The following is a 72089-nucleotide window of genomic DNA, read 5'->3' as shown; positions in this document are numbered from 1 at the left end:
GCCGGGGATTAGCCCGCAATTTCGAACCGAGTATGCTAGCGCCTTAGATACTCGGCTACCCCGAAGGGTGTACCCCGAAGGGTGACAGAGTAAGGTTATACAGGCATATGAATGTGATGAGTCCAGGTAGGTGGGCAGCGTTTCTCCAGCACTGCGGGTTTAATGTGTTCTTGGCCCAGGTTGTAGAGCTATTAGCTGAATATCTGGGGGTCGTCACGAAAGCGACGGTTTGACATCATTATGGGCAGTTCGTGGATTTTCTCTGCTTTCTCGCCTACATGTACCATCGGGCCATCCACTATCCCCTCACTATATCAATAATGAGGGTCTGTTTTCATGGCGAAACGGCATTACTAGCCTATAGGCGGAACACGTTGTGTCCTAGGTATGTGACATGCATATGCGCCCCTCTTAGCTGACCCATTTGAGACGAACCTGCTTTATGGCTATATTTCGCTGATTACATGTAGATCTTTCATAAAGTCAATGTAACCTCATTTAAATGCGTTGCCGAGACGGTACGTGCCACAATTTAGTGAACGTATGTAACGGCAATCAGTGTAACTGAAATGGAGACAGTTTTCATGTGCTTTTCTTCAAAAGACGGGCTCCGCCAGACTAGCATCAGGGAATAGATGAAAGCAGGCTAGTTCCAGATTATTGTACGTCTTTGACGTAAACCTCGGTCACCGCATAGGTGTCACTGCCATGTGCTTCTCTTCAACCAAGCTCATTTCCACATGCATAACTAGGTATACAAAACTAGGCATGTGCGAAGCTGAAATGAACTTCCATGACGAGCATTTGCGTCACTGGAGATGGGCCACGAGGTATGTGCCCCTTTTCAATAAAGCTTGTGGACCCCAACATGTAGCGCTACGTATCAGCCGCACTTCAATGTAGTGAAATAGGCAGATCTGTCAAGTAGTCTATTATAGAAAAAGAAAGGTGTTCGTGCAACCTTGATTTGACCATTCCGTCTACTCTCACTGGTACGTAAGGTCATTGTTAGCCGCATGGGCCGATCGCTGTGGCAAAAAAATAGGCGTTTTTTTAACAAGCTCGAGAAAAGTATAGTTTCGGAAAAAACGGGGTAGAGTAACGATAGTTTTATCGCCAATAGGGGGGGGGGGGGGTTGGTTTTACGTCACAGGGACGCCGTAGTGGAGGTCTACGGAGAATTTTGCCCAACTGGGGATCTTTAACGTGCGCTACGATGCACACGGGCGTCTTCGCAGTGTGCCTCCATTCAAACTGCAATCTCCGGAGCCGGGGATTAGCCCGCAATTTCGAACCGAGTATGCTAGCGCCTTAGATACTCGGCTACCCCGAAGGGTGACAGAGTAAGGTTATACAGGCATATGAATGTGATGAGTCCAGGTAGGTGGGCAGCGTTTCTCCAGCACTGCGGGTTTAATGTGTGCTTGGCCCAGGTTGTAGAGCTATTAGCTGGATATCTGGGGGTCGTCACGAAAGCGACGGTTTGACATCATTATGGGCAGTTCGTGGATTTTCTCTGCTTTCTCGCCTACATGTACCATCGGGCCATCCACTATCTCCTCACTATATCAATAATGAGGGTCTGTTTTCATGGCGAAACGGCATTACTAGCCTATAGGCGGAACACGTTGTGTCCTAGGTATGTGACATGCATATGCGCCCCTCTTAGCTGACCCATTTGACACGAACCTGCTTTATGGCTATATTTCGCTGATTACATGTAGATCTTTCATAAAGTCAATGTAACCTCATTTAAATGCGTTGCCGAGACGGTACGTGCCACAATTTAGTGAACGTATGTAACGGCAATCAGTGTAACTGAAAAGGAGACAGTTTTCGTGTGCTTTTCTTCAAAAGACGGGCTCCGCCAGGCTTGCATCAGGGAATAGATGAAAGTAGGCTAGTTCCATATTATTGTACGTCTTTGACGTAAATCTCGGTCACCGCATAGGTGTCACTGCCATGTGCTTCTCTTCAACCAAGCTCATTTCCACATGCACAACTGGGTATACAAAACTAGGTGTGTGCGTAGCTGAAATGAGCTTCCGTGACGAGCATTTGTGTCACTGGAGATGGGCCACGAGGTATGTGCCCCTTTTCAATAAAGCTTGTGGACCCCAACATGTAGCGCTACGTATCAGCCGCACTTCAATGTAGTGAAATAGGAAGATCTGTCAAGTAGTCTATTATAGAAAAAGAAAGGTGTTCGTGCAACCTTGATTTGACCATTCCGTCTACTCTCACTGGTACGTAAGGTCATTGTTAGCCGCATGGGCCGATCGCTGTGGCAAAAAAATAGGCGTTTTTTTAACAAGCTCGAGAAAAGTATAGTTTCGGAAAAAACGGGGTAGAGTAACGATAGTTTTATCGCCAATAGGGGGGGGGGGGGTGGTTTTACGTCACAGGGACGCCGTAGTGGAGGTCTACGGAGAATTTTGCCCAACTGGGGATCTTTAACGTGCGCTACGATGCACACGGGCGTCTTCGCAGTGTGCCTCCATTCAAACTGCAATCTCCGGAGCCGGGGATTAGCCCGCAATTTCGAGCCGAGTATACTTGCGCCTTAGGTACTCGGCTACCCCGAAGGGTGACAGAGTAAGGTTATACAGGCATATGAATGTGATGAGTCCAGGTAGGTGGGCAGCGTTTCTCCAGTACTGCGGGTTTAATGTGTGCTTGGCCCAGGTTGTAGAGCTATTAGCTGAATATCTGGGGGTCGTCACGAAAGCGACGGTTTGACATCATTATGGGCAGTTCGTGGATTTTCTCTGCTTTCTCGCCTACATGAACCATCGGGCCATCCACTATCCCCTCACTATATCAGTAATGAGGGGCTGTTTTCGTGGTGAAACGGCATTACTAGCCTATAGGCGGAACAGGTTGTGTCCTAGGTATGTGACATGCATATGCGCCTCTCTTAGCTGACCCATTTGACACGAACCTGCTTTATGGCTATATTTCGCTGATTACATGTAGATCTTTCATAAAGTCAATGTAACCTCATTTAAATGCGTTGCCGAGACGGTACGTGCCACAATTTAGTGAACGTATGTAACGGCAATCAGTGTAACTGAAAAGGAGACAGTTTTCATTTGCTTTTCTTCAAAAGACGGGCTCCGCCAGACTAGCATCAGGGAATAGATGAAAGCAGGCTAGTTCCAGACGTCTTTGACGTAAATCTCGGTCACCGCATAGGTGTCACTACCATGTGCTTCTCTTCAACCAAGCTCATTTCCACATGCACAACTGGGTATACAAAACTAGGTGTGTGCGAAGCTGAAATGAGCTTCCGTGACGAGCATTTGTGTCACTGGAGATGGGCCACGAGGTATGTGCCCCTTTTCAATAAAGCTTGTGGACCCCAACATGTAGCGCTACGTATCAGCCGCACTTCAATGTAGTGAAATAGGAAGATCTGTCAAGTAGTCTATTATAGAAAAAGAAAGGTGTTCGTGCAACCTTGATTTGACCATTCCGTCTACTCTCACTGGTACGTAAGGTCATTGTTAGCCGCATGGGCCGATCGCTGTGGCAAAAAAATAGGCGTTTTTTTAACAAGCTCGAGAAAAGTATAGTTTCGGAAAAAACGGGGTAGAGTAACGATAGTTTTATCGCCAATAGGGGGGGGGGGTGGTTTTACGTCACAGGGACGCCGTAGTGGAGGTCTACGGAGAATTTTGCCCAACTGGGGATCTTTAACGTGCGCTACGATGCACACGGGCGTCTTCGCAGTGTGCCTCCATTCAAACTGCAATCTCCGGAGCCGGGGATTAGCCCGCAATTTCGAGCCGAGTATACTAGCGCCTTAGGTACTCGGCTACCCCGAAGGGTGACAGAGTAAGGTTATACAGGCATATGAATGTGATGAGTCCAGGTAGGTGGGCAGCGTTTGTCCAGCACTGCGGGTTTAATGTGTGCTTGGCCCAGGTTGTAGAGCTATTAGCTGAATATCTGGGGGTCGTCACGAAAGCGACGGTTTGACATCATTATGGCAGTTCGTGGATTTTCTCTGCTTTCTCGCCTACATGTACCATCGGGCCATCCACTATCCCCTCACTATATCAATAATGAGGGTCTGTTTTCATGGCGAAACGGCATTACTAGCCTATAGGCGGAACACGTTGTGTCCTAGGTATGTGACATGCATATGCGCCCCTCTTAGCTGACCCATTTGACACGAACCTGCTTTATGGCTATATTTCGCTGATTACATGTAGATCTTTCATAAAGTCAATGTAACCTCATTTAAATGCGTTGCCGAGACGGTACGTGCCACAATTTAGTGAACGTATGTAACGGCAATCAGTGTAACTGAAAAGGAGACAGTTTTCGTGTGCTTTTCTTCAAAAGACGGGCTCCGCCAGGCTTGCATCAGGGAATAGATGAAAGTAGGCTAGTTCCATATTATTGTACGTCTTTGACGTAAATCTCGGTCACCGCATAGGTGTCACTGCCATGTGCTTCTCTTCAACCAAGCTCATTTCCACATGCACAACTGGGTATACAAAACTAGGTGTGTGCGTAGCTGAAATGAGCTTCCGTGACGAGCATTTGTGTCACTGGAGATGGGCCACGAGGTATGTGCCCCTTTTCAATAAAGCTTGTGGACCCCAACATGTAGCGCTACGTATCAGCCGCACTTCAATGTAGTGAAATAGGAAGATCTGTCAAGTAGTCTATTATAGAAAAAGAAAGGTGTTCGTGCAACCTTGATTTGACCATTCCGTCTACTCTCACTGGTACGTAAGGTCATTGTTAGCCGCATGGGCCGATCGCTGTGGCAAAAAAATAGGCGTTTTTTTAACAAGCTCGAGAAAAGTATAGTTTCGGAAAAAACGGGGTAGAGTAACGATAGTTTTATCGCCAATAGGGGGGGGGGGGTGGTTTTACGTCACAGGGACGCCGTAGTGGAGGTCTACGGAGAATTTTGCCCAACTGGGGATCTTTAACGTGCGCTACGATGCACACGGGCGTCTTCGCAGTGTGCCTCCATTCAAACTGCAATCTCCGGAGCCGGGGATTAGCCCGCAATTTCGAACCGAGTATGCTAGCGCCTTAGATACTCGGCTACCCCGAAGGGTGACAGAGTAAGGTTATACAGGCATATGAATGTGATGAGTCCAGGTAGGTGGGCAGCGTTTCTCCAGCACTGCGGGTTTAATGTGTGCTTGGCCCAGGTTGTAGAGCTATTAGCTGAATATCTGGGGGTAGTCACGAAAGCGACGGTTTGACATCATTATGGGCAGTTCGTGGATTTTCTCTGCTTTCTCGCCTACATGTACCATCGGGCCATCCACTATCCCCTCACTATATCAATAATGAGGGTCTGTTTTCATGGCGAAACGGCATTACTAGCCTATAGGCGGAACACGTTGTGTCCTAGGTATGTGACATGCATATGCGCCCCTCTTAGCTGACCCATTTGACACGAACCTGCTTTATGGCTATATTTCGCTGATTACATGTAGATCTTTCATAAAGTCAATGTAACCTCATTTAAATGCGTTGCCGAGACGGTACGTGCCACAATTTAGTGAACGTATGTAACGGCAATCAGTGTAACTGAAAAGGAGACAGTTTTCGTGTGCTTTTCTTCAAAAGACTGGCTCCGCCAGGCTTGCATCAGGGAATAGATGAAAGTAGGCTAGTTCCATATTATTGTACGTCTTTGACGTAAATCTCGGTCACCGCATAGGTGTCACTGCCATGTGCTTCTCTTCAACCAAGCTCATTTCCACATGCACAACTGGGTATACAAAACTAGGTGTGTGCGTAGCTGAAATGAGCTTCCGTGACGAGCATTTGTGTCACTGGAGATGGGCCACGAGGTATGTGCCCCTTTTCAATAAAGCTTGTGGACCCCAACATGTAGCGCTACGTATCAGCCGCACTTCAATGTAGTGAAATAGGAAGATCTGTCAAGTAGTCTATTATAGAAAAAGAAAGGTGTTCGTGCAACCTTGATTTGACCATTCCGTCTACTCTCACTGGTACGTAAGGTCATTGTTAGCCGCATGGGCCGATCGCTGTGGCAAAAAAATAGGCGTTTTTTTAACAAGCTCGAGAAAAGTATAGTTTCGGAAAAAACGGGGTAGAGTAACGATAGTTTTATCGCCAATAGGGAGGGGGGTGGTTTTACGTCACAGGGACGCCGTAGTGGAGGTCTACGGAGAATTTTGCCCAACTGGGGATCTTTAACGTGCGCTACGATGCACAAGGGCGTCTTCGCAGTGTGCCTCCATTCAAACTGCAATCTCCGGAGCCGGGGATTAGCCCGCAATTTCGAGCCGAGTATACTAGCGCCTTAGGTTCTCGGCTACCCCGAAGGGTGACAGAGTAAGGTTATACAGGCATATGAATGTGATGAGTCCAGGTAGGTGGGCAGCGTTTCTCCAGCACTGCGGGTTTAATGTGTGCTTGGCCCAGGTTGTAGAGCTATTAGCTGAATATCTGGGGGTCGTCACGAAAGCGACGGTTTGACATCATTATGGGCAGTTCGTGGATTTTCTCTGCTTTCTCGCCTACATGTACCATCGGGCCATCCACTATCCCCTCACTATATCAATAATGAGGGGCTGTTTTCATGGCGAAACGGCATTACTAGCCTATAGGCGGAACAGGTTGTGTCCTAGGTATGTGACATGCATATGCGCCTCTCTTAGCTGACCCATTTGACACGAACCTGCTTTATGGCTATATTTCGCTGATTACATGTAGATCTTTCATAAAGTCAATGTAACCTCATTTAAATGCGTTGCCGAGACGGTACGTGCCACAATTTAGTGAACGTATGTAACGGCAATCAGTGTAACTGAAAAGGAGACAGTTTTCATGTGCTTTTCTTCAAAAGACGGGCTCCGCCAGACTAGCATCAGGGAATAGATGAAAGCAGGCTAGTTCCAGACGTCTTTGACGTAAATCTCGGTCACCGCATAGGTGTCACTACCATGTGCTTCTCTTCAACCAAGCTCATTTCCACATGCATAACTAGGTATACAAAACTAGGCGTGTGCGAAGCTGAAATGAACTTCCGTGACGAGCATTTGCGTCACTGGAGATGGGCCACGAGGTATGTGCCCCTTTTCAATAAAGCTTGTGGACCCCAACATGTAGTGCTACGTATCAGCCGCACTTCAATGTAGTGAAATAGGCAGATCTGTCAAGTAGTCTATTATAGAAAAAGAAAGGTGTTCGTGCAACCTTGATTTGACCATTCCGTCTACTCTCACTGGTACGTAAGGTCATTGTTAGCCGCATGGGCCGATCGCTGTGGCAAAAAAATAGGCGTTTTTTTAACAAGCTCGAGAAAAGTATAGTTTCGGAAAAAACGGGGTAGAGTAACGATAGTTTTATCGCCAATAGGGGGGGGGTTGGTTTTACGTCACAGGGACGCCGTAGTGGAGGTCTACGGAGAATTTTGCCCAACTGGGGATCTTTAACGTGCGCTACGATGCACACGGGCGTCTTCGCAGTGTGCCTCCATTCAAACTGCAATCTCCGGAGCCGGGGATTAGCCCGCAATTTCGAACCGAGTATGCTAGCGCCTTAGGTACTCGGCTACCCGAAGGGTGACAGAGTAAGGTTATACAGGCATATGAATGTGATGAGTGCAGGTAGGTGGGCAGCGTTTCTCCAGCACTGCGGGTTTAATGTGTGCTTGGCCCAGGTTGTAGAGCTATTAGCTGAATATCTGGGGGTCGTCACGAAAGCGACGGTTTGACATCATTATGGGAAGCTCGTGGATTTTCTCTGCTTTCTCGCCTACATGTACCATCGGGCCATCCACTATCCCCTCACTATATCAATAATGAGGGTCTGTTTTCATGGCGAAACGGCATTACTAGCCTATAGGCGGAACACGTTGTGTCCTAGGTATGTGACATGCATATGCGCCCCTCTTAGCTGACCCATTTGACACGAACCTGCTTTATGGCTATATTTCGCTGATTACATGTAGATCTTTCATAAAGTCAATGTAACCTCATTTAAATGCGTTGCCGAGACGGTACGTGCCACAATTTAGTGAACGTATGTAACGGCAATCAGTGTAACTGAAAAGGAGACAGTTTTCGTGTGCTTTTCTTCAAAAGACGGGCTCCGCCAGACTAGCATCAGGGAATAGATGAAAGCAGGCTAGTTCCAGACGTCTTTGACGTAAATCTCGGTCACCGCATAGGTGTCACTACCATGTGCTTCTCTTCAACCAAGCTCATTTCCAAATGCATAACTAGGTATACAAAACTAGGCGTGTGCGAAGCTGAAATGAACTTCCGTGACGAGCATTTGCGTCACTGGAGATGGGCCACGAGGTATGTGCCCCTTTTCAATAAAGCTTGTGGACCCCAACATGTAGTGCTACGTATCAGCCGCACTTCAATGTAGTGAAATAGGCAGATCTGTCAAGTAGTCTATTATAGAAAAAGAAAGGTGTTCGTGCAACCTTGATTTGACCATTCCGTCTACTCTCACTGGTACGTAAGGTCATTGTTAGCCGCATGGGCCAATCGCTGTGGCAAAAAATAGGCGTTTTTTTAACAAGCTCGAGAAAAGTATAGTTTCGGAAAAAACGGGGTAGAGTAACGATAGTTTTATCGCCAATAGGGGGGGGGGGTTGGTTTTACGTCACAGGGACGCCGTAGTGGAGGTCTACGGAGAATTTTGCCCAACTGGGGATCTTTAACGTGCGCTACGATGCACACGGGCGTCTTCGCAGTGTGCCTCCATTCAAACTGCAATCTCCGGAGCCGGGGATTAGCCCGCAATTTCGAACCGAGTATGCTAGCGCCTTAGGTACTCGGCTACCCGAAGGGTGACAGAGTAAGGTTATACAGGCATATGAATGTGATGAGTGCAGGTAGGTGGGCAGCGTTTCTCCAGCACTGCGGGTTTAATGTGTGCTTGGCCCAGGTTGTAGAGCTATTAGCTGAATATCTGGGGGTCGTCACGAAAGCGACGGTTTGACATCATTATGGGAAGCTCGTGGATTTTCTCTGCTTTCTCGCCTACATGTACCATCGGGCCATCCACTATCCCCTCACTATATCAATAATGAGGGTCTGTTTTCATGGCGAAACGGCATTACTAGCCTATAGGCGGAACACGTTGTGTCCTAGGTATGTGACATGCATATGCGCCCCTCTTAGCTGACCCATTTGACACGAACCTGCTTTATGGCTATATTTCGCTGATTACATGTAGATCTTTCATAAAGTCAATGTAACCTCATTTAAATGCGTTGCCGAGACGGTACGTGCCACAATTTAGTGAACGTATGTAACGGCAATCAGTGTAACTGAAAAGGAGATAGTTTTCGTGTGCTTTTCTTCAAAAGACGTGCTCCGCCAGGCTTGCATCAGGGAATAGAGGAAAGTAGGCTAGTTCCATATTATTGTACGTCTTTGACGTAAATCTCGGTCACCGCATAGGTGTCACTGCCATGTGCTTCTCTTCAACCAAGCTCATTTCCACATGCACAACTGGGTATACAAAACTAGGTGTGTGCGAAGCTGAAATGAGCTTCCGTGACGAGCATTTGTGTCACTGGAGATGGGCCACGAGGTATGTGCCCCTTTTCAATAAAGCTTGTGGACCCCAACATGTAGCGCTACGTATCAGCCGCACTTCAATGTAGTGAAATAGGAAGATCTGTCAAGTAGTCTATTATAGAAAAAGAAAGTTGTTCGTGCAACCTTGATTTGACCATTCCGTCTACTCTCACTGGTACGTAAGGTCATTGTTAGCCGCATGGGCCGATCGCCTGGCAAAAAAATAGGCGTTTTTTTAACAAGCTCGAGAAAAGTATAGTTTCGGAAAAAACGGGGTAGAGTAACGATAGTTTTATCGCCAATAGGGGGGGGGGGTGGTTTTACGTCACAGGGACGCCGTAGTGGAGGTCTACGGAGAATTTTGCCCAACTGGGGATCTTTAACGTGCGCTACGATGCACACGGGCGTCTTCGCAGTGTGCCTCCATTCAAACTGCAATCTCCGGAGCCGGGGATTAGCCCGCAATTTCGAGCCGAGTATACTAGCGCCTTAGGTACTCGGCTACCCCGAAGGGTGACAGAGTAAGGTTATACAGGCATATGAATGTGATGAGTCCAGGTAGGTGGGCAGCGTTTCTCCAGCACTGCTGGTTTAATGTGTGATTGGCCCAGGTTGTAGAGCTATTAGCTGAATATCTGGGGGTCGTCACGAAAGCGACGGTTTGACATCATTATGGGCAGTTCGTGGATTTTCTCTGCTTTCTCGCCTACATGTACCATCGGGCCATCCACTATCCCCTCACTATATCAATAAAGAGGGGCTGTTTTCATGGCGAAACGGCATTACTAGCCTATAGGCGGAACAGGTTGTGTCCTAGGTATGTGACATGCATATGCGCCTCTCTTAGCTGACCCATTTGACACGAACCTGCTTTATGGCTATATTTCGCTGATTACATGTAGATCTTTCATAAAGTCAATGTAACCTCATTTAAATGCGTTGCCGAGACGGTACGTGCCACAATTTAGTGAACGTATGTAACGGCAATCAGTGTAACTGAAAAGGAGACAGTTTTCATGTGCTTTTCTTCAAAAGACGGGCTCCGCCAGACTAGCATCAGGGAATAGATGAAAGCAGGCTAGTTCCAGACGTCTTTGACGTAAATCTCGGTCACCGCATAGGTGTCACTACCATGTGCTTCTCTTCAACCAAGCTCATTTCCACATGCATAACTAGGTATACAAAACTAGGCGTGTGCGAAGCTGAAATGAACTTCCGTGACGAGCATTTGCGTCACTGGAGATGGGCCACGAGGTATGTGCCCCTTTTCAATAAAGCTTGTGGACCCCAACATGTAGTGCTACGTATCAGCCGCACTTCAATGTAGTGAAATAGGCAGATCTGTCAAGTAGTCTATTATAGAAAAAGAAAGGTGTTCGTGCAACCTTGATTTGACCATTCCGTCTACTCTCACTGGTACGTAAGGTCATTGTTAGCCGCATGGGCCGATCGCTGTGGCAAAAAAATAGGCGTTTTTTTAACAAGCTCGAGAAAAGTATAGTTTCGGAAAAAACGGGGTAGAGTAACGATAGTTTTATCGCCAATAGGGGGGGGGGGTTGGTTTTACGTCACAGGGACGCCGTAGTGGAGGTCTACGGAGAATTTTGCCCAACTGGGGATCTTTAACGTGCGCTACGATGCACACGGGCGTCTTCGCAGTGTGCCTCCATTCAAACTGCAATCTCCGGAGCCGGGGATTAGCCCGCAATTTCGAACCGAGTATGCTAGCGCCTTAGGTACTCGGCTACCCGAAGGGTGACAGAGTAAGGTTATACAGGCATATGAATGTGATGAGTGCAGGTAGGTGGGCAGCGTTTCTCCAGCACTGCGGGTTTAATGTGTGCTTGGCCCAGGTTGTAGAGCTATTAGCTGAATATCTGGGGGTCGTCACGAAAGCGACGGTTTGACATCATTATGGGAAGCTCGTGGATTTTCTCTGCTTTCTCGCCTACATGTACCATCGGGCCATCCACTATCCCCTCACTATATCAATAATGAGGGTCTGTTTTCATGGCGAAACGGCATTACTAGCCTATAGGCGGAACACGTTGTGTCCTAGGTATGTGACATGCATATGCGCCCCTCTTAGCTGACCCATTTGACACGAACCTGCTTTATGGCTATATTTCGCTGATTACATGTAGATCTTTCATAAAGTCAATGTAACCTCATTTAAATGCGTTGCCGAGACGGTACGTGCCACAATTTAGTGAACGTATGTAACGGCAATCAGTGTAACTGAAATGGAGACAGTTTTCATGTGCTTTTCTTTAAAAGACGGGCTCCGCCAGACTAGCATCAGGGAATAGATGAAAGCAGGCTAGTTCCAGATTATTGTACGTCTTTCACGTAAATCTCGGTCACCGCATAGGTGTCACTGCCATGTGCTTCTCTTCAACCAAGCTCATTTCCACATGCATAACTAGGTATACAAAACTAGGCATGTGCGAAGCTGAAATGAACTTCCGTGACGAGCATTTGCGTCACTGGAGATGGGCCACGAGGTATGTGCCCCTTTTCAATAAAGCTTGTGGACCCCAACATGTAGCGCTACGTATCAGCCTCACTTCAATGTAGTGAAATAGGCAGATCTGTCAAGTAGTCTATTATAGAAAAAGAAAGGTGTTCGTGCAACCTTGATTTGACCATTCCGTCTACTCTCACTGGTACGTAAGGTCATTGTTAGCCGCATGGGCCGGTCGCTGTGGCAAAAAAATAGGCGTTTTTTTAACAAGCTCGAGAAAAGTATAGTTTCGGAAAAAACGGGGTAGAGTAACGATAGTTTTATCGCCAATAGGGGGGGGGTGGTTTTACGTCACAGGGACGCCGTAGTGGAGGTCTACGGAGAATTTTGCCCAACTGGGGATCTTTAACGTGCGCTACGATGCACACGGGCGTCTTCGCATTGTGCCTCCATTCAAACTGCAATCTCCGGAGCCGGGGATTAGCCCGCAATTTCGAGCCGAGTATACTAGCGCCTTAGGTACTCGGCTACCCCGAAGGGTGACAGAGTAAGGTTATACAGGCATATGAATGTGATGAGTCCAGGTAGGTGGGCAGCGTTTCTCCAGCACTGCGGGTTTAATGTGTGCTTGGCCCAGGTAGTAGAGCTATTAGCTGAATATCTGGGGGTCGTCACGAAAGCGACGGTTTGACATCATTATGGGCAGTTCGTGGATTTTCTCTGCTTTCTCGCCTACATGTACCATCGGGCCATCCACTATCCCCTCACTATATCAATAATGAGGGTCTGTTTTCATGGCGAAACGGCATTACTAGCCTATAGGCGGAACACGTTGTGTCCTAGGTATGTGACATGCATATGCGCCCCTCTTAGCTGACCCATTTGACACGAACCTGCTTTATGGCTATATTTCGCTGATTACATGTAGATCTTTCATAAAGTCAATGTAACCTCATTTAAATGCGTTGCCGAGACGGTACGTGCCACAATTTAGTGAACGTATGTAACGGCAATCAGTGTAACTGAAAAGGAGACAGTTTTCATGTGCTTTTCTTCAAAAGACGGGCTCCGCCAGACTAGCATCAGGGAATAGATGAAAGCAGGCTAGTTCCAGACGTCTTTGACGTAAATCTCGGTCACCGCATAGGTGTCAGTACCATGTGCTTCTCTTCAACCAAGCTCATTTCCACATGCATAACTAGGTATACAAAACTAGGCGTGTGCGAAGCTGAAATGAACTTCCGTGACGAGCATTTGCGTCACTGGAGATGGGCCACGAGGTATGTGCCCCTTTTCAATAAAGCTTGTGGACCCCAACATGTAGCGCTACGTATCAGCCGCACTTCAATGTAGTGAAATAGGCAGATCTGTCAAGTAGTCTATTATAGAAAAAGAAAGGTGTTCGTGCAACCTTGATTTGACCATTCCGTCTACTCTCACTGGTACGTAAGGTCATTGTTAGCCGCATGGGCCGATCGCTGTGGCAAAAAATAGGCGTTTTTTTAACAAGCTCGAGAAAAGTATAGTTTCGGAAAAAACGGGGTAGAGTAACGATAGTTTTATCGCCAATAGGGGGGGTTGGTTTTACGTCACAGGGATGCCGTAGTGGAGGTCTACGGAGAATTTTGCCCAACTGGGGATCTTTAACGTGCGCTACGATGCACACGGGCGTCTTCGCAGTGTGCCTCCATTCAAACTGCAATCTCCGGAGCCGGGGATTAGCCCGCAATTTCGAGCCGAGTATACTAGCGCCTTAGGTACTCGGCTACCCCGAAGGGTGACAGAGTAAGGTTATACAGGCATATGAATGTGATGAGTCCAGGTAGGTGGGCAGCGTTTCTCCAGCACTGCGGGTTTAATGTGTGCTTGGCCCAGGTTGTAGAGCTATTAGCTGAATATCTGGGGGTCGTCACGAAAGCGACGGTTTGACATCATTATGGGCAGTTCGTGGATTTTCTCTGCTTTCTCGCCTACATGTACCATCGGGCCATCCACTATCCCCTCACTATATCAATAATGAGGGGCTGTTTTCATGGCGAAACGGCATTACTAGCCTATAGGCGGAACAGGTTGTGTCCTAGGTATGTGACATGCATATGCGCCTCTCTTAGCTGACCCATTTGACACGAACCTGCTTTATGGCTATATTTCGCTGATTACATGTAGATCTTTCATAAAGTCAATGTAACCTCATTTAAATGCGTTGCCGAGACGGTACGTGCCACAATTTAGTGAACGTATGTAACGGCAATCAGTGTAACTGAAATGGAGACAGTTTTCATGTGCTTTTCTTTAAAAGACGGGCTCCGCCAGACTAGCATCAGGGAATAGATGAAAGCAGGCTAGTTCCAGATTATTGTACGTCTTTGACGTAAATCTCGGTCACCGCATAGGTGTCACTGCCATGTGCTTCTCTTCAACCAAGCTCATTTCCACATGCATAACTAGGTATACAAAACTAGGCATGTGCGAAGCTGAAATGAACTTCCGTGACGAGCATTTGCGTCACTGGAGATGGGCCACGAGGTATGTGCCCCTTTTCAATAAAGCTTGTGGACCCCAACATGTAGCGCTACGTATCAGCCGCACTTCAATGTAGTGAAATAGGCAGATCTGTCAAGTAGTCTATTATAGAAAAAGAAAGGTGTTCGTGCAACCTTGATTTGACCATTCCGTCTACTCTCACTGGTACGTAAGGTCATTGTTAGCCGCATGGGCCGATCGCTGTGGCAAAAAAATAGGCGTTTTTTTAACAAGCTCGAGAAAAGTATAGTTTCGGAAAAAACGGGGTAGAGTAACGATAGTTTTATCGCCAATAGGGGGGGGGTGGTTTTACGTCACAGGGACGCCGTAGTGGAGGTCTACGGAGAATTTTGCCCAACTGGGGATCTTTAACGTGCGCTACGGGCGTCTTCGCATTGTGCCTCCATTCAAACTGCAATCTCCGGAGCCGGGGATTAGCCCGCAATTTCGAGCCGAGTATACTAGCGCCTTAGGTACTCGGCTACCCCGAAGGGTGACAGAGTAAGGTTATACAGGCATATGAATGTGATGAGTCCAGGTAGGTGGGCAGCGTTTCTCCAGCACTGCGGGTTTAATGTGTGCTTGGCCCAGGTTGTAGAGCTATTAGCTGAATATCTGGGGGTCGTCACGAAACCGACGGTTTGACATCATTATGGGCAGTTCGTGGATTTTCTCTGCTTTCTCGCCTACATGTACCATCGGGCCATCCACTATCCCCTCACTATATCAATAATGAGGGTCTGTTTTCATGGCGAAACGGCATAACTAGCCTATAGGCGGAACACGTTGTGTCCTCGGTATGTGACATTCATATGCGCCCCTCTTAGCTGACCCATTTGACACGAACCTGCTTTATGGCTATATTTCGCTGATTACATGTAGATCTTTCATAAAGTCAATGTAACCTCATTTAAATGCGTTGCCGAGACGGTACGTGCCACAATTTAGTGAACGTATGTAACGGCAATCAGTGTAACTGAAAAGGAGACAGTTTTCGTGTGCTTTTCTTCAAAAGACGGGCTCCGCCAGACTAGCATCAGGGAATAGATGAAAGCAGGCTAGTTCCAGATTATTGTACGTCTTTCACGTAAATCTCGGTCACCGCATAGGTGTCACTGCCATGTGCTTCTCTTCAACCAAGCTCATTTCCACATGCATAACTAGGTATACAAAACTAGGCATGTGCGAAGCTGAAATGAACTTCCGTGACGAGCATTTGCGTCACTGGAGATGGGCCACGAGGTATGTGCCCCTTTTCAATAAAGCTTGTGGACCCCAACATGTAGCGCTACGTATCAGCCTCACTTCAATGTAGTGAAATAGGCAGATCTGTCAAGTAGTCTATTATAGAAAAAGAAAGGTGTTCGTGCAACCTTGATTTGACCATTCCGTCTACTCTCACTGGTACGTAAGGTCATTGTTAGCCGCATGGGCCGGTCGCTGTGGCAAAAAAATAGGCGTTTTTTTAACAAGCTCGAGAAAAGTATAGTTTCGGAAAAAACGGGGTAGAGTAACGATAGTTTTATCGCCAATAGGGGGGGGGTGGTTTTACGTCACAGGGACGCCGTAGTGGAGGTCTACGGAGAATTTTGCCCAACTGGGGATCTTTAACGTGCGCTACGATGCACACGGGCGTCTTCGCATTGTGCCTCCATTCAAACTGCAATCTCCGGAGCCGGGGATTAGCCCGCAATTTCGAGCCGAGTATACTAGCGCCTTAGGTACTCGGCTACCCCGAAGGGTGACAGAGTAAGGTTATACAGGCATATGAATGTGATGAGTCCAGGTAGGTGGGCAGCGTTTCTCCAGCACTGCGGGTTTAATGTGTGCTTGGCCCAGGTAGTAGAGCTATTAGCTGAATATCTGGGGGTCGTCACGAAAGCGACGGTTTGACATCATTATGGGCAGTTCGTGGATTTTCTCTGCTTTCTCGCCTACATGTACCATCGGGCCATCCACTATCCCCTCACTATATCAATAATGAGGGTCTGTTTTCATGGCGAAACGGCATTACTAGCCTATAGGCGGAACACGTTGTGTCCTAGGTATGTGACATGCATATGCGCCCCTCTTAGCTGACCCATTTGACACGAACCTGCTTTATGGCTATATTTCGCTGATTACATGTAGATCTTTCATAAAGTCAATGTAACCTCATTTAAATGCGTTGCCGAGACGGTACGTGCCACAATTTAGTGAACGTATGTAACGGCAATCAGTGTAACTGAAAAGGAGACAGTTTTCATGTGCTTTTCTTCAAAAGACGGGCTCCGCCAGACTAGCATCAGGGAATAGATGAAAGCAGGCTAGTTCCAGACGTCTTTGACGTAAATCTCGGTCACCGCATAGGTGTCAGTACCATGTGCTTCTCTTCAACCAAGCTCATTTCCACATGCATAACTAGGTATACAAAACTAGGCGTGTGCGAAGCTGAAATGAACTTCCGTGACGAGCATTTGCGTCACTGGAGATGGGCCACGAGGTATGTGCCCCTTTTCAATAAAGCTTGTGGACCCCAACATGTAGCGCTACGTATCAGCCGCACTTCAATGTAGTGAAATAGGCAGATCTGTCAAGTAGTCTATTATAGAAAAAGAAAGGTGTTCGTGCAACCTTGATTTGACCATTCCGTCTACTCTCACTGGTACGTAAGGTCATTGTTAGCCGCATGGGCCGATCGCTGTGGCAAAAAATAGGCGTTTTTTTAACAAGCTCGAGAAAAGTATAGTTTCGGAAAAAACGGGGTAGAGTAACGATAGTTTTATCGCCAATAGGGGGGGTTGGTTTTACGTCACAGGGATGCCGTAGTGGAGGTCTACGGAGAATTTTGCCCAACTGGGGATCTTTAACGTGCGCTACGATGCACACGGGCGTCTTCGCAGTGTGCCTCCATTCAAACTGCAATCTCCGGAGCCGGGGATTAGCCCGCAATTTCGAGCCGAGTATACTAGCGCCTTAGGTACTCGGCTACCCCGAAGGGTGACAGAGTAAGGTTATACAGGCATATGAATGTGATGAGTCCAGGTAGGTGGGCAGCGTTTCTCCAGCACTGCGGGTTTAATGTGTGCTTGGCCCAGGTTGTAGAGCTATTAGCTGAATATCTGGGGGTCGTCACGAAAGCGACGGTTTGACATCATTATGGGCAGTTCGTGGATTTTCTCTGCTTTCTCGCCTACATGTACCATCGGGCCATCCACTATCCCCTCACTATATCAATAATGAGGGGCTGTTTTCATGGCGAAACGGCATTACTAGCCTATAGGCGGAACAGGTTGTGTCCTAGGTATGTGACATGCATATGCGCCTCTCTTAGCTGACCCATTTGACACGAACCTGCTTTATGGCTATATTTCGCTGATTACATGTAGATCTTTCATAAAGTCAATGTAACCTCATTTAAATGCGTTGCCGAGACGGTACGTGCCACAATTTAGTGAACGTATGTAACGGCAATCAGTGTAACTGAAATGGAGACAGTTTTCATGTGCTTTTCTTTAAAAGACGGGCTCCGCCAGACTAGCATCAGGGAATAGATGAAAGCAGGCTAGTTCCAGATTATTGTACGTCTTTGACGTAAATCTCGGTCACCGCATAGGTGTCACTGCCATGTGCTTCTCTTCAACCAAGCTCATTTCCACATGCATAACTAGGTATACAAAACTAGGCATGTGCGAAGCTGAAATGAACTTCCGTGACGAGCATTTGCGTCACTGGAGATGGGCCACGAGGTATGTGCCCCTTTTCAATAAAGCTTGTGGACCCCAACATGTAGCGCTACGTATCAGCCGCACTTCAATGTAGTGAAATAGGCAGATCTGTCAAGTAGTCTATTATAGAAAAAGAAAGGTGTTCGTGCAACCTTGATTTGACCATTCCGTCTACTCTCACTGGTACGTAAGGTCATTGTTAGCCGCATGGGCCGATCGCTGTGGCAAAAAAATAGGCGTTTTTTTAACAAGCTCGAGAAAAGTATAGTTTCGGAAAAAACGGGGTAGAGTAACGATAGTTTTATCGCCAATAGGGGGGGGGTGGTTTTACGTCACAGGGACGCCGTAGTGGAGGTCTACGGAGAATTTTGCCCAACTGGGGATCTTTAACGTGCGCTACGGGCGTCTTCGCATTGTGCCTCCATTCAAACTGCAATCTCCGGAGCCGGGGATTAGCCCGCAATTTCGAGCCGAGTATACTAGCGCCTTAGGTACTCGGCTACCCCGAAGGGTGACAGAGTAAGGTTATACAGGCATATGAATGTGATGAGTCCAGGTAGGTGGGCAGCGTTTCTCCAGCACTGCGGGTTTAATGTGTGCTTGGCCCAGGTTGTAGAGCTATTAGCTGAATATCTGGGGGTCGTCACGAAACCGACGGTTTGACATCATTATGGGCAGTTCGTGGATTTTCTCTGCTTTCTCGCCTACATGTACCATCGGGCCATCCACTATCCCCTCACTATATCAATAATGAGGGTCTGTTTTCATGGCGAAACGGCATAACTAGCCTATAGGCGGAACACGTTGTGTCCTCGGTATGTGACATTCATATGCGCCCCTCTTAGCTGACCCATTTGACACGAACCTGCTTTATGGCTATATTTCGCTGATTACATGTAGATCTTTCATAAAGTCAATGTAACCTCATTTAAATGCGTTGCCGAGACGGTACGTGCCACAATTTAGTGAACGTATGTAACGGCAATCAGTGTAACTGAAAAGGAGACAGTTTTCGTGTGCTTTTCTTCAAAAGACGGGCTCCGCCAGGCTTGCATCAGGGAATAGATGAAAGTAGGCTAGTTCCATATTATTGTACGTCTTTGACGTAAATCTCGGTCACCGCATAGGTGTCACTGCCATGTGCTTCTCTTCAACCAAGGTCATTTCCACATGCACAACTGGGTATACAAAACTAGGTGTGTGCGAAGCTGAAATGAGCTTCCGTGACGAGCATTTGTGTCACTGGAGATGGGCCACGAGGTATGTGCCCCTTTTCAATAAAGCTTGTGGACCCCAACATGTAGCGCTACGTATCAGCCGCACTTCAATGTAGTGAAATAGGAAGATCTGTCAAGTAGTCTATTATAGAAAAAGAAAGGTGTTCGTGCAACCTTGATTTGACCATTCCGTCTACTCTCACTGGTACGTAAGGTCATTGTTAGCCGCATGGGCCGATCGCTGTGGCAAAAAAATAGGCGTTTTTTTAACAAGCTCGAGAAAAGTATAGTTTCGGAAAAAACGGGGTAGAGTAACGATAGTTTTATCGCCAATAGGGGGGGGCGGTGGTTTTACGTCACAGGGACGCCGTAGTGGAGGTCTACGGAGAATTTTGCCCAACTGGGGATCTTTAACGTGCGCTACGATGCACACGGGCGTCTTCGCAGTGTGCCTCCATTCCAACTGCAATCTCCGGAGCCGGGGATTAGCCCGCAATTTCGAGCCGAGTATACTAGCGCCTTAGGTACTCGGCTACCCCGAAGGGTGACAGAGTAAGGTTATACAGGCATATGAATGTGATGAGTCCAGGTAGGTGGGCAGCGTTTCTCCAGCACTGCGGGTTTAATGTGTGCTTGGCCCAGGTTGTAGAGCTATTAGCTGAATATCTGGGGGTCGTCACGAAAGCGACGGTTTGACATCATTATGGGCAGTTCGTGGATTTTCTCTGCTTTCTGGCCTACATGTACCATCGGGCCATCCACTATCCCCTCACTATATCAGTAATGAGGGTCTGTTTTCATGGCGAAACGGCATTACTAGCCTATAGGCGGAACACGTTGTGTCCTAGGTATGTGACATGCATATGCGCCCCTCTTAGCTGACCCATTTGACACGAACCTGCTTTATGGCTATATTTCGCTGATTACATGTAGATCTTTCATAAAGTCAATGTAACCTCATTTAAATGCGTTGCCGAGACGGTACGTGCCACAATTTAGTGAACGTATGTAACGGCAATCAGTGTAACTGAAATGGAGACAGTTTTCATGTGCTTTTCTTTAAAAGACGGGCTCCGCCAGACTAGCATCAGGGAATAGATGAAAGCAGGCTAGTTCCAGATTATTGTACGTCTTTGACGTAAATCTCGGTCACCGCATAGGTGTCACTGCCATGTGCTTCTCTTCAACCAAGCTCATTTCCACATGCATAACTAGGTATACAAAACTAGGCATGTGCGAAGCTGAAATGAACTTCCGTGACGAGCATTTGCGTCACTGGAGATGGGCCACGAGGTATGTGCCCCTTTTCAATAAAGCTTGTGGACCCCAACATGTAGCGCTACGTATCAGCCGCACTTCAATGTAGTGAAATAGGCAGATCTGTCAAGTAGTCTATTATAGAAAAAGAAAGGTGTTCGTGCAACCTTGATTTGACCATTCCGTCTACTCTCACTGGTACGTAAGGTCATTGTTAGCCGCATGGGCCGATCGCTGTGGCAAAAAAATAGGCGTTTTTTTAACAAGCTCGAGAAAAGTATAGTTTCGGAAAAAACGGGGTAGAGTAACGATAGTTTTATCGCCAATAGGGGGGGGGGGGTGGTTTTACGTCACAGGGACGCCGTAGTGGAGGTCTACGGAGAATTTTGCCCAACTGGGGATCTTTAACGTGCGCTACGGGCGTCTTCGCAGTGTGCCTCCATTCAAACTGCAATCTCCGGAGCCGGGGATTAGCCCGCAATTTCGAGCCGAGTATGCTAGCGCCTTAGGTACTCGGCTACCCCGAAGGGTGACAGAGTAAGGTTATACAGGCATATGAATGTGATGAGTCCAGGTAGGTGGGCAGCGTTTCTCCAGCACTGCGGGTTTAATGTGTGCTTGGCCCAGGTTGTAGAGCTATTAGCTGAATATCTGGGGGTCGTCACGAAACCGACGGTTTGACATCATTATGGGCAGTTCGTGGATTTTCTCTGCTTTCTCGCCTACATGTACCATCGGGCCATCCACTATCCCCTCACTATATCAATAATGAGGGTCTGTTTTCATGGCGAAACGGCATTACTAGCCTATAGGCGGAACACGTTGTGTCCTCGGTATGTGACATGCATATGCGCCCCTCTTAGCTGACCCATTTGACACGAACCTGCTTTATGGCTATATTTCGCTGATTACATGTAGATCTTTCATAAAGTCAATGTAACCTCATTTAAATGCGTTGCCGAGACGGTACGTGCCACAATTTAGTGAACGTATGTAACGGCAATCAGTGTAACTGAAAAGGAGACAGTTTTCGTGTGCTTTTCTTCAAAAGACGGGCTCCGCCAGGCTTGCATCAGGGAATAGATGAAAGTAGGCTAGTTCCATATTATTGTACGTCTTTGACGTAAATCTCGGTCACCGCATAGGTGTCACTGCCATGTGCTTCTCTTCAACCAAGGTCATTTCCACATGCACAACTGGGTATACAAAACTAGGTGTGTACGAAGCTGAAATGAGCTTCCGTGACGAGCATTTGTGTCACTGGAGATGGGCCACGAGGTATGTGCCCCTTTTCAATAAAGCTTGTGGACCCCAACATGTAGCGCTACGTATCAGCCGCACTTCAATGTAGTGAAATAGGAAGATCTGTCAAGTAGTCTAATATAGAAAAAGAAAGGTGTTCGTGCAACCTTGATTTGACCATTCCGTCTACTCTCACTGGTACGTAAGGTCATTGTTAGCCGCATGGGCCGATCGCTGTGGCAAAAAAAAAGGCGTTTTTTTAACAAGCTCGAGAAAAGTATAGTTTCGGAAAAAACGGGGTAGAGTAACGATAGTTTTATCGCCAATAGGGGGGGGCGGTGGTTTTACGTCACAGGGACGCCGTAGTGGAGGTCTACGGAGAATTTTGCCCAACTGGGGATCTTTAACGTGCGCTACGATGCACACGGGCGTCTTCGCAGTGTGCCTCCATTCCAACTGCAATCTCCGGAGCCGGGGATTAGCCCGCAATTTCGAGCCGAGTATACTAGCGCCTTAGGTACTCGGCTACCCCGAAGGGTGACAGAGTAAGGTTATACAGGCATATGAATGTGATGAGTCCAGGTAGGTGGGCAGCGTTTCTCCAGCACTGCGGGTTTAATGTGTGCTTGGCCCAGGTTGTAGAGCTATTAGCTGAATATCTGGGGGTCGTCACGAAAGCGACGGTTTGACATCATTATGGGCAGTTCGTGGATTTTCTCTGCTTTCTGGCCTACATGTACCATCGGGCCATCCACTATCCCCTCACTATATCAGTAATGAGGGTCTGTTTTCATGGCGAAACGGCATTACTAGCCTATAGGCGGAACACGTTGTGTCCTAGGTATGTGACATGCATATGCGCCCCTCTTAGCTGACCCATTTGACACGAACCTGCTTTATGGCTATATTTCGCTGATTACATGTAGATCTTTCATAAAGTCAATGTAACCTCATTTAAATGCGTTGCCGAGACGGTACGTGCCACAATTTAGTGAACGTATGTAACGGCAATCAGTGGAACTGAAAAAGAGACAGTTTTCATGTGCTTTTCTTCAAAAGACGGGCTCCGCCAGACTAGCATCAGGGAATAGATGAAAGCAGGCTAGTTCCATATTATTGTACGTCTTTGACGTAAATCTCGGTCACCGCATAGGTGTCACTGCCATGTGCTTCTCTTCAACCAAGCTCATTTCCACATGCACAACTGGGTATACAAAACTAGGTGTGTGCGAAGCTGAAATGAGCTTCCGTGACGAGCATTTGTGTCACTGGAGATGGGCCACGAGGTATGTGCCCCTTTTCAATAAAGCTTGTGGACCCCAACATGTAGCGCTACGTATCAGCCGCACTTCAATGTAGTGAAATAGGAAGATCTGTCAAGTAGTCTATTATAGAAAAAGAAAGGTGTTCGTGCAACCTTGATTTGACCATTCCGTCTACTCTCACTGGTACGTAAGTGCATTGTTAGCCACATGGGCTGATCGCTGTGGCAAAAAAATTGGCGTTTTTTTAACAAGCTCGAGAAAAGTATGGTTTCGGAAAAAACGGGGTAGAGTAACGATAGTTTTATCGCCAATAGGGGGGGGGGGGGGGGGGTTACGTCACAGGGACGCCGTAGTGGAGGTCTACGGAGAATTTTGCCCAACTGGGGATCTTTAACGTGCGCTACGATGCACACGGGCGTCTTCGCAGTGTGCCTCCATTCAAACTGCAATCTCCGGAGCCGGGGATTAGCCCGCAATTTCGAACCGAGTATACTAGCGCCTTAGGTACTCGGCTACCCCGAAGGGTGACAGAGTAAGGTTATACAGGCATATGAATGTGATGAGTCCAGGTAGGTGGGCAGCGTTTCTCCAGCACTGCGGGTTTAATGTGTGCTTGGCCCAGGTTGTAGAGCCATTAGCTGAATATCTGGGGGTCGTCACGAAAGCGACGGTTTGACATCATTATGGGCAGCTCGTGGATTTTCTCTGCTTTCTGGCCTACATGTACCATCGGGCCATCCACTATCCCCTCACTATATAAATAATGAGGGGCTGTTTTCATGGCGAAACGGCATTACTAGCCTATAGGCGGAACAGGTTGTGTCCTAGGTATGTGACATGCATATGCGCCTCTCTTAGCTGACCCATTTGACACGAACCTGCTTTATGGCTATATTTCGCTGATTACATGTAGATCTTTCATAAAGTCAATGTAACCTCATTTAAATGCGTTGCCGAGACGGTACGTGCCACAATTTAGTGAACGTATGTAACGGCAATCAGTGTAACTGAAAAGGAGACAGTTTTCATGTGCTTTTCTTCAAAAGACGGGCTCCGCCAGACTAGCATCAGGGAATAGATGAAAGCAGGCTAGTTCCAGACGTCTTTGACGTAAATCTCGGTCACCGCATAGGTGTCACTGCCATGTGCTTCTCTTCAACCAAGCTCATTTCCACATGCACAACTGGGTATACAAAACTAGGTGTGTGCGAAGCTGAAATGAGCTTCCGTGACGAGCATTTGTGTCACTGGAGATGGGCCACGAGGTATGTGCCCCTTTTCAATAAAGCTTGTGGACCCCAACATGTAGCGCTACGTATCAGCCGCACTTCAATGTAGTGAAATAGGAAGATCTGTCAAGTAGTCTATTATAGAAAAAGAAAGGTGTTCGTGCAACCTTGATTTGACCATTCCGTCTACTCTCACTGGTACGTAAGGTCATTGTTAGCCGCATGGGCCGATCGCTGTGGCAAAAAAATAGGCGTTTTTTTAACAAGCTCGAGAAAAGTATAGTTTCGGAAAAAACGGGGTAGAGTAACGATAGTTTTATCGCCAATAGGGGGGGGGGGGTGGTTTTACGTCACAGGGACGCCGTAGTGGAGGTCTACGGAGAATTTTGCCCAACTGGGGATCTTTGACGTGCGCTACGATGCACACGGGCGTCTTCGCAGTGTGCCTCCATTCAAACTGCAATCTCCGGAGCCGGGGATTAGCCCGCAATTTCGAGCCGAGTATACAAGCGCCTTAGGTACTCGGCTACCCCGAAGGGTGACAGAGTAAGGTTATACATGCATATGAATGTGATGAGTCCAGGTAGGTGGGCAGCGTTTCTCCAGCACTGCGGGTTTAATGTGTGCTTGGCCCAGGTTGTAGAGCTATTAGCTTAATATCTGGGGGTCGTCACGAAAGCGACGGTTTGACATCATTATGGGCAGTTCGTGGATTTTCTCTGCTTTCTCGCCTACATGTACCATCGGGCCATCCACTATCCCCTCACTATATCAATAATGAGGGTCTGTTTTCATGGCGAAACGGCATTACTAGCCTATAGGCGGAACACGTTGTGTCCTAGGTATGTGACATGCATATGCGCCCCTCTTAGCTGACCCATTTGACACGAACCTGCTTTATGGCTATATTTCGCTGATTACATGTAGATCTTTCATAAAGTCAATGTAACCTCATTTAAATGCGTTGCCGAGACGGTACGTGCCACAATTTAGTGAACGTATGTAACGGCAATCAGTGGAACTGAAAAAGAGACAGTTTTCATGTGCTTTTCTTCAAAAGACGGGCTCCGCCAGACTAGCATCAGGGAATAGATGAAAGCAGGCTAGTTCCATATTATTGTACGTCTTTGACGTAAATCTCGGTCACCGCATAGGTGTCACTGCCATGTGCTTCTCTTCAACCAAGCTCATTTCCACATGCACAACTGGGTATACAAAACTAGGTGTGTGCGAAGCTGAAATGAGCTTCCGTGACGAGCATTTGTGTCACTGGAGATGGGCCACGAGGTATGTGCCCCTTTTCAATAAAGCTTGTGGACCCCAACATGTAGCGCTACGTATCAGCCGCACTTCAATGTAGTGAAATAGGAAGATCTGTCAAGTAGTCTATTATAGAAAAAGAAAGGTGTTCGTGCAACCTTGATTTGACCATTCCGTCTACTCTCACTGGTACGTAAGTGCATTGTTAGCCACATGGGCTGATCGCTGTGGCAAAAAAATTGGCGTTTTTTTAACAAGCTCGAGAAAAGTATGGTTTCGGAAAAAACGGGGTAGAGTAACGATAGTTTTATCGCCAATAGGGGGGGGGGGGGGGTTACGTCACAGGGACGCCGTAGTGGAGGTCTACGGAGAATTTTGCCCAACTGGGGATCTTTAACGTGCGCTACGATGCACACGGGCGTCTTCGCAGTGTGCCTCCATTCAAACTGCAATCTCCGGAGCCGGGGATTAGCCCGCAATTTCGAACCGAGTATACTAGCGCCTTAGGTACTCGGCTACCCCGAAGGGTGACAGAGTAAGGTTATACAGGCATATGAATGTGATGAGTCCAGGTAGGTGGGCAGCGTTTCTCCAGCACTGCGGGTTTAATGTGTGCTTGGCCCAGGTTGTAGAGCTATTAGCTGAATATCTGGGGGTCGTCACGAAAGCGACGGTTTGACATCATTATGGGCAGCTCGTGGATTTTCTCTGCTTTCTCGCCTACATGTACCATCGGGCCATCCACTATCCCCTCACTATATCAATAATGAGGGGCTGTTTTCATGGCGAAACGGCATTACTAGCCTATAGGCGGAACAGGTTGTGTCCTAGGTATGTGACATGCATATGCGCCTCTCTTAGCTGACCCATTTGACACGAACCTGCTTTATGGCTATATTTCGCTGATTACATGTAGATCTTTCATAAAGTCAATGTAACCTCATTTAAATGCGTTGCCGAGACGGTACGTGCCACAATTTAGTGAACGTATGTAACGGCAATCAGTGTAACTGAAAAGGAGACAGTTTTCATGTGCTTTTCTTCAAAAGACGGGCTCCGCCAGACTAGCATCAGGGAATAGATGAAAGCAGGCTAGTTCCAGACGTCTTTGACGTAAATCTCGGTCACCGCATAGGTGTCACTACCATGTGCTTCTCTTCAACCAAGCTCATTTCCACATGCATAACTAGGTATACAAAACTAGGCGTGTGCGAAGCTCAAATGAACTTCCGTGACGAGCATTTGCGTCACTGGAGATGGGCCACGAGGTATGTGCCCCTTTTCAATAAAGCTTGTGGACCCCAACATGTAGTGCTACGTATCAGCCGCACTTCAATGTAGTGAAATAGGCAGATCTGTCAAGTAGTCTATTATAGAAAAAGAAAGGTGTTCGTGCAACCTTGATTTGACCATTCCGTCTACTCTCACTGGTACGTAAGGTCATTGTTAGCCGCATGGGCCGATCGCTGTGGCAAAAAAATAGGCGTTTTTTTAACAAGCTCGAGAAAAGTATAGTTTCGGAAAAAACGGGGTAGAGTAACGATAGTTTTATCGCCAATAGGGGGGGGGTTGGTTTTACGTCACAGGGACGCCGTAGTGGAGGTCTACGGAGAATTTTGCCCAACTGGGGATCTTTAACGTGCGCTACGATGCACACGGGCGTCTTCGCAGTGTGCCTCCATTCAAACTGCAATCTCCGGAGCCGGGGATTAGCCCGCAATTTCGAACCGAGTATGCTAGCGCCTTAGGTACTCGGCTACCCGAAGGGTGACAGAGTAAGGTTATACAGGCATATGAATGTGATGAGTGCAGGTAGGTGGGCAGCGTTTCTCCAGCACTGCGGGTTTAATGTATGCTTGGCCCAGGTTGTAGAGCTATTAGCTGAATATCTGGGGGTCGTCACGAAAGCGACGGTTTGACATCATTATGGGAAGCTCGTGGATTTTCTCTGCTTTCTCGCCTACATGTACCATCGGGCCATCCACTATCCCCTCACTATATCAATAATGAGGGTCTGTTTTCATGGCGAAACGGCATTACTAGCCTATAGGCGGAACACGTTGTGTCCTAGGTATGTGACATGCATATGCGCCCCTCTTAGCTGACCCATTTGACACGAACCTGCTTTATGGCTATATTTCGCTGATTACATGTAGATCTTTCATAAAGTCAATGTAACCTCATTTAAATGCGTTGCCGAGACGGTACGTGCCACAATTTAGTGAACGTATGTAACGGCAATCAGTGTAACTGAAAAGGAGACAGTTTTCGTGTGCTTTTCTTCAAAAGACGTGCTCCGCCAGGCTTGCATCAGGGAATAGAGGAAAGTAGGCTAGTTCCATATTATTGTACGTCTTTGACGTAAATCTCGGTCACCGCATAGGTGTCACTGCCATGTGCTTCTCTTCAACCAAGCTCATTTCCACATGCACAACTGGGTATACAAAACTAGGTGTGTGCGAAGCTGAAATGAGCTTCCGTGACGAGCATTTGTGTCACTGGAGATGGGCCATGAGGTATGTGCCCCTTTTCAATAAAGCTTGTGGACCCCAACATGTAGCGCTACGTATCAGCCGCACTTCAATGTAGTGAAATAGGAAGATCTGTCAAGTAGTCTATTATAGAAAAAGAAAGGTGTTCGTGCAACCTTGATTTGACCATTCCGTCTACTCTCACTGGTACGTAAGGTCATTGTTAGCCGCATGGGCCGATCGCTGTGGCAAAAAAATAGGCGTTTTTTTAACAAGCTCGAGAAAAGTATAGTTTCGGAAAAAACGGGGTAGAGTAACGATAGTTTTATCGCCAATAGGGGGGGGGGGGGGTGGTTTTACGTCACAGGGACGCCGTAGTGGAGGTCTACGGAGAATTTTGCCCAACTGGGGATCTTTAACGTGCGCTACGATGCACACGGGCGTCTTCGCAGTGTGCCTCCATTCAAACTGCAATCTCCGGAGCCGGGGATTAGCCCGCAATTTCGAGCCGAGTATACTAGCGCCTTAGGTACTCGGCTACCCCGAAGGGTTACAGAGTAAGGTTATACAGGCATATGAATGTGATGAGTCCAGGTAGGTGGGCAGCGTTTCTCCAGCACTGCGGGTTTAATGTGTGATTGGCCCAGGTTGTAGAGCTATTAGCTGAATATCTGGGGGTCGTCACGAAAGCGACGGTTTGACATCATTATGGGCAGTTCGTGGATTTTCTCTGCTTTCTCGCCTACATGTACCATCGGACCATCCACTATCCCCTCACTATATCAATAATGAGGGGCTGTTTTCATGGCGAAACGGCATTACTAGCCTATAGGCGGAACAGGTTGTGTCCTAGGTATGTGACATGCATATGCGCCTCTCTTAGCTGACCCATTTGACACGAACCTGCTTTATGGCTATATTTCGCTGATTACATGTAGATCTTTCATAAAGTCAATGTAACCTCATTTAAATGCGTTGCCGAGACGGTACGTGCCACAATTTAGTGAACGTATGTAACGGCAATCAGTGTAACTGAAATGGAGACAGTTTTCATGTGCTTTTCTTTAAAAGACGGGCTCCGCCAGACTAGCATCAGGGAATAGATGAAAGCAGGCTAGTTCCAGATTATTGTACGTCTTTGACGTAAATCTCGGTCACCGCATAGGTGTCACTGCCATGTGCTTCTCTTCAACCAAGCTCATTTCCACATGCATAACTAGGTATACAAAACTAGGCATGTGCGAAGCTGAAATGAACTTCCGTGACGAGCATTTGCGTCACTGGAGATGGGCCACGAGGTATGTGCCCCTTTTCAATAAAGCTTGTGGACCCCAACATGTAGCGCTACGTATCAGCCGCACTTCAATGTAGTGAAATAGGCAGATCTGTCAAGTAGTCTATTATAGAAAAAGAAAGGTGTTCGTGCAACCTTGATTTGACCATTCCGTCTACTCTCACTGGTACGTAAGGTCATTGTTAGCCGCATGGGCCGATCGCTGTGGCAAAAAAATAGGCGTTTTTTTAACAAGCTCGAGAAAAGTATAGTTTCGGAAAAAACGGGGTAGAGTAACGATAGTTTTATCGCCAATAGGGGGGGGGTGGTTTTACGTCACAGGGACGCCGTAGTGGAGGTCTACGGAGAATTTTGCCCAACTGGGGATCTTTAACGTGCGCTACGGGCGTCTTCGCATTGTGCCTCCATTCAAACTGCAATCTCCGGAGCCGGGGATTAGCCCGCAATTTCGAGCCGAGTATACTAGCGCCTTAGGTACTCGGCTACCCCGAAGGGTGACAGAGTAAGGTTATACAGGCATATGAATGTGATGAGTCCAGGTAGGTGGGCAGCGTTTCTCCAGCACTGCGGGTTTAATGTGTGATTGGCCCAGGTTGTAGAGCTATTAGCTGAATATCTGGGGGTCGTCACGAAAGCGACGGTTTGACATCATTATGGGCAGTTCGTGGATTTTCTCTGCTTTCTCGCCTACATGTACCATCGGACCATCCACTATCCCCTCACTATATCAATAATGAGGGGCTGTTTTCATGGCGAAACGGCATTACTAGCCTATAGGCGGAACAGGTTGTGTCCTAGGTATGTGACATGCATATGCGCCTCTCTTAGCTGACCCATTTGACACGAACCTGCTTTATGGCTATATTTCGCTGATTACATGTAGATCTTTCATAAAGTCAATGTAACCTTATTTAAATGCGTTGCCGAGACGGTACGTGCCACAATTTAGTGAACGTATGTAACGGCAATCAGTGTAACTGAAATGGAGACAGTTTTCATGTGCTTTTCTTTAAAAGACGGGCTCCGCCAGACTAGCATCAGGGAATAGATGAAAGCAGGCTAGTTCCAGATTATTGTACGTCTTTGACGTAAATCTCGGTCACCGCATAGGTGTCACTGCCATGTGCTTCTCTTCAACCAAGCTCATTTCCACATGCATAACTAGGTATACAAAACTAGGCATGTGCGAAGCTGAAATGAACTTCCGTGACGAGCATTTGCGTCACTGGAGATGGGCCACGAGGTATGTGCCCCTTTTCAATAAAGCTTGTGGACCCCAACATGTAGCGCTACGTATCAGCCGCACTTCAATGTAGTGAAATAGGCAGATCTGTCAAGTAGTCTATTATAGAAAAAGAAAGGTGTTCGTGCAACCTTGATTTGACCATTCCGTCTACTCTCACTGGTACGTAAGGTCATTGTTAGCCGCATGGGCCGATCGCTGTGGCAAAAAAATAGGCGTTTTTTTAACAAGCTCGAGAAAAGTATAGTTTCGGAAAAAACGGGGTAGAGTAACGATAGTTTTATCGCCAATAGGGGGGGGGGTGGTTTTACGTCACAGGGACGCCGTAGTGGAGGTCTACGGAGAATTTTGCCCAACTGGGGATCTTTAACGTGCGCTACGGGCGTCTTCGCATTGTGCCTCCATTCAAACTGCAATCTCCGGAGCCGGGGATTAGCCCGCAATTTCGAGCCGAGTATACTAGCGCCTTAGGTACTCGGCTACCCCGAAGGGTGACAGAGTAAGGTTATACAGGCATATGAATGTGATGAGTCCAGGTAGGTGGGCAGCGTTTCTCCAGCACTGCGGGTTTAATGTGTGCTTGGCCCAGGTTGTAGAGCTATTAGCTGAATATCTGGGGGTCGTCACGAAAGCGACGGTTTGACATCATTATGGGCAGTTCGTGGATTTTCTCTGCTTTCTCGCCTACATGTACCATCGGGCCATCCACTATCCCCTCACTATATCAATAATGAGGGTCTGTTTTCATGGCGAAACGGCATTACTAGCCTATAGGCGGAACACGTTGTGTCCTAGGTATGTGACATGCATATGCGCCCCTCTTAGCTGACCCATTTGACACGAACCTGCTTTAAGGCTATATTTCGCTGATTACATGTAGATCTTTCATAAAGTCAATGTAACCTCATTTAAATGCGTTGCCGAGACGGTACGTGCCACAATTTAGTGAACGTATGTAACGGCAATCAGTGTAACTGAAAAGGAGACAGTTTTCGTGTGCTTTTCTTCAAAAGACGGGCTCCGCCAGGCTTGCATCAGGGAATAGATGAAAGTAGGCTAGTTCCATATTATTGTACGTCTTTGACGTAAATCTCGGTCACCGCATAGGTGTCACTGCCATGTGCTTCTCTTCAACCAAGCTCCCCGCAGGGGCGTCTGCGCAAGCAGGCGTTTGGTGCGTTGCGACACCACGTACCCGAGCACACGAGGGTTGGACCCTCCCGCGTGTAGCCGTGCGCGGCTTAGCCGTGTCTGGGGAAAGGGGGATCCTGGGGGTTGAGCTGATGCTGGGTGTTTGGACCTTTAAGGCCCCCCGGCGGAGGCAACACACCCCTTTGGCCTCTGCTTCACAAAGACGGCACCCCCGGACTGACCCACCCGGGGGAAATCGGTAGTTGCCTTTTCCTGTCTCTCTCTCCCTCCAGCCTTCGTCTTTCTCTTACTTTTTCATCTTTCCTGTCTTCTTCTAGCTTCCGTTTATTCCAAATTTTCCAGGCAGCAAGGGTTAACCTTGTGTGAATAGCCAACCTTGGTTATTTCATATTTGGTTATAGTGGTAACGTACAGCTGGCGTTTGCAGGCTGTTTCACAGGTCCTGCAGCGTCCCCTTGTAGGACTCCACGGTGGGTGGCTGGCGTTACTGCCGAAATATCACGTCTATTTATGGATAGCTCCTTTCCTCGACTCCCTGATCGCCCTCCGAAAAGAGGGCGCACCGAAGATGTATTCAAGTTCTTTGGCCGTGAAAGACCCAACTTCCCACGATTTCATGTGATTCACTCGGAAAAGTCAGACACCCAAGTACGCACAATCTCCCCATTTCTAGTTTCAAAGTCTTTAACTGAGGCTCTTGGTCAAGGTTACAAGGCAACAAGGATGGCAAGTGGAGATCTCCTCTTGGAGCTCCAGAATCTGAAACAATTTGAAAAGTTACCGAGTCTCGTGTCATTTGGGGACGTTCAAGTGACAGTGACTCCCCACCGAACTATGAACACTACCCGCGGCGTTGTCTCAGACGATGATTTGCTTAACCTGACAGATGCAGAACTCCTGGAGGGCTTTAGTGAACAGAATGTTGTCAATGTGAGAAGAATAAAGATGAGGCGGGATGGTAAAGAGATTGCAACCAAACACCTAATACTCACCTTTAACTCAAGTGTCCTACCCGAGTCAATAGAGGCCGGGTATATAAAGCTCCGTGTCAGGCCGTACGTGCCAAATCCACTGCGATGTTTCAAATGTCAGCGCTTCGGCCACAGTTCGCAGAGCTGCCGCGGCCGCCAAACATGTGCGAAATGTAGTGCCCACGAACACACCACTGAAGCTTGTGCGAACACACTCCACTGTGTAAACTGTGATGGGCAGCACGCCGCGTACTCGCGGTCGTGCCCATCCTGGAAGAAAGAAAAAGAAATCGTAACGATCAAAGTGAAAGAAAATATCTCATTTAAGGAGGCACGCAGGCGGGTTGCATACCTGCCAAAGAAAAGCTTTGCCGAAGTGGCGCGTCAGGGGGCAGCGTCACAACGGCCTCCGGCGGCTGTCCGACCCACAAGCAGTGAGTCGGCAGTCACGCCATCTGCCCCCGCGACGGTTGCAGCTAGCGCTGCTCCGTCAACCGAGGAGAAGGAACCATCGACCCCGAAGGAGGGCGCAGCCGAGGCTGCCTTAACTTCCGAGGTTCCTTCCTGCGCTGGCAACGGCCGGCGTAGCCAAATCCCTCTGGGAGCCCCATCGACCTCCGGGCTGGTGGGCGCAGGGGTCTTGCCCTCCAAGGCGGGACTCCCTCTGAAATCTTCCCGCTCGCAAGAGCACGTGTCCGGCGCCTCACAAGAGGCAATGGACACTACACCCATCCTCAAGGCGCACCAAGCGCCTAAGGAGCGGCGAGGCTCCCTCGAACGCTCCAGAAAGAATAAAACCCCTATTACAGGGCCTCGAAAGGGTTCTGTAATCTAAGGCATCCCGTCCGTTTCCGTAAACACAGCACCAATTTATTTTAAATATGGATACACAAATCATTCAATGGAACATTAGAGGTCTCCTTACAAACCTTGATGATTTGCAAGAACACATCCACAAACATAATCCAAAAGTGCTGTGTTTACAGGAAACACATTTAAAATCCAGACACGCAAACTTTCTCCGTACGTATGTTACGTTTCGTAAAGATCGCGATGATGCCATCGCATCATCGGGTGGTGTTGCGATTCTCACACATAAAAGTATAGCATGTCAACCTTTACAGCTTCGAACGCCCCTTGAAGCAGTGGCGGTGCGAGTTGTTTTGCTAAACAAACTTATCACTATTTGTTCGATTTATATACCCCCACAGTACAAACTAAGCAAACATGAATTTCAGTCCTTCATAGATGAATTGCCAGAACCTTACGTTGTACTTGGAGATTTCAATGCGCACAACAGCCTGTGGGGCGACTCTCGTATAGATGCGCGAGGTCGTCTTGTTGAACAGTTCCTCTTCTCTTCTGGTGCGTGCCTGCTGAATAAGAAGGCACCCACATATTATTCTCTCGCCAACAGAACATTTTCATCAATTGACCTCAGCCTAGTTTCCCCGTGTATACTGCCTGAACTCCAATGGGAAGTTATGAACAATCCTTACGGAAGCGACCACTTCCCCATACTGATAAGAACATCCAAAGAAAACGAATATCCTCCACAAGCTCCTAGGTGGAAGATAGACACAGCCGACTGGCAGAAATTTCGATCTCTCTCTGGCATCTCATGGGCTGACCTGTCTTCTTTAGAAATTGATGCTGCTGTGGATTATCTTACAGCATTCATAATAGATACCGCGTCAAAATGCATATCCGAAGTAAGTGGTTTGGCATGCAAACCACGTGTACCATGGTGGAACAGCGAATGTCGGACCGCCCGTAAGAATCAGAACAAGGCGTGGGGGTTGCTGCGAGCTTCTCCCACCGCTGAGAATCTTGTCAACTTTAAAAAAATAAAATCCCAAGGTAGGAGAACCCGCCGACAGGCCAGAAGAGAAAGCTGGCACAAGTTTTTATCGAGTATTAACTCGTTTAGGGATGAGGCCAAAGCCTGGGACAGAGTAAATAGGATTAGAGGGCGGCAAACACATTCACTCCCCCTGGTAAACACACAAGGTGAAACACTGAAAGATCAGGCAGACTCACTTGGGGAATATTTTGAGAGCGTGTCAAGTCCAACAAATTATACACAGTCCTTTCTCAAATACAAAGAAACAGAAGAACGTAAGCCATTAAGAAGAAAAGGTCGAGAGAATGAGCCTTACAACCGTCCTTTTTGTATTGCTGAATTGAGGGCTGCCTTGAGCGTATGCAACAGCTCCGCACCAGGATCTGATAGAATCATGTATGAAATGCTCAAAAACTTACATAATGACACGCAGGTTACACTACTCACACTTTTCAACACCATTTGGGATGCAGGGTACCTTCCAACCGCATGGAAGGAAGCCATTGTGGTCCCTGTCTTGAAACAAGGCAAGGACCCTTCCTCAGTGGCAAGTTACCGCCCGATAGCCCTCACAAGTTGCATCTGTAAGGTGTTTGAAAAAATGATTAATCGGCGACTTATCCAATTCCTTGAACTGAGCAAAATCCTTGATCCCTATCAGTGCGGCTTCCGAGAAGGGCGTTCCACAACTGACCATCTTGTACGTGTAGAAGCAAATATCCGGGACGCATTTGTACACAAACAATTCTTCTTATCCATATTCCTCGATATGGAGAAGGCGTACGATACGACGTGGCGTTACGGAATCCTAAGAGACTTGTTAGAAATGGGTATCCATGGAAATATGCTTAACCTAATAGAAAGCTATCTGTCCAGTCGTACCTTCCGGGTAAAAGTAGGAAATGTACTTTCGCGTCCTTTTACGCAAGAAACTGGTGTACCGCAAGGAGGCGTGCTCAGCTGCACACTCTTCATCGTGAAGATGAACACGCTTCGCGCTTCACTACCACCGGCAATCTTTTATTCTGTCTACGTGGACGACATACAAATAGCTTTCAAATCCTGTAACCTCGCAGTGTGCGAGAGACAGGTACAGCACGGCCTGAACAAAGTCTCAATGTGGGCAGACAAAAATGGATTTAAGATCAATCCTAACAAAAGCTCTTGTGTTCTCTTTACAAGAAAGAGAGGCCTGGTTCCGGATCCTTCCTTAGAACTGTGTGGACAACGAATACCTATCAGCAAACAGCACAAATTCTTAGGTATCATACTTGACTACAGACTCACTTTCATTCCACACATTAAATATCTGAAAGAAAAATGTCTAAAAACAATGAACTTAATGAAACTCCTATCCCAGACTACATGGGGTAGTGATAGGAAGTGCTTAATGAACCTATACAAGAGCCTAATTCGGTCTCGATTGGATTATGGTGCTGTAGTATATAACTCTGCCGCCCCGAGCGCACTAAAGATCCTAGATCCTGTCCACCATCTAGGAATCCGATTGGCCACTGGCGCTTTCAGAACGAGTCCCATACAAAGTCTATATGTAGAATCAAATGAATGGTCTCTCCACCTACAGAGATCATACATTAGCTATACATATTTCCTTAAAGTACGCTCTAATCCTGAACATCCATGTTTTGATACCGTTACTGATATGACGTGCGCTACACTTTTCAGCAATCGTCCCTCCATAAGACAGCCTTTCTCGCTGCGTGTGAAGGAGCTTAGCGATGAAATGCATGTCCCACTCCTCGAGCATCGCTTAATGCACCTAACCAAGCTCTTACCTCCTTGGGAGTGGCAGGTGATACAATGTGACATATCCTTTATAAAATTTACAAAGCACGCTCCTGAGGCCGAAATCCGAATGCATTTCCTAGAACTCCAGCACAAGCACTCCTGCGCAGAGTTCTACACAGACGCTTCGAAGTCAAATGCCGGGGTATCCTATGCAGCCGTCGGCCCATCGTTTTCGGAATGCGATGTACTGCATCCGGAAACAAGTATTTTTACGGCCGAGGCCTACGCATTACTCTCTGCTGTAAAGCACATAAGAAAATCGAAACTTCCAAAAGCGGCGATATATACAGACTCTCTCAGCGTCGTGAAGGCCTTAATGTCACTCAGCAAACATAAAAATCCCGTATTTAATGAATTATATTCGGTCTTGTGCAAAGCGTACTCATCTAACCAGAATATCATAATATGCTGGGTCCCTGGCCATAGGGGAATCGAAGGTAACGTTCTGGCGGACGAGATGGCCACGTCAATCACATTGCAAGCGGTTAACCCTACCGCTGCGGTGCCTGTCACAGATCTGAGGCCTTTCTTGCGAAGGAGGCTGCGAGATCACTGGCAACACATGTGGGATGCGGAAACGGATAATAAGCTCCACCTGATAAAACCACAGTTAGGATTCTGGCCCTCTACTACAAAATCGCGCCGAACAGATGTCCTATTCTGTCGTCTCAGAATAGGACACACATACGGCACCCATAACTTTCTACTGACGGGAAGTGAGCCTCCAACCTGTGGTAGATGCGGGGAGAGGCTGACCGTACTCCACGTCCTCCTGGAGTGTCGGGACGCCGAATCTGAGAGAAAGAAACATTTTTCATTAGCATACCGACAGCACATTCCTCTTCATCCTCTAATGTTTCTCGGTCCAGAACCGCTTTTTAATACAGACTCAGTGCTTGGTTTCCTCAGAGATGTCGTCTTACATGTTATTAGTCCCATGAATTCGTAGCGCCTCCTCTCTCGAGAGGATGCCACTGCGATAATTGTTTTTGCGTAGCACATGCCTCCAGGCCCTTGTGCTTCAAGGGCTCTAAGGAGGCAGTAGTGCTCTGGCATTTCTTATAATCGTGATATATTTTACCTATCGTATCATTCTTTTTATATGCATCTAAATTTTCATAGTACAAGTCATACGTCATCGCCATAATTTTATCATACAGATTTTACGCACTTTAGAGCGTATATTTTAAGGCCTCTTTACAGCCACCTCACACCAACTTCATAGCAATCATAATTACACCGCAAACTCATTACCACAGACATGGCGCTCTTTGGCCACACCTGGCCCTTGCGCCATAAAACTCCACACATCATCATCTTCAACCAAGCTCATTTCCACATGCACAACTGGGTATACAAAACTAGGTGTGTGCGAAGCTGAAATGAGCTTCCGTGACGAGCATTTGTGTCACTGGAGATGGGCCACGAGGTTTGTGCCCCTTTTCAATAAAGCTTGTGGACCCCAACATGTAGCGCTACGTATCAGCCGCACTTCAATGTAGTGAAATAGGCAGATCTGTCAAGTAGTCTATTATAGAAAAAGAAAGGTGTTCGTGCAACCTTGATTTGACCATTCCGTCTACTCTCACTGGTACGTAAGGTCATTGTTAGCCGCATGGGCCGATCGCTGTGGCAAAAAAATAGGCGTTTTTTTAACAAGCTCGAGAAAAGTATAGTTTCGGAAAAAACGGGGTAGAGTAACGATAGTTTTATCGCCAATAGGGGGGGGGGTGGTTTTACGTCACAGGGACGCCGTAGTGGAGGTCTACGGAGAATTTTGCCCAACTGGGGATCTTTAACGTGCGCTACGATGCACACGGGCGTCTTCGCATTGTGCCTCCATTCAAACTGCAATCTCCGGAGCCGGGGATTAGCCCGCAATTTCGAACCGAGTATGCTAGCGCCTTAGGTACTCGGCTACCCCGAAGGGTGACAGAGTAAGGTTATACAGGCATATGAATGTGATGAGTCCAGGTAGGTGGGCAGCGTTTCTGCAGCACTGCGGGTTTAATGTGTGCTTGGCCCAGGTTGTAGAGCTATTAGCTGAATATCTGGGGGTCGTCACGAAACCGACGGTTTGACATCATTATGGGCAGTTCGTGGATTTTCTCTGCTTTCTCGCCTACATGTACCATCGGGCCATCCACTATCCCCTCACTATATCAATAATGAGGGTCTGTTTTCATGGCGAAACGGCATTACTAGCCTATAGGCGGAACACGTTGTGTCCTCGGTATGTGACATGCATATGCGCCCCTCTTAGCTGACCCATTTGACACGAACCTGCTTTATGGCTATATTTCGCTGATTACATGTAGATCTTTCATAAAGTCAATGTAACCTCATTTAAATGCGTTGCCGAGACGGTACGTGCCACAATTTAGTGAACGTATGTAACGGCAATCAGTGTAACTGAAAAGGAGACAGTTTTCATGTGCTTTTCTTCAAAAGACGGGCTCCGCCAGACTAGCATCAGGGAATAGATGAAAGCAGGCTAGTTCCAGACGTCTTTGACGTAAATCTCGGTCACCGCATAGGTGTCACTACCATGTGCTTCTCTTCAACCAAGCTCATTTCCACATGCATAACTAGGTATTCAAAACTAGGCGTGTGCGAAGCTGAAATGAACTTCCGTGACGAGCATTTGCGTCACTGGAGATGGGCCACGAGGTATGTGCCCCTTTTCAATAAAGCTTGTGGACCCCAACATGTAGTGCTACGTATCAGCCGCACTTCAATGTAGTGAAATAGGCAGATCTGTCAAGTAGTCTATTATAGAAAAAGAAAGGTGTTCGTGCAACCTTGATTTGACCATTCCGTCTACTCTCACTGGTACGTAAGGTCATTGTTAGCCGCATGGGCCAATCGCTGTGGCAAAAAAATAGGCGTTTTTTTAACAAGCTCGAGAAAAGTATAGTTTCGGAAAAAACGGGGTAGAGTAACGATAGTTTTATCGCCAATAGGGGGGGGGGGTTGGTTTTACGTCACAGGGACGCCGTAGTGGAGGTCTACGGAGAATTTTGCCCAACTGGGGATCTTTAACGTGCGCTACGATGCACACGGGCGTCTTCGCAGTGTGCCTCCATTCAAACTGCAATCTCCGGAGCCGGGGATTAGCCCGCAATTTCGAACCGAGTATGCTAGCGCCTTAGGTACTCGGCTACCCGAAGGGTGACAGAGTAAGGTTATACAGGCATATGAATGTGATGAGTGCAGGTAGGTGGGCAGCGTTTCTCCAGCACTGCGGGTTTAATGTGTGCTTGGCCCAGGTTGTAGAGCTATTAGCTGAATATCTGGGGGTCGTCACGAAAGCGACGGTTTGACATCATTATGGGAAGCTCGTGGATTTTCTCTGCTTTCTCGCCTACATGTACCATCGGGCCATCCACTATCCCCTCACTATATCAATAATGAGGGTCTGTTTTCATGGCGAAACGGCATTACTAGCCTATAGGCGGAACACGTTGTGTCCTAGGTATGTGACATGCATATGCGCCCCTCTTAGCTGACCCATTTGACACGAACCTGCTTTATGGCTATATTTCGCTGATTACATGTAGATCTTTCATAAAGTCAATGTAACCTCATTTAAATGCGTTGCCGAGACGGTACGTGCCACAATTTAGTGAACGTATGTAACGGCAATCAGTGTAACTGAAATGGAGACAGTTTTCATGTGCTTTTCTTTAAAAGACGGGCTCCGCCAGACTAGCATCAGGGAATAGATGAAAGCAGGCTAGTTCCAGATTATTGTACGTCTTTGACGTAAATCTCGGTCACCGCATAGGTGTCACTGCCATGTGCTTCTCTTCAACCAAGCTCATTTCCACATGCATAACTAGGTATACAAAACTAGGCATGTGCGAAGCTGAAATGAACTTCCGTGACGAGCATTTGCGTCACTGGAGATAGGCCACGAGGTATGTGCCCCTTTTCAATAAAGCTTGTGGACCCCAACATGTAGCGCTACGTATCAGCCTCACTTCAATGTAGTGAAATAGGCAGATCTGTCAAGTAGTCTATTATAGAAAAAGAAAGGTGTTCGTGCAACCTTGATTTGACCATTCCGTCTACTCTCACTGGTACGTAAGGTCATTGTTAGCCGCATGGGCCGATCGCTGTGGCAAAAAAATAGGCGTTTTTTTAACAAGCTCGAGAAAAGTATAGTTTCGGAAAAAACGGGGTAGAGTAACGATAGTTTTATCGCCAATAGGGGGGGGGTGGTTTTACGTCACAGGGACGCCGTAGTGGAGGTCTACGGAGAATTTTGCCCAACTGGGGATCTTTAACGTGCGCTACGATGCACACGGGCGTCTTCGCATTGTGCCTCCATTCAAACTGCAATCTCCGGAGCCGGGGATTAGCCCGCAATTTCGAGCCGAGTATACTAGCGCCTTAGGTACTCGGCTACCCCGAAGGGTGACAGAGTAAGGTTATACAGGCATATGAATGTGATGAGTCCAGGTAGGTGGGCAGCGTTTCTCCAGCACTGCGGGTTTAATGTGTGCTTGGCCCAGGTTGTAGAGCTATTAGCTGAATATCTGGGGGTCGTCACGAAAGCGACGGTTTGACATCATTATGGGCAGTTCGTGGATTTTCTCTGCTTTCTCGCCTACATGTACCATCGGGCCATCCACTATCCCCTCACTATATCAATAATGAGGGTCTGTTTTCATGGCGAAACGGCATTACTAGCCTATAGGCGGAACACGTTGTGTCCTAGGTATGTGACATGCATATGCGCCCCTCTTAGCTGACCCATTTGACACGAACCTGCTTTAAGGCTATATTTCGCTGATTACATGTAGATCTTTCATAAAGTCAATGTAACCTCATTTAAATGCGTTGCCGAGACGGTACGTGCCACAATTTAGTGAACGTATGTAACGGCAATCAGTGTAACTGAAAAGGAGACAGTTTTCGTGTGCTTTTCTTCAAAAGACGGGCTCCGCCAGGCTTGCATCAGGGAATAGATGAAAGTAGGCTAGTTCCATATTATTGTACGTCTTTGACGTAAATCTCGGTCACCGCATAGGTGTCACTGCCATGTGCTTCTCTTCAACCAAGCTCATTTCCACATGCACAACTGGGTATACAAAACTAGGTGTGTGCGAAGCTGAAATGAGCTTCCGTGACGAGCATTTGTGTCACTGGAGATGGGCCACGAGGTATGTGCCCCTTTTCAATAAAGCTTGTGGACCCCAACATGTAGCGCTACGTATCAGCCGCACTTCAATGTAGTGAAATAGGCAGATCTGTCAAGTAGTCTATTATAGAAAAAGAAAGGTGTTCGTGCAACCTTGATTTGACCATTCCGTCTACTCTCACTGGTACGTAAGGTCATTGTTAGCCGCATGGGCCGATCGCTGTGGCAAAAAAATAGGCGTTTTTTTAACAAGCTCGAGAAAAGTATAGTTTCGGAAAAAAACGGGGTAGAGTAACGATAGTTTTATCGCCAATAGGGGGGGGGGGTGGTTTTACGTCACAGGGACGCCGTAGTGGAGGTCTACGGAGAATTTTGCCCAACTGGGGATCTTTAACGTGCGCTACGATGCACACGGGCGTCTTCGCATTGTGCCTCCATTCAAACTGCAATCTCCGGAGCCGGGGATTAGCCCGCAATTTCGAGCCGAGTATACTAGCGCCTTAGGTACTCGGCTACCCCGAAGGGTGACAGAGTAAGGTTATACAGGCATATGAATGTGATGAGTCCAGGTAGGTGGGCAGCGTTTCTCCAGCACTGCGGGTTTAATGTGTGCTTGGCCCAGGTTGTAGAGCTATTAGCTGAATATCTGGGGGTCGTCACGAAAGCGACGGTTTGACATCATTATGGGCAGTTCGTGGATTTTCTCTGCTTTCTCGCCTACATGTACCATCGGGCCATCCACTATCCCCTCACTATATCAGTAATGAGGGGCTGTTTTCGTGGCGAAACGGCATTACTAGCCTATAGGCGGAATAGGTTGTGTCCTAGGTATGTGACATGCATATGCGCCTCTCTTAGTTGACCCATTTGACACGAACCTGCTTTATGGCTATATTTCGCTGATTACATGTAGATCTTTCATAAAGTCAATGTAACCTCATTTAAATGCGTTGCCGAGACGGTACGTGCCACAATTTAGTGAACGTATGTAACGGCAATCAGTGTAACTGAAAAGGAGACAGTTTTCATGTGCTTTTCTTCAAAAGACGGGCTCCGCCAGACTAGCATCAGGGAATAGATGAAAGCAGGCTAGTTCCAGACGTCTTTGACGTAAATCTCGGTCACCGCATAGGTGTCACTACCATGTGCTTCTCTTCAACCAAGCTCATTTCCACATGCATAACTAGGTATACAAAACTAGGCGTGTGCAAAGCTGAAATGAACTTCCGTGACGAGCATTTGCGTCACTGGAGATGGGCCACGAGGTATGTGCCCCTTTTCAATAAAGCTTGTGGACCCCAACATGTAGCGCTACGTATCAGCCGCACTTCAATGTAGTGAAATAGGAAGATCTGTCAAGTAGTCTATTATAGAAAAAGAAAGGTGTTCGTGCAACCTTGATTTGACCATTCCGTCTACTCTCACTGGTACGTAAGTGCATTGTTAGCCACATGGGCTGATCGCTGTGGCAAAAAAATTGGCGTTTTTTTAACAAGCTCGAGAAAAGTATGGTTTCGGAAAAAACGGGGTAGAGTAACGATAGTTTTATCGCCAATAGGGGGGGGGGGGGGGGTTACGTCACAGGGACGCCGTAGTGGAGGTCTACGGAGAATTTTGCCCAACTGGGGATCTTTAACGTGCGCTACGATGCACACGGGCGTCTTCGCAGTGTGCCTCCATTCAAACTGCAATCTCCGGAGCCGGGGATTAGCCCGCAATTTCGAACCGAGTATACTAGCGCCTTAGGTACTCGGCTACCCCGAAGGGTGACAGAGTAAGGTTATACAGGCATATGAATGTGATGAGTCCAGGTAGGTGGGCAGCGTTTCTCCAGCACTGCGGGTTTAATGTGTGCTTGGCCCAGGTTGTAGAGCTATTAGCTGAATATCTGGGGGTCGTCACGAAAGCGACGGTTTGACATCATTATGGGCAGCTCGTGGATTTTCTCTGCTTTCTCGCCTACATGTACCATCGGGCCATCCACTATCCCCTCACTATATCAATAATGAGGGGCTGTTTTCATAGCGAAACGGCATTACTAGCCTATAGGCGGAACAGGTTGTGTCCTAGGTATGTGACATGCATATGCGCCTCTCTTAGCTGACCCATTTGACACGAACCTGCTTTATGGCTATATTTCGCTGATTACATGTAGATCTTTCATAAAGTCAATGTAACCTCATTTAAATGCGTTGCCGAGACGGTACGTGCCACAATTTAGTGAACGTATGTAACGGCAATCAGTGTAACTGAAAAGGAGACAGTTTTCATGTGCTTTTCTTCAAAAGACGGGCTCCGCCAGACTAGCATCAGGGAATAGATGAAAGCAGGCTAGTTCCAGACGTCTTTGACGTAAATCTCGGTCACCGCATAGGTGTCACTACCATGTGCTTCTCTTCAACCAAGCTCATTTCCACATGCATAACTAGGTATACAAAACTAGGCGTGTGCGAAGCTGAAATGAACTTCCGTGACGAGCATTTGCGTCACTGGAGATGGGCCACGAGGTATGTGCCCCTTTTCAATAAAGCTTGTGGACCCCAACACGTAGTGCTACGTATCAGCCGCACTTCAATGTAGTGAAATAGGCAGATCTGTCAAGTAGTCTATTATAGAAAAAGAAAGGTGTTCGTGCAACCTTGATTTGACCATTCCGTCTACTCTCACTGGTACGTAAGGTCATTGTTAGCCGCATGGGCCAATCGCTGTGGCAAAAAAATAGGCGTTTTTTTAACAAGCTCGAGAAAAGTATAGTTTCGGAAAAAACGGGGTAGAGTAACGATTGTTTTATCGCCAATAGGGGGGGGGTTGGTTTTACGTCACAGGGACGCCGTAGTGGAGGTCTACGGAGAATTTTGCCCAACTGGGGATCCTTAACGTGCGCTACGATGCACACGGGCGTCTTCGCAGTGTGCCTCCATTCAAACTGCAATCTCCGGAGCCGGGGATTAGCCCGCAATTTCGAACCGAGTATGCTAGCGCCTTAGGTACTCGGCTACCCGAAGGGTGACAGAGTAAGGTTATACAGGCATATGAATGTGATGAGTGCAGGTAGGTGGGCAGCGTTTCTCCAGCACTGCGGGTTTAATGTGTGCTTGGCCCAGGTTGTAGAGCTATTAGCTGAATATCTGGGGGTCGTCACGAAAGCGACGGTTTGACATCATTATGGGAAGCTCGTGGATTTTCTCTGCTTTCTCGCCTACATGTACCATCGGGCCATCCACTATCCCCTCACTATATCAATAATGAGGGTCTGTTTTCATGGCGAAACGGCATTACTAGCCTATAGGCGGAACACGTTGTGTCCTAGGTATGTGACATGCATATGCGCCCCTCTTAACTGACCCATTTGACACGAACCTGCTTTATGGCTATATTTCGCTGATTACATGTAGATCTTTCATAAAGTCAATGTAACCTCATTTAAATGCGTTGCCGAGACGGTACGTGCCACAATTTAGTGAACGTATGTAACGGCAATCAGTGTAACTGAAAAGGAGACAGTTTTCGTGTGCTTTTCTTCAAAAGACGTGCTCCGCCAGGCTTGCATCAGGGAATAGAGGAAAGTAGGCTAGTTCCATATTATTGTACGTCTTTGACGTAAATCTCGGTCACCGCATAGGTGTCACTGCCATGTGCTTCTCTTCAACCAAGCTCATTTCCACATGCACAACTGGGTATACAAAACTAGGTGTGTGCGAAGCTGAAATGAGCTTCCGTGACGAGCATTTGTGTCACTGGAGATGGGCCACGAGGTATGTGCCCCTTTTGAATAAAGCTTGTGGACCCCAACATGTAGCGCTACGTATCAGCCGCACTTCAATGTAGTGAAATAGGAAGATCTGTCAAGTAGTCTATTATAGAAAAAGAAAGGTGTTCGTGCAACCTTGATTTGACCATTCCGTCTACTCTCACTGGTACGTAAGGTCATTGTTAGCCGCATGGGCCGATCGCTGTGGCAAAAAAATAGGCGTTTTTTTAACAAGCTCGAGAAAAGTATAGTTTCGGAAAAAACGGGGTAGAGTAACGATAGTTTTATCGCCAATAGGGGGGGGGTGGTTTTACGTCACAGGGACGCCGTAGTGGAGGTCTACGGAGAATTTTGCCCAACTGGGGATCTTTAACGTGCGCTACGATGCACACGGGCGTCTTCGCAGTGTGCCTCCATTCCAACTGCAATCTCCGGAGCCGGGGATTAGCCCGCAATTTCGAGCCGAGTATACTAGCGCCTTAGGTACTCGGCTACCCCGAAGGGTGACAGAGTAAGGTTATACAGGCATATGAATGTGATGAGTCCAGGTAGGTGGGCAGCGTTTCTCCAGCACTGCGGGTTTAATGTGTGCTTGGCCCAGGTTGTAGAGCTATTAGCTGAATATCTGGGGGTCGTCACGAAAGCGACGGTTTGACATCATTATGGGCAGTTCGTGGATTTTCTCTGCTTTCTGGCCTACATGTACCATCGGGCCATCCACTATCCCCTCACTATATCAGTAATGAGGGTCTGTTTTCATGGCGAAACGGCATTACTAGCCTATAGGCGGAACACGTTGTGTCCTAGGTATGTGACATGCATATGCGCCCCTCTTAGCTGACCCATTTGACACGAACCTGCTTTATGGCTATATTTCGCTGATTACATGTAGATCTTTCATAAAGTCAATGTAACCTCTTTAAATGCGTTGCCGAGACGGTACGTGCCACAATTTAGTGAACGTATGTAACGGCAATCAGTGGAACTGAAAAAGAGACAGTTTTCATGTGCTTTTCTTCAAAAGACGGGCTCCGCCAGACTAGCATCAGGGAATAGATGAAAGCAGGCTAGTTCCATATTATTGTACGTCTTTGACGTAAATCTCGGTCACCGCATAGGTGTCACTGCCATGTGCTTCTCTTCAACCAAGCTCATTTCCACATGCACAACTGGGTATACAAAACTAGGTGTGTGCGAAGCTGAAATGAGCTTCCGTGACGAGCATTTGTGTCACTGGAGATGGGCCACGAGGTATGTGCCCCTTTTCAATAAAGCTTGTGGACCCCAACATGTAGCGCTACGTATCAGCCGCACTTCAATGTAGTGAAATAGGAAGATCTGTCAAGTAGTCTATTATAGAAAAAGAAAGGTGTTCGTGCAACCTTGATTTGACCATTCCGTCTACTCTCACTGGTACGTAAGTGCATTGTTAGCCACATGGGTTGATCGCTGTGGCAAAAAAATTGGCGTTTTTTTAACAAGCTCGAGAAAAGTATGGTTTCGGAAAAAACGGGGTAGAGTAACGATAGTTTTATCGCCAATAGGGGGGGGGGGTTACGTCACAGGGACGCCGTAGTGGAGGTCTACGGAGAATTTTGCCCAACTGGGGATCTTTAACGTGCGCTACGATGCACACGGGCGTCTTCGCAGTGTGCCTCCATTCAAACTGCAATCTCCGGAGCCGGGGATTAGCCCGCAATTTCGAACCGAGTATACTAGCGCCTTACGTACTCGGCTACCCCGAAGGGTGACAGAGTAAGGTTATACAGGCATATGAATGTGATGAGTCCAGGTAGGTGGGCAGCGTTTCTCCAGCACTGCGGGTTTAATGTGTGCTTGGCCCAGGTTGTAGAGCTATTAGCTGAATATCTGGGGGTCGTCACGAAAGCGACGGTTTGACATCATTATGGGCAGCTCGTGTATTTTCTCTGCTTTCTCGCCTACATGTACCATCGGGCCATCCACTATCCCCTCACTATATCAATAATGAGGGGCTGTTTTCATGGCGAAACGGCATTACTAGCCTATAGGCGGAACAGGTTGTGTCCTAGGTATGTGACATGCATATGCGCCTCTCTTAGCTGACCCATTTGACACGAACCTGCTTTATGGCTATATTTCGCTGATTACATGTAGATCTTTCATAAAGTCAATGTAACCTCATTTAAATGCGTTGCCGAGACGGTACGTGCCACAATTTAGTGAACGTATGTAACGGCAATCAGTGTAACTGAAAAGGAGACAGTTTTCATGTGCTTTTCTTCAAAAGACGGGCTCCGCCAGACTAGCATCAGGGAATAGATGAAAGCAGGCTAGTTCCAGACGTCTTTGACGTAAATCTCGGTCACCGCATAGGTGTCACTACCATGTGCTTCTCTTCAACCAAGCTCATTTCCACATGCATAACTAGGTATACAAAACTAGGCGTGTGCGAAGCTGAAATGAACTTCCGTGACGAGCATTTGCGTCACTGGAGATGGGCCACGAGGTATGTGCCCCTTTTCAATAAAGCTTGTGGACCCCAACATGTAGTGCTACGTATCAGCCGCACTTCAATGTAGTGAAATAGGCAGATCTGTCAAGTAGTCTATTATAGAAAAAGAAAGGTGTTCGTGCAACCTTGATTTGACCATTCCGTCTACTCTCACTGGTACGTAAGGTCATTGTTAGCCGCATGGGCCAATCGCTGTGGCAAAAAAATAGGCGTTTTTTTAACAAGCTCGAGAAAAGTATAGTTTCGGAAAAAACGGGGTAGAGTAACGATAGTTTTATCGCCAATAGGGGGGGGGGGGTTGGTTTTACGTCACAGGGACGCCGTAGTGGAGGTCTACGGAGAATTTTGCCCAACTGGGGATCTTTAACGTGCGCTACGATGCACACGGGCGTCTTCGCAGTGTGCCTCCATTCAAACTGCAATCTCCGGAGCCGGGGATTAGCCCGCAATTTCGAACCGAGTATGCTAGCGCCTTAGGTACTCGGCTACCCGAAGGGTGACAGAGTAAGGTTATACAGGCATATGAATGTGATGAGTGCAGGTAGGTGGGCAGCGTTTCTCCAGCACTGCGGGTTTAATGTGTGCTTGGCCCAGGTAGTAGAGCTATTAGCTGAATATCTGGGGGTCGTCACGAAAGCGACGGTTTGACATCATTATGGGAAGCTCGTGGATTTTCTCTGCTTTCTCGCCTACATGTACCATCGGGCCATCCACTATCCCCTCACTATATCAATAATGAGGGTCTGTTTTCATGGCGAAACGGCATTACTAGCCTATAGGCGGAACACGTTGTGTCCTAGGTATGTGACATGCATATGCGCCCCTCTTAGCTGACCCATTTGACACGAACCTGCTTTATGGCTATATTTCGCTGATTACATGTAGATCTTTCATAAAGTCAATGTAACCTCATTTAAATGCGTTGCCGAGACGGTACGTGCCACAATTTAGTGAACGTATGTAACGGCAATCAGTGTAACTGAAATGGAGACAGTTTTCATGTGCTTTTCTTTAAAAGACGGGCTCCGCCAGACTAGCATCAGGGAATAGATGAAAGCAGGCTAGTTCCAGATTATTGTACGTCTTTGACGTAAATCTCGGTCACCGCATAGGTGTCACTGCCATGTGCTTCTCTTCAACCAAGCTCATTTCCACATGCATAACTAGGTATACAAAACTAGGCATGTGCGAAGCTGAAATGAACTTCCGTGACGAGCATTTGCGTCACTGGAGATGGGCCACGAGGTATGTGCCCCTTTTCAATAAAGCTTGTGGACCCCAACATGTAGCGCTACGTATCAGCCTCACTTCAATGTAGTGAAATAGGCAGATCTGTCAAGTAGTCTATTATAGAAAAAGAAAGGTGTTCGTGCAACCTTGATTTGACCATTCCGTCTACTCTCAGTGGTACGTAAGGTCATTGTTAGCCGCATGGGCCGATCGATGTGGCAAAAAAATAGGCGTTTTTTTAACAAGCTCGAGAAAAGTATAGTTTCGGAAAAAACGGGGTAGAGTAACGATAGTTTTATCGCCAATAGGGGGGGGGTGGTTTTACGTCACAGGGACGCCGTAGTGGAGGTCTACGGAGAATTTTGCCCAACTGGGGATCTTTAACGTGCGCTACGATGCACACGGGCGTCTTCGCATTGTGCCTCCATTCAAACTGCAATCTCCGGAGCCGGGGATTAGCCCGCAATTTCGAGCCGAGTATACTAGCGCCTTAGGTACTCGGCTACCCCGAAGGGTGACAGAGTAAGGTTATACAGGCATATGAATGTGATGAGTCCAGGTAGGTGGGCAGCGTTTCTCCAGCACTGCGGGTTTAATGTGTGCTTGGCCCAGGTTGTAGAGCTATTAGCTGAATATCTGGGGGTCGTCACGAAAGCGACGGTTTGACATCATTATGGGCAGTTCGTGGATTTTCTCTGCTTTCTCGCCTACATGTACCATCGGGCCATCCACTATCCCCTCACTATATCAATAATGAGGGTCTGTTTTCATGGCGAAACGGCATTACTAGCCTATAGGCGGAACACGTTGTGTCCTAGGTATGTGACATGCATATGCGCCGCTCTTAGCTGACCCATTTGACACGAACCTGCTTTAAGGCTATATTTCGCTGATTACATGTAGATCTTTCATAAAGTCAATGTAACCTCATTTAAATGCGTTGCCGAGACGGTACGTGCCACAATTTAGTGAACGTATGTAACGGCAATCAGTGTAACTGAAAAGGAGACAGTTTTCGTGTGCTTTTCTTCAAAAGACGGGCTCCGCCAGGCTTGCATCAGGGAATAGATGAAACTAGGCTAGTTCCATATTATTGTACGTCTTTGACGTAAATCTCGGTCACCGCATAGGTGTCACTGCCATGTGCTTCTCTTCAACCAAGCTCATTTCCACATGCACAACTGGGTATACAAAACTAGGTGTGTGCGAAGCTGAAATGAGCTTCCGTGACGAGCATTTGTGTCACTGGAGATGGGCCACGAGGTATGTGCCCCTTTTCAATAAAGCTTGTGGACCCCAACATGTAGCGCTACGTATCAGCCGCACTTCAATGTAGTGAAATAGGCAGATCTGCCAAGTAGTCTATTATAGAAAAAGAAAGGTGTTCGTGCAACCTTGATTTGACCATTCCGTCTACTCTCACTGGTACGTAAGGTCATTGTTAGCCGCATGGGCCGATCGCTGTGGCAAAAAAATAGGCGTTTTTTTAACAAGCTCGAGAAAAGTATAGTTTCGGAAAAAAACGGGGTAGAGTAACGATAGTTTTATCGCCAATAGGGGGGGGGGTGGTTTTACGTCACAGGGACGCCGTAGTGGAGGTCTACGGAGAATTTTGCCCAACTGGGGATCTTTAACGTGCGCTACGATGCACACGGGCGTCTTCGCATTGTGCCTCCATTCAAACTGCAATCTCCGGAGCCGGGGATTAGCCCGCAATTTCGAGCCGAGTATACTAGCGCCTTAGGTACTCGGCTACCCCGAAGGGTGACAGAGTAAGGTTATACAGGCATATGAATGTGATGAGTCCAGGTAGGTGGGCAGCGTTTCTCCAGCACTGCGGGTTTAATGTGTGCTTGGCCCAGGTTGTAGAGCTATTAGCTGAATATCTGGGGGTCGTCACGAAAGCGACGGTTTGACATCATTATGGGCAGTTCGTGGATTTTCTCTGCTTTCTCGCCTACATGTACCATCGGGCCATCCACTATCCCCTCACTATATCAGTAATGAGGGGCTGTTTTCGTGGCGAAACGGCATTACTAGCCTATAGGCGGAATAGGTTGTGTCCTAGGTATGTGACATGCATATGCGCCTCTCTTAGTTGACCCATTTGACACGAACCTGCTTTATGGCTATATTTCGCTGATTACATGTAGATCTTTCATAAAGTCAATGTAACCTCATTTAAATGCGTTGCCGAGACGGTACGTGCCACAATTTAGTGAACGTATGTAACGGCAATCAGTGTAACTGAAAAGGAGACAGTTTTCATGTGCTTTTCTTCAAAAGACGGGCTCCGCCAGACTAGCATCAGGGAATAGATGAAAGCAGGCTAGTTCCAGACGTCTTTGACGTAAATCTCGGTCACCGCATAGGTGTCACTACCATGTGCTTCTCTTCAACCAAGCTCATTTCCACATGCATAACTAGGTATACAAAACTAGGCGTGTGCAAAGCTGAAATGAACTTCCGTGACGAGCATTTGCGTCACTGGAGATGGGCCACGAGGTATGTGCCCCTTTTCAATAAAGCTTGTGGACCCCAACATGTAGCGCTACGTATCAGCCGCACTTCAATGTAGTGAAATAGGCAGATCTGTCAAGTAGTCTATTATAGAAAAAGAAAGGTGTTCGTGCAACCTTGATTTGACCATTCCGTCTACTCTCACTGGTACGTAAGGTCATTGTTAGTCGCATGGGCCGATCGCTGTGGCAAAAAAATAGGCGTTTTTTTAACAAGCTCGAGAAAAGTATAGTTTCGGAAAAAACGGGGTAGAGTAACGATAGTTTTATCGCCAATAGGGGGGGGGCGGTGGTTTTACGTCACAGGGACGCCGTAGTGGAGGTCTACGGAGAATTTTGCCCAACTGAGATCTTTAACGTGCGCTACGATGCACACGGGCGTCTTCGCAGTGTGCCTCCATTCAAACTGCAATCTCCGGAGCCGGGGATTAGCCCGCAATTTCGAACCGAGTATGCTAGCGCCTTAGGTACTCGGCTACCCCGAAGGGTGACAGAGTAAGGTTATACAGGCATATGAATGTGATGAGTCCAGGTAGGTGGGCAGCGTTTCTCCAGCACTGCGGGTTTAATGTGTGCTTGGCCCAGGTTGTACAGCTATTAGCTGAATATCTGGGGGTCGTCACGAAACCGACGGTTTGACATCATTATGGGCAGTTCGTGGATTTTCTCTGCTTTCTCGCCTACATGTACCATCGGGCCATCCACTATCCCCTCACTATATCAATAATGAGGGTCTGTTTTCATGGCGAAGCGGCATTACTAGCCTATAGGCGGAACACGTTGTGTCCTAGGTATGTGACATGCATATGCGCCCCTCTTAGCTGACCCATTTGACACGAACCTGCTTTAAGGCTATATTTCGCTGATTACATGTAGATCTTTCATAAAGTCAATGTAACCTCATTTAAATGCGTTGCCGAGACGGTACGTGCCACAATTTAGTGAACGTATGTAACGGCAATCAGTGTAACTGAAAAGGAGACAGTTTTCGTGTGCTTTTCTTCAAAAGACGGGCTCCGCCAGGCTTGCATCAGGGAATAGATGAAAGTAGGCTAGTTCCATATTATTGTACGTCTTTGACGTAAATCTCGGTCACCGCATAGGTGTCACTGCCATGTGCTTCTCTTCAACCAAGCTCATTTCCACATGCACAACTGGGTATACAAAACTAGGTGTGTGCGAAGCTGAAATGAGCTTCCGTGACGAGCATTTGTGTCACTGGAGATGGGCCACGAGGTATGTGCCCCTTTTCAATAAAGCTTGTGGACCCCAACATGTAGCGCTACGTATCAGCCGCACTTCAATGTAGTGAAATAGGCAGATCTGTCAAGTAGTCTATTATAGAAAAAGAAAGGTGTTCGTGCAACCTTGATTTGACCATTCCGTCTACTCTCACTGGTACGTAAGGTCATTGTTAGCCGCATGGGCCGATCGCTGTGGCAAAAAAATAGGCGTTTTTTTAACAAGCTCGAGAAAAGTATAGTTTCGGAAAAAAACGGGGTAGAGTAACGATAGTTTTATCGCCAATAGGGGGGGGGGGGGGTGGTTTTACGTCACAGGGACGCCGTAGTGGAGGTCTACGGAGAATTTTGCCCAACTGGGGATCTTTAACGTGCGCTACGATGCACACGGGCGTCTTCGCATTGTGCCTCCATTCAAACTGCAATCTCCGGAGCCGGGGATTAGCCCGCAATTTCGAGCCGAGTATACTAGCGCCTTAGGTACTCGGCTACCCCGAAGGGTGACAGAGTAAGGTTATACAGGCATATGAATGTGATGAGTCCAGGTAGGTGGGCAGCGTTTCTCCAGCACTGCGGGTTTAATGTGTGCTTGGCCCAGGTTGTAGAGCTATTAGCTGAATATCTGGGGGTCGTCACGAAAGCGACGGTTTGACATCATTATGGGCAGTTCGTGGATTTTCTCTGCTTTCTCGCCTACATGTACCATCGGGCCATCCACTATCCCCTCACTATATCAGTAATGAGGGGCTGTTTTCGTGGCGAAACGGCATTACTAGCCTATAGGCGGAATAGGTTGTGTCCTAGGTATGTGACATGCATATGCGCCTCTCTTAGTTGACCCATTTGACACGAACCTGCTTTATGGCTATATTTCGCTGATTACATGTAGATCTTTCATAAAGTCAATGTAACCTCATTTAAATGCGTTGCCGAGACGGTACGTGCCACAATTTAGTGAACGTATGTAACGGCAATCAGTGTAACTGAAAAGGAGACAGTTTTCATGTGCTTTTCTTCAAAAGACGGGCTCCGCCAGACTAGCATCAGGGAATAGATGAAAGCAGGCTAGTTCCAGACGTCTTTGACGTAAATCTCGGTCACCGCATAGGTGTCACTACCATGTGCTTCTCTTCAACCAAGCTCATTTCCACATGCATAACTAGGTATACAAAACTAGGCGTGTGCAAAGCTGAAATGAACTTCCGTGACGAGCATTTGCGTCACTGGAGATGGGCCACGAGGTATGTGCCCCTTTTCAATAAAGCTTGTGGACCCCAACATGTAGCGCTACGTATCAGCCGCACTTCAATGTAGTGAAATAGGCAGATCTGTCAAGTAGTCTATTATAGAAAAAGAAAGGTGTTCGTGCAACCTTGATTTGACCATTCCGTCTACTCTCACTGGTACGTAAGGTCATTGTTAGCCGCATGGGCCGATCGCTGTGGCAAAAAAATAGGCGTTTTTTTAACAAGCTCGAGAAAAGTATAGTTTCGGAAAAAACGGGGTAGAGTAACGATAGTTTTATCGCCAATAGGGGGGGGGGGGGGCGGTGGTTTTACGTCACAGGGACGCCGTAGTGGAGGTCTACGGAGAATTTTGCCCAACTGGGGATCTTTAACGTGCGCTACGATGCACACGGGCGTCTTCGCAGTGTGCCTCCATTCAAACTGCAATCTCCGGAGCCGGGGATTAGCCCGCAATTTCGAACCGAGTATGCTAGCGCCTTAGGTACTCGGCTACCCCGAAGGGTGACAGAGTAAGGTTATACAGGCATATGAATGTGATGAGTCCAGGTAGGTGGGCAGCGTTTCTCCAGCACTGCGGGTTTAATGTGTACTTGGCCCAGGTTGTAGAGCTATTAGCTGAATATCTGGGGGTCGTCACGAAACCGACGGTTTGACATCATTATGGGCAGTTCGTGGATTTTCTCTGCTTTCTCGCCTACATGTACCATCGGGCCATCCGCTATCCCCTCACTATATCAATAATGAGGGTCTGTTTTCATGGCGAAACGGCATTACTAGCCTATAGGCGGAACACGTTGTGTCCTCGGTATGTGACATGCATATGCGCCCCTCTTAGCTGACCCATTTGACACGAACCTGCTTTATGGCTATATTTCGCTGATTACATGTAGATCTTTCATAAAGTCAATGTAACCTCATTTAAATGCGTTGCCGAGACGGTACGTGCCACAATTTAGTGAACGTATGTAACGGCAATCAGTGTAACTGAAAAGGAGACAGTTTTCGTGTGCTTTTCTTCAAAAGACGGGCTCCGCCAGGCTTGCATCAGGGAATAGATGAAAGTAGGCTAGTTCCATATTATTGTACGTCTTTGACGTAAATCTCGGTCACCGCATATGTGTCACTGCCATGTGCTTCTCTTCAACCAAGCTCATTTCCACATGCATAAATGGGTATACAAAACTAGGTGTGTACGAAGCTGAAATGAACTTCCGTGACGAGCATTTGCGTCACTGGAGATGGGCCACGAGGTATGTGCCCCTTTTGAATAAAGCTTGTGGATCCCAACATGTAGCGCTACGTATCAGCCGCACTTCAATGTAGTGAAATAGGCAGATCAGTCAAGTAGTCTATTATAGAAAAAGAAAGGTGTTCGTGCAACCTTGATTTGACCATTCCGTCTACTCTCACTGGTACGTAAGGTCATTGTTAGCCGCATGGGCCGATCGCTGTGGCAAAAAAACAGGCGTTTTTTTAACAAGCTCGAGAAAAGTATAGTTTCGGAAAAAACGGGGTAGAGTAACGATAGTTTTGTCGCCAATAGAGGGGGGGGGGGGGGTGCTTTTACGTCACAGGGACGCCGTAGTGGAGGTCTACGGAGAATTTTGCACAACTGGGGATCTTTAACGTGCGCTACGATGCACACGGGCGTCTTCGCAGTGTGCCTCCATTCAAACTGCAATCTCCGGAGCCGGGGATTAGCCCGCAATTTCGAGCCGAGTATACTAGCGCCTTAGGTACTCGGCTACCCCGAAGGGTGACAGAGTAAGGTTATACAGGCATATGAATGTGATGAGTCCAGGTAGGTGGGCAGCGTTTCTCCAGCACTGCGGGTTTAATGTGTGCTTGGCCCAGGTTGTAGAGCTATTAGCTGAATATCTGGGGGTCGTCACGAAAGCGACGGTTTGACATCATTATGGGCAGTTCGTGGATTTTCTCTGCTTTCTGGCCTACATGTACCATCGGGCCATCCACTATCCCCTCACTATATCAGTAATGAGGGGCTGTTTTCATGGCGAAACGGCATTACTAGCCTATAGGCGGAACAGGTTGTGTCCTAGGTATGTGACATGCATATGCGCCTCTCTTAGCTGACCCATTTGACACGATACCTGCTTTATGGCTATATTTCGCTGATTACATGTAGATCTTTCATAAAGTCAATGTGACCTCATTTAAATGCGTTGCCGAGACGGTACGTGCCACAATTTAGTGAACGTATGTAACGGCAATCAGTGTAACTGAAAAGGAGACAGTTTTCATGTGCTTTTCTTCAAAAGACGGGCTCCGCCAGGCTTGCATCAGGGAATAGATGAAAGCAGGCTAGTTCCATATTATTGTACGTCTTTGACGTAAATCTCGGTCACCGCATAGGTGTCACTGCCATGTGCTTCTCTTCAACCAAGCTCATTTCCACATGCACAACTGGGTATACAAAACTAGGTGTGTGCGAAGCTGAAATGAACTTCCGTGACGAGCATTTGCGTCACTGGAGATGGGCCACGAGGTATGCGCCCCTTTTCAATAAAGCTTGTGGACCCCAACATGTAGCGCTACGTATCAGCCGCACTTCAATGTAGTGAAATAGGAAGATCTGTCAAGTAGTCTATTATAGAAAAAGAAAGGTGTTCGTGCAACCTTGATTTGACCATTCCGTCTACTCTCACTGGTACGTAAGGTCATTGTTAGCCGCATGGGCCGATCGCTGTGGCAAAAAAATAGGCGTTTTTTTAACAAGCTCGAGAAAAGTATAGTTTCGGAAAAAACGGGGTAGAGTAACGATAGTTTTATCGCCAATAGGGGGGGGGTTGGTTTTACGTCACAGGGACGCCGTAGTGGAGGTCTACGGAGAATTTTGCCCAACTGGGGATCTTTAACGTGCGCTACGATGCACACGGGCGTCTTCGCAGTGTGCCTCCATTCAAACTGCAATCTCCGGAGCCGGGGATTAGCCCGCAATTTCGAACCGAGTATGCTAGCGCCTTAGGTACTCGGCTACCCGAAGGGTGACAGAGTAAGGTTATACAGGCATATGAATGTGATGAGTGCAGGTAGGTGGGCAGCGTTTCTCCAGCACTGCGGGTTTAATGTGTGCTTGGCCCAGGTTGTAGAGCTATTAGCTGAATATCTGGGGGTCGTCACGAAAGCGACGGTTTGACATCATTATGGGAAGCTCGTGGATTTTCTCTGCTTTCTCGCCTACATGTACCATCGGGCCATCCACTATCCCCTCACTATATCAATAATGAGGGTCTGTTTTCATGGCGAAACGGCATTACTAGCCTATAGGCGGAACACGTTGTGTCCTAGGTATGTGACATGCATATGCGCCCCTCTTAGCTGACCCATTTGACACGAACCTGCTTTATGGCTATATTTCGCTGATTACATGTAGATCTTTCATAAAGTCAATGTAACCTCATTTAAATGCGTTGCCGAGACGGTACGTGCCACAATTTAGTGAACGTATGTAACGGCAATCAGTGTAACTGAAATGGAGACAGTTTTCATGTGCTTTTCTTTAAAAGACGGGCTCCGCCAGACTAGCATCAGGGAATAGATGAAAGCAGGCTAGTTCCAGATTATTGTACGTCTTTGACGTAAATCTCGGTCACCGCATAGGTGTCACTGCCATGTGCTTCTCTTCAACCAAGCTCATTTCCACATGCATAACTAGGTATACAAAACTAGGCATGTGCGAAGCTGAAATGAACTTCCGTGACGAGCATTTGCGTCACTGGAGATGGGCCACGAGGTATGTGCCCCTTTTCAATAAAGCTTGTGGACCCCAACATGTAGCGCTACGTATCAGCCTCACTTCAATGTAGTGAAATAGGCAGATCTGTCAAGTAGTCTATTATAGAAAAAGAAAGGTGTTCGTGCAACCTTGATTTGACCATTCCGTCTACTCTCACTGGTACGTAAGGTCATTGTTAGCCGCATGGGCCGATCGCTGTGGCAAAAAAATAGGCGTTTTTTTAACAAGCTCGAGAAAAGTATAGTTTCGGAAAAAACGGGGTAGAGTAACGATAGTTTTATCGCCAATAGGGGGGGGGGGTGGTTTTACGTCACAGGGACGCCGTAGTGGAGGTCTACGGAGAATTTTGCCCAACTGGGGATCTTTAACGTGCGCTACGATGCACACGGGCGTCTTCGCATTGTGCCTCCATTCAAACTGCAATCTCCGGAGCCGGGAATTAGCCCGCAATTTCGAGCCGAGTATACTAGCGCCTTAGGTACTCGGCTACCCCGAAGGGTGACAGAGTAAGGTTATACAGGCATATGAATGTGATGAGTCCAGGTAGGTGGGCAGCGTTTCTCCAGGACTGCGGGTTTAATGTGTGCTTGGCCCAGGTTGTAGAGCTATTAGCTGAATATATGGGGGTCGTCACGAAAGCGACGGTTTGACACCATTATGGGCAGTTCGTGGATTTTCTCTGCTTTCTCGCCTACATGTACCATCGGGCCATCCACTATCCCCTCACTATATCAATAATGAGGGTCTGTTTTCATGGCGAAACGGCATTACTAGCCTATAGGCGGAACACGTTGTGTCCTAGGTATGTGACATGCATATGCGCCCCTCTTAGCTGACCCATTTGACACGAACCTGCTTTAAGGCTATATTTCGCTGATTACATGTAGATCTTTCATAAAGTCAATGTAACCTCATTTAAATGCGTTGCCGAGACGGTACGTGCCACAATTTAGTGAACGTATGTAACGGCAATCAGTGTAACTGAAAAGGAGACAGTTTTCGTGTGCTTTTCTTCAAAAGACGGGCTCCGCCAGGCTTGCATCAGGGAATAGATGAAAGTAGGCTAGTTCCATATTATTGTACGTCTTTGACGTAAATCTCGGTCACCGCATAGGTGTCACTGCCATGTGCTTCTCTTCAACCAAGCTCATTTCCACATGCACAACTGGGTATACAAAACTAGGTGTGTGCGAAGCTGAAATGAGCTTCCCTGACGAGCATTTGTGTCACTGGAGAGGGGCCACGAGGTATGTGCCCCTTTTCAATAAAGCTTGTGGACCCCAACATGTAGCGCTACGTATCAGCCGCACTTCAATGTAGTGAAATAGGAAGATCTGTCAAGTAGTCTATTATAGAAAAAGAAAGGTGTTTGTGCAACCTTGATTTGACCATTCCGTCTACTCTCACTGGTACGTAAGGTCATTGTTAGCCGCATGGGCCGATCGCTGTGGCAAAAAAATAGGCGTTTTTTTAACAAGCTCGAGAAAAGTATAGTTTCGGAAAAAACGGGGTAGAGTAACGATAGTTTTATCGCCAATAGGGGGGGGGCGGTGGTTTTACGTCACAGGGACGCCGTAGTGGAGGTCTACGGAGAATTTTGCCCAACTGGGGATCTTTAACGTGCGCTACGATGCACACGGGCGTCTTCGCAGTGTGCCTCCATTCCAACTGCAATCTCCGGAGCCGGGGATTAGCCCGCAATTTCGAGCCGAGTATACTAGCGCCTTAGGTACTCGGCTACCCCGAAGGGTGACAGAGTAAGGTTATACAGGCATATGAATGTGATGAGTCCAGGTAGGTGGGCAGCGTTTCTCCAGCACTGCGGGTTTAATGTGTGCTTGGCCCAGGTTGTAGAGCTATTAGCTGAATATCTGGGGGTCGTCACGAAAGCGACGGTTTGACATCATTATGGGCAGTTCGTGGATTTTCTCTGCTTTCTGGCCTACATGTACCATCGGGCCATCCACTATCCCCTCACTATATCAGTAATGAGGGGCTGTTTTCATGGCGAAACGGCATTACTAGCCTATAGGCGGAACAGGTTGTGTCCTAGGTATGTGACATGCATATGCGCCTCTCTTAGCTGACCCATTTGACACGATACCTGCTTTATGGCTATATTTCGCTGATTACATGTAGATCTTTCATAAAGTCAATGTGACCTCATTTAAATGCGTTGCCGAGACGGTACGTGCCACAATTTAGTGAACGTATGTAACGGCAATCAGTGTAACTGAAAAGGAGACAGTTTTCATGTGCTTTTCTTCAAAAGACGGGCTCCGCCAGGCTTGCATCAGGGAATAGATGAAAGCAGGCTAGTTCCAGATTATTGTAACTCTTTGACGTAAATCTCGGTCACCGCATATGTGTCACTGCCATGTGCTTCTCTTCAACCAAGCTCATTTCCACATGCATAAATGGGTATACAAAACTAGGTGTGTACGAAGCTGAAATGAACTTCCGTGACGACCATTTGCGTCACTGGAGATGGGCCACGAGGTATGTGCCCCTTTTGAATAAAGCTTGTGGATCCCAACATGTAGCGCTACGTATCAGCCGCACTTCAATGTAGTGAAATAGGAAGATCTGTCAAGTAGTCTATTATAGAAAAAGAAAGGTGTTCGTGCAACCTTGATTTGACCATTCCGTCTACTCTCACTGGTACGTAAGGTCATTGTTAGCCGCATGGGCCGATCGCTGTGGCAAAAAAAATAGGCGTTTTTTTAACAAGCTCGAGAAAAGTATAGTTTCGGAAAAAACGGGGTAGAGTAACGATAGTTTTATCGCCAATAGGGGGGGGCGGTGGTTTTACGTCACAGGGACGCCGTAGTGGAGGTCTACGGAGAATTTTGCCCAACTGGGGATCTTTAACGTGCGCTACGATGCACACGGGCGTCTTCGCAGTGTGCCTCCATTCCAACTGCAATCTCCGGAGCCGGGGATTAGCCCGCAATTTCGAGCCGAGTATACTAGCGCCTTAGGTACTCGGCTACCCCGAAGGGTGACAGAGTAAGGTTATACAGGCATATGAATGTGATGAGTCCAGGTAGGTGGGCAGCGTTTCTCCAGCACTGCGGGTTTAATGTGTGCTTGGCCCAGGTTGTAGAGCTATTAGCTGAATATCTGGGGGTCGTCACGAAAGCGACGGTTTGACATCATTATGGGCAGTTCGTGGATTTTCTCTGCTTTCTGGCCTACATGTACCATCGGGCCATCCACTATCCCCTCACTATATCAGTAATGAGGGTCTGTTTTCATGGCGAAACGGCATTACTAGCCTATAGGCGGAACACGTTGTGTCCTAGGTATGTGACATGCATATGCGCCCCTCTTAGCTGACCCATTTGACACGAACCTGCTTTATGGCTATATTTCGCTGATTACATGTAGATCTTTCATAAAGTCAATGTAACCTCATTTAAATGCGTTGCCGAGACGGTACGTGCCACAATTTAGTGAACGTATGTAACGGCAATCAGTGGAACTGAAAAAGAGACAGTTTTCATGTGCTTTTCTTCAAAAGACGGGCTCCGCCAGACTAGCATCAGGGAATAGATGAAAGCAGGCTAGTTCCATATTATTGTACGTCTTTGACGTAAATCTCGGTCACCGCATAGGTGTCACTGCCATGTGCTTCTCTTCAACCAAGCTCATTTCCACATGCACAACTGGGTATACAAAACTAGGTGTGTGCGAAGTTGAAATGAGCTTCCGTGACGAGCATTTGTGTCACTGGAGATGGGCCACGAGGTATGTGCCCCTTTTCAATAAAGCTTGTGGACCCCAACATGTAGCGCTACGTATCAGCCGCACTTCAATGTAGTGAAATAGGAAGATCTGTCAAGTAGTCTATTATAGAAAAAGAAAGGTGTTCGTGCAACCTTGATTTGACCATTCCGTCTACTCTCACTGGTACGTAAGTGCATTGTTAGCCACATGGGCTGATCGCTGTGGCAAAAAAATTGGCGTTTTTTTAACAAGCTCGAGAAAAGTATGGTTTCGGAAAAAACGGGGTAGAGTAACGATAGTTTTATCGCCAATAGGGGGGGGGGGTTACGTCACAGGGACGCCGTAGTGGAGGTCTACGGAGAATTTTGCCCAACTGGGGATCTTTAACGTGCGCTACGATGCACACGGGCGTCTTCGCAGTGTGCCTCCATTCAAACTGCAATCTCCGGAGCCGGGGATTAGCCCGCAATTTCGAACCGAGTATACTAGCGCCTTAGGTACTCGGCTACCCCGAAGGGTGACAGAGTAAGGTTATACAGGCATATGAATGTGATGAGTCCAGGTAGGTGGGCAGCGTTTCTCCAGCACTGCGGGTTTAATGTGTGCTTGGCCCAGGTTGTAGAGCTATTAGCTGAATATCTGGGGGTCGTCACGAAAGCGACGGTTTGACATCATTATGGGCAGCTCGTGGATTTTCTCTGCTTTCTCGCCTACATGTACCATCGGGCCATCCACTATCCCCTCACTATATCAATAATGAGGGGCTGTTTTCATGGCGAAACGGCATTACTAGCCTATAGGCGGAACAGGTTGTGTCCTAGGTATGTGACATGCATATGCGCCTCTCTTAGCTGACCCATTTGACACGAACCTGCTTTATGGCTATATTTCGCTGATTACATGTAGATCTTTCATAAAGTCAATGTAACCTCATTTAAATGCGTTGCCGAGACGGTACGTGCCACAATTTAGTGAACGTATGTAACGGCAATCAGTGTAACTGAAAAGGAGACAGTTTTCATGTGCTTTTCTTCAAAAGACGGGCTCCGCCAGACTAGCATCAGGGAATAGATGAAAGCAGGCTAGTTCCAGACGTCTTTGACGTAAATCTCGGTCACCGCATAGGTGTCACTACCATGTGCTTCTCTTCAACCAAGCTCATTTCCACATGCATAACTAGGTATACAAAACTAGGCGTGTGCGAAGCTGAAATGAACTTCCGTGACGAGCATTTGCGTCACTGGAGATGGGCCACGAGGTATGTGCCCCTTTTCAATAAAGCTTGTGGACCCCAACATGTAGTGCTACGTATCAGCCGCACTTCAATGTAGTGAAATAGGCAGATCTGTCAAGTAGTCTATTATAGAAAAAGAAAGGTGTTCGTGCAACCTTGATTTGACCATTCCGTCTACTCTCACTGGTACGTAAGGTCATTGTTAGCCGCATGGGCCAATCGCTGTGGCAAAAAAATAGGCGTTTTTTTAACAAGCTCGAGAAAAGTATAGTTTCGGAAAAAACGGGGTAGAGTAACGATAGTTTTATCGCCAATAGGGGGGGGGGTTGGTTTTACGTCACAGGGACGCCGTAGTGGAGGTCTACGGAGAATTTTGCCCAACTGGGGATCTTTAACGTGCGCTACGATGCACACGGGCGTCTTCGCAGTGTGCCTCCATTCAAACTGCAATCTCCGGAGCCGGGGATTAGCCCGCAATTTCGAACCGAGTATGCTAGCGCCTTAGGTACTCGGCTACCCGAAGGGTGACAGAGTAAGGTTATACAGGCATATGAATGTGATGAGTGCAGGTAGGTGGGCAGCGTTTCTCCAGCACTGCGGGTTTAATGTGTGCTTGGCCCAGGTTGTAGAGCTATTAGCTGAATATCTGGGGGTCGTCACGAAAGCGACGGTTTGACATCATTATGGGAAGCTCGTGGATTTTCTCTGCTTTCTCGCCTACATGTACCATCGGGCCATCCACTATCCCCTCACTATATCAATAATGAGGGTCTGTTTTCATGGCGAAACGGCATTACTAGCCTATAGGCGGAACACGTTGTGTCCTAGGTATGTGACATGCATATGCGCCCCTCTTAGCTGACCCATTTGACACGAACCTGCTTTATGGCTATATTTCGCTGATTACATGTAGATCTTTCATAAAGTCAATGTAACCTCATTTAAATGCGTTGCCGAGACGGTACGTGCCACAATTTAGTGAACGTATGTAACGGCAATCAGTGTAACTGAAATGGAGACAGTTTTCATGTGCTTTTCTTTAAAAGACGGGCTCCGCCAGACTAGCATCAGGGAATAGATGAAAGCAGGCTAGTTCCAGATTATTGTACGTCTTTGACGTAAATCTCGGTCACCGCATAGGTGTCACTGCCATGTGCTTCTCTTCAACCAAGCTCATTTCCACATGCATAACTAGGTATACAAAACTAGGCATGTGCGAAGCTGAAATGAACTTCCGTGACGAGCATTTGCGTCACTGGAGATGGGCCATGAGGTATGTGCCCCTTTTCAATAAAGCTTGTGGACCCCAACATGTAGCGCTACGTATCAGCCTCACTTCAATGTAGTGAAATAGGCAGATCTGTCAAGTAGTCTATTATAGAAAAAGAAAGGTGTTCGTGCAACCTTGATTTGACCATTCCGTCTACTCTCACTGGTACGTAAGGTCATTGTTAGCCGCATGGGCCGATCGCTGTGGCAAAAAAATAGGCGTTTTTTTAACAAGCTCGAGAAAAGTATAGTTTCGGAAAAAACGGGGTAGAGTAACGATAGTTTTATCGCCAATAGGGGGGGGGGTGGTTTTACGTCACAGGGACGCCGTAGTGGAGGTCTACGGAGAATTTTGCCCAACTGGGGATCTTTAACGTGCGCTACGATGCACACGGGCGTCTTCGCATTGTGCCTCCATTCAAACTGCAATCTCCGGAGCCGGGGATTAGCCCGCAATTTCGAGCCGAGTATACTAGCGCCTTAGGTACTCGGCTACCCCGAAGGGTGACAGAGTAAGGTTATACAGGCATATGAATGTGATGAGTCCAGGTAGGTGGGCAGCGTTTCTCCAGCACTGCGGGTTTAATGTGTGCTTGGCCCAGGTAGTAGAGCTATTAGCTGAATATCTGGGGGTCGTCACGAAAGCGACGGTTTGACATCATTATGGGCAGTTCGTGGATTTTCTCTGCTTTCTCGCCTACATGTACCATCGGGCCATCCACTATCCCCTCACTATATGAATAATGAGGGTCTGTTTTCATGGCGAAACGGCATTACTAGCCTATAGGCGGAACACGTTGTGTCCTAGGTATGTGACATGCATATGCGCCCCTCTTAGCTGACCCATTTGACACGAACCTGCTTTAAGGCTATATTTCGCTGATTACATGTAGATCTTTCATAAAGTCAATGTAACCTCATTTAAATGCGTTGCCGAGACGGTACGTGCCACAATTTAGTGAACGTATGTAACGGCAATCAGTGTAACTGAAAAGGAGACAGTTTTCGTGTGCTTTTCTTCAAAAGACGGGCTCCGCCAGGCTTGCATCAGGGAATAGATGAAAGTAGGCTAGTTCCATATTATTGTACGTCTTTGACGTAAATCTCGGTCACCGCATAGGTGTCACTGCCATGTGCTTCTCTTCAACCAAGCTCATTTCCACATGCATAACTAGGTATACAAAACTAGGCATGTGCGAAGCTGAAATGAACTTCCGTGACGAGCATTTGCGTCACTGGAGATGGGCCACGAGGTATGTGCCCCTTTTCAATAAAGCTTGTGGACCCCAACATGTAGCGCTACGTATCAGCCTCACTTCAATGTAGTGAATAGGCAGATCTGTCAAGTAGTCTATTATAGAAAAAGAAAGGTGTTCGTGCAACCTTGATTTGACCATTCCGTCTACTCTCACTGGTACGTAAGGTCATTGTTAGCCGCATGGGCCGATCGCTGTGGCAAAAAAATAGGCGTTTTTTTAACAAGCTCGAGAAAAGTATAGTTTCGGAAAAAACGGGGTAGAGTAACGATAGTTTTATCGCCAATAGGGGGGGGGGGTGGTTTTACGTCACAGGGACGCCGTAGTGGAGGTCTACGGAGAATTTTGCCCAACTGGGGATCGTTAACGTGCGCTACGATGCACACGGGCGTCTTCGCATTGTGCCTCCATTCAAACTGCAATCTCCGGAGCCGGGGATTAGCCCGCAATTTCGAGCCGAGTATACTAGCGCCTTAGGTACTCGGCTACCCCGAAGGGTGACAGAGTAAGGTTATACAGGCATATGAATGTGATGAGTCCAGGTAGGTGGGCAGCGTTTCTCCAGCACTGCGGGTTTAATGTGTGCTTGGCCCAGGTTGTAGAGCTATTAGCTGAATATCTGGGGGTCGTCACGAAAGCGACGGTTTGACATCATTATGGGCAGTTCGTGGATTTTCTCTGCTTTCTCGCCTACATGTACCATCGGGCCATCCACTATCCCCTCACTATATCAATAATGAGGGTCTGTTTTCATGGCGAAACGGCATTACTAGCCTATAGGCGGAACACGTTGTGTCCTAGGTATGTGACATGCATATACGCCCCTCTTAGCTGACCCATTTGACACGAACCTGCTTTAAGGCTATATTTCGCTGATTACATGTAGATCTTTCATAAAATCAATGTAACCTCATTTAAATGCGTTGCCGAGACGGTACGTGCCACAATTTAGTGAACGTATGTAACGGCAATCAGTGTAACTGAAAAGGAGACAGTTTTCGTGTGCTTTTCTTCAAAAGACGGGCTCCGCCAGGCTTGCATCAGGGAATAGATGAAAGTAGGCTAGTTCCATATTATTGTACGTCTTTGACGTAAATCTCGGTCACCGCATATGTGTCACTGCCATGTGCTTCTCTTCAACCAAGCTCATTTCCACATGCATAAATGGGTATACAAAACTAGGTGTGTACGAAGCTGAAATGAACTTCCGTGACGAGCATTTGCGTCACTGGAGATGGGCCACGAGGTATGTGACCCTTTTGAATAAAGCTTGTGGATCCCAACATGTAGCGCTACGTATCAGCCGCACTTCAATGTAGTGAAATAGGCAGATCAGTCAAGTAGTCTATTATAGAAAAAGAAAGGTGTTCGTGCAACCTTGATTTGACCATTCCGTCTACTCTCACTGGTACGTAAGGTCATTGTTAGCCGCATGGGCCGATCGCTGTGGCAAAAAAATAGGCGTTTTTTTAACAAGCTCGAGAAAAGTATAGTTTCGGAAAAAACGGGGTAGAGTAACGATAGTTTTGTCGCCAATAGAGGGGGGGGGTGGTTTTACGTCACAGGGACGCCGTAGTGGAGGTCTACGGAGAATTTTGCACAACTGGGGATCTTTAACGTGCGCTACGATGCACACGGGCGTCTTCGCAGTGTGCCTCCATTCAAACTGCAATCTCCGGAGCCGGGGATTAGCCCGCAATTTCGAGCCGAGTATACTAGCGCCTTAGGTACTCGGCTACCCCGAAGGGTGACAGAGTAAGGTTATACAGGCATATGAATGTGATGAGTCCAGGTAGGTGGGCAGCGTTTCTCCAGCACTGCGGGTTTAATGTGTGCTTGGCCCAGGTTGTAGAGCTATTAGCTGAATATCTGGGGGTCGTCACGAAAGCGACGGTTTGACATCATTATGGGCAGTTCGTGGATTTTCTCTGCTTTCTGGCCTACATGTACCATCGGGCCATCCACTATCCCCTCACTATATCAGTAATGAGGGGCTGTTTTCATGGCGAAACGGCATTACTAGCCTATAGGCGGAACAGGTTGTGTCCTAGGTATGTGACATGCATATGCGCCTCTCTTAGCTGACCCATTTGACACGATACCTGCTTTATGGCTATATTTCGCTGATTACATGTAGATCTTTCATAAAGTCAATGTGACATCATTTAAATGCGTTGCCGAGACGGTACGTGCCACAATTTAGTGAACGTATGTAACGGCAATCAGTGTAACTGAAAAGGAGACAGTTTTCATGTGCTTTTCTTCAAAAGACGGGCTCCGCCAGGCTTGCATCAGGGAATAGATGAAAGCAGGCTAGTTCCATATTATTGTACGTCTTTGACGTAAATCTCGGTCACCGCATAGGTGTCACTGCCATGTGCTTCTCTTCAACCAAGCTCATTTCCACATGCACAACTGGGTATACAAAACTAGGTGTGTGCGAAGCTGAAATGAACTCCCGTGACGAGCATTTGCGTCACTGGAGATGGGCCACGAGGTATGTGCCCCTTTTCAATAAAGCTTGTGGACCCCAACATGTAGCGCTACGTATCAGCCGCACTTCAATGTAGTGAAATAGGAAGATCTGTCAAGTAGTCTATTATAGAAAAAGAAAGGTGTTCGTGCAACCTTGATTTGACCATTCCGTCTACTCTCACTGGTACGTAAGGTCATTGTTAGCCGCATGGGCCGATCGCTGTGGCAAAAAAATAGGCGTTTTTTTAACAAGCTCGAGAAAAGTATAGTTTCGGAAAAAACGGGGTAGAGTAACGATAGTTTTATCGCCAATAGGGGGGGGGGGGGGTTGGTTTTACGTCACAGGGACGCCGTAGTGGAGGTCTACGGAGAATTTTGCCCAACTGGGGATCTTTAACGTGCGCTACGATGCACACGGGCGTCTTCGCAGTGTGCCTCCATTCAAACTGCAATCTCCGGAGCCGGGGATTAGCCCGCAATTTCGAACCGAGTATGCTAGCGCCTTAGGTACTCGGCTACCCGAAGGGTGACAGAGTAAGGTTATACAGGCATATGAATGTGATGAGTGCAGGTAGGTGGGCAGCGTTTCTCCAGCACTGCGGGTTTAATGTGTGCTTGGCCCAGGTTGTAGAGCTATTAGCTGAATATCTGGGGGTCGTCACGAAAGCGACGGTTTGACATCATTATGGGAAGCTCGTGGATTTTCTCTGCTTTCTCGCCTACATGTACCATCGGGCCATCCACTATCCCCTCACTATATCAATAATGAGGGTCTGTTTTCATGGCGAAACGGCATTACTAGCCTATAGGCGGAACACGTTGTGTCCTAGGTATGTGACATGCATATGCGCCCCTCTTAGCTGACCCATTTGACACGAACCTGCTTTATGGCTATATTTCGCTGATTACATGTAGATCTTTCATAAAGTCAATGTAACCTCATTTAAATGCGTTGCCGAGACGGTACGTGCCACAATTTAGTGAACGTATGTAACGGCAATCAGTGTAACTGAAATGGAGACAGTTTTCATGTGCTTTTCTTTAAAAGACGGGCTCCGCCAGACTAGCATCAGGGAATAGATGAAAGCAGGCTAGTTCCAGATTATTGTACGTCTTTGACGTAAATCTCGGTCACCGCATAGGTGTCACTGCCATGTGCTTCTCTTCAACCAAGCTCATTTCCACATGCATAACTAGGTATACAAAACTAGGCATGTGCGAAGCTGAAATGAGCTTCCGTGACGAGCATTTGTGTCACTGGAGATGGGCCACGAGGTATGTGCCCCTTTTCAATAAAGCTTGTGGACCCCAACATGTAGCGCTACGTATCAGCCGCACTTCAATGTAGTGAAATAGGCAGATCTGTCAAGTAGTCTATTATAGAAAAAGAAAGGTGTTCGTGCAACCTTGATTTGACCATTCCGTCTACTCTCACTGGTACGTAAGGTCATTGTTAGCCGCATGGGCCGATCGCTGTGGCAAAAAAATAGGCGTTTTTTTAACAAGCTCGAGAAAAGTATAGTTTCGGAAAAAACGGGGTAGAGTAACGATAGTTTTATCGCCAATAGGGGGGGGGGTGGTTTTACGTCACAGGGACGCCGTAGTGGAGGTCTACGGAGAATTTTGCCCAACTGGGGATCTTTAACGTGCGCTACGATGCACACGGGCGTCTTCGCATTGTGCCTCCATTCAAACTGCAATCTCCGGAGCCGGGGATTAGCCCGCAATTTCGAGCCGAGTATACTAGCGCCTTAGGTACTCGGCTACCCCGAAGGGTGACAGAGTAAGGTTATACAGGCATATGAATGTGATGAGTCCAGGTAGGTGGGCAGCGTTTCTCCAGCACTGCGGGTTTAATGTGTGCTTGGCCCAGGTTGTAGAGCTATTAGCTGAATATATGGGGGTCGTCACGAAAGCGACGGTTTGACATCATTATGGGCAGTTCGTGGATTTTCTCTGCTTTCTCGCCTACATGTACCATCGGGCCATCCACTATCCCCTCACTATATCAATAATGAGGGTCTGTTTTCATGGCGAAACGGCATTACTAGCCTATAGGCGGAACACGTTGTGTCCTAGGTATGTGACATGCATATGCGCCCCTCTTAGCTGACCCATTTGACACGAACCTGCTTTAAGGCTATATTTCGCTGATTACATGTAGATCTTTCATAAAGTCAATGTAACCTCATTTAAATGCGTTGCCGAGACGGTACGTGCCACAATTTAGTGAACGTATGTAACGGCAATCAGTGTAACTGAAAAGGAGACAGTTTTCGTGTGCTTTTCTTCAAAAGACGGGCTCCGCCAGGCTTGCATCAGGGAATAGATGAAAGTAGGCTAGTTCCATATTATTGTACGTCTTTGACGTAAATCTCGGTCACCGCATAGGTGTCACTGCCATGTGCTTCTCTTCAACCAAGCTCATTTCCACATGCACAACTGGGTATACAAAACTAGGTGTGTGCGAAGCTGAAATGAGCTTCCGTGACGAGCATTTGTGTCACTGGAGATGGGCCACGAGGTATGTGCCCCTTTTCAATAAAGCTTGTGGACCCCAACATGTAGCGCTACGTATCAGCCGCACTTCAATGTAGTGAAATAGGCAGATCTGTCAAGTAGTCTATTATAGAAAAAGAAAGGTGTTCGTGCAACCTTGATTTGACCATTCCGTCTACTCTCACTGGTACGTAAGGTCATTGTTAGCCGCATGGGCCGATCGCTGTGGCAAAAAAATAGGCGTTTTTTTAACAAGCTCGAGAAAAGTATAGTTTCGGAAAAAACGGGGTAGAGTAACGATAGTTTTATCGCCAATAGGGGGGGGGGGGGTGGTTTTACGTCACAGGGACGCCGTAGTGGAGGTCTACGGAGAATTTTGCCCAACTGGGGATCTTTAACGTGCGCTACGATGCACACGGGCGTCTTCGCATTGTGCCTCCATTCAAACTGCAATCTCCGGAGCCGGGGATTAGCCCGCAATTTCGAGCCGAGTATACTAGCGCCTTAGGTACTCGGCTACCCCGAAGGGTGACAGAGTAAGGTTATACAGGCATATGAATGTGATGAGTCCAGGTAGGTGGGCAGCGTTTCTCCAGCACTGCGGGTTTAATGTGTGCTTGGTCCAGGTTGTAGAGCTATTAGCTGAATATCTGGGGGTCGTCACGAAAGCGACGGTTTGACATCATTATGGGCAGTTCGTGGATTTTCTCTGCTTTCTCGCCTACATGTACCATCGGGCCATCCACTATCCCCTCACTATATCAGTAATGAGGGGCTGTTTTCGTGGCGAAACGGCATTACTAGCCTATAGGCGGAATAGGTTGTGTCCTATGTATGTGACATGCATATGCGACTCTCTTAGCTGACCCATTTGACACGAACCTGCTTTATGGCTATATTTCGCTGATTACATGTAGATCTTTCATAAAGTCAATGTAACCTCATTTAAATGCGTTGCCGAGACGGTACGTGCCACAATTTAGTGAACGTATGTAACGGCAATCAGTGTAACTGAAAAGGAGACAGTTTTCGTGTGCTTTTCTTCAAAAGACGGGCTCCGCCAGGCTTGCATCAGGGAATAGATGAAAGTAGGCTAGTTCCATATTATTGTACGTCTTTGACGTAAATCTCGGTCACCGCATAGGTGTCACTGCCATGTGCTTCTCTTCAACCAAGCTCATTTCCACATGCACAACTGGGTATACAAAACTAGGTGTGTGCGAAGCTGAAATGAGCTTCCCTGACGAGCATTTGTGTCACTGGAGAGGGGCCACGAGGTATGTGCCCCTTTTCAATAAAGCTTGTGGACCCCAACATGTAGCGCTACGTATCAGCCGCACTTCAATGTAGTGAAATAGGAAGATCTGTCAAGTAGTCTATTATAGAAAAAGAAAGGTGTTCGTGCAACCTTGATTTGACCATTCCGTCTACTCTCACTGGTACGTAAGGTCATTGTTAGCCGCATGGGCCGATCGCTGTGGCAAAAAAATAGGCGTTTTTTTAACAAGCTCGAGAAAAGTATAGTTTCGGAAAAAACGGGGTAGAGTAACGATAGTTTTATCGCCAATAGGGGGGGGCGGTGGTTTTACGTCACAGGGACGCCGTAGTGGAGGTCTACGGAGAATTTTGCCCAACTGGGGATCTTTAACGTGCGCTACGATGCACACGGGCGTCTTCGCAGTGTGCCTCCATTCCAACTGCAATCTCCGGAGCCGGGGATTAGCCCGCAATTTCGAGCCGAGTATACTAG

Source organism: Dermacentor andersoni, chromosome 2 (genome assembly GCF_023375885.2).
Source record: "Dermacentor andersoni chromosome 2, qqDerAnde1_hic_scaffold, whole genome shotgun sequence".
Taxonomy (NCBI): domain Eukaryota; kingdom Metazoa; phylum Arthropoda; class Arachnida; order Ixodida; family Ixodidae; genus Dermacentor; species Dermacentor andersoni.
Note: the sequence above shows the minus strand (reverse complement) of the source record.